The sequence below is a fragment of the Lathyrus oleraceus genome, chromosome 4 (genome assembly GCF_024323335.1).
Source record: "Lathyrus oleraceus cultivar Zhongwan6 chromosome 4, CAAS_Psat_ZW6_1.0, whole genome shotgun sequence".
NCBI classification, from domain to species: domain Eukaryota; kingdom Viridiplantae; phylum Streptophyta; class Magnoliopsida; order Fabales; family Fabaceae; genus Lathyrus; species Lathyrus oleraceus.
Window position 1 is genome coordinate 446018186 of NC_066582.1, and position 72089 is coordinate 446090274.

The following is a 72089-nucleotide window of genomic DNA, read 5'->3' on the forward strand; positions in this document are numbered from 1 at the left end:
CATGAAATGCTAAGTAAATAACACGTTAATCACCCTAATCATCACACACATTCAGTAACGGCACATCAACTCAATTATCATACTCAATACCAACACAATTCATACTCATACTCAATGCCAACACAAACACACGTATAATATTGGAATACATCCATTCATATTATACGTCATACATACATTATGCAATGAGACTCCATGCATGCGGTACCGACTATTCGTGAACATATAGTTCACCTCACCGATCAAATCCAGATACGGCTACCAAGCCCACTAGTCCCGCTCATTTGAGACCTAGTGACTCACTCACTAATTCCTCACCATGGGAATTAGCTACCACCCCAAGGGCTATGCTATGCACGCTAATCACCTAGCATGCAAACATCAACAACAATCTACAAAGATTTACTCACTAATTCCTCACCATGGGAATTAGCTACCACCATAAAGGCCACAATATGCATGCTAATTCACCTAGCAATGCAACATCATCAACAACAATCCACAATGGACATATGCTCACACTCTAAGCCATAAAACAGTCCATTCACCAACACATGCATAATATATACTTTCACAACATTATGCATATTTTCACACATCATCAGCACATGTATCAAAACATCATATCATGTCAAATAATTAATCACAGTATTAGCACAATCCACTAATACCTATACTGCTCAAAACAGCGGGAATTAATCCCTATTACATCATACGCCAATATAGGCCAAACACCAATTATGCACACATTATTCAAATATTAATTTTTCCAATTTCCAACAGTGTTAACCGGTTAACGCCCTGGGTTAACCGGTTAACGCAACACAGAACACGCTTTCTGGCAAAACTCAACAGTGTTAACCGGTTAACGCCCTGGGTTAACCGGTTAACGCAGACAGAACAACAATATTTTCACAACCCACAACAGTGTTAACCGGTTAACGCCCTGGGTTAACCGGTTAACGCAAGCAAAACAGCAATACCTCACAATTCCTAACAGTGTTAACCGGTTAACACCCTGGGTTAACCGGTTAACGCAAGACAGAAAGCTGTTCCTGCGCTAACACGAAGCAGAATGCAGAATTCTCCGCATTTTCCGCCGTTGGAGAACCTCCGGGCCTCCGATTCCGATTCCGTAAAAAGCTATACGTTTGGGAAATCACAACTCACACAAATACAGATTCAATTACAGTTTTCCCATCATCTATTCATCACAATTTTTCAACATTCATAATCCAATTAGGGTCAATTCAACGGTTTATCACTACCCATTACATGTTAACCCATAATACCCATTAAACGACGATAAACCCCCCTTACCTGAGTTAATCCGGCGAATCTTTAAGCTTCAAGCTTTTCTCTCCTCCAACCTTCTTCCTCTTGCTCTGCCTCTTTGCCCTTTTCCTCTTTTTGAGCCGCTTCTCTGTTTTCACGTGAAAACACTTTTTACCAAAAAAATGGAACTCTTTTTCCTTATTTCCAACTTATATATTTTCCAATAATTATTATTCCAATAATAATAATAATAATAATAATCCAAAAATTCCAATTATTTAATTAAATTAATAAATATAATATTAACTTAAATTAAATAATTATCTTATTTTTATCGGGGTGTTACAATATGCATGGCTTTACGCTAGAGCAAAGCGACATGACTAATGCATGATGATGATTTATGTAATGATTGGAAGGTTTCCAAAATGCCCCTGCATGGGTATTGGAAGAGAAGGTTCTTTTTTGCAGAAAGGCTTTTGTCTGTCAAAAGGTTATTTTATGGGGTGATAACGTGATTCCCCGACACTCATCTTGAACTCTGCAGTTGATGACGTGTGAAAAAGCTTTCCCTTGAACAACTTGAAGTCAGGGAGATGACTTGCTCCTGTATGGCTCATCTTGCCCCAATGTGATGGGTCTATGCAAAATGTTTACCTCGAAAGGATTTTGAAAGCAATTGTACCATAATTTGGAGATGGATTGCCCCAGAATTTTGATCCATGAAAATATTTTTCCTTGATTAATCGACTCTCAGAGTGGTTTACTTTTCTATACTTTTGAGGTAGCTTGCCCCAGTATGAGCGTTGAAGCGACTTAACTCACCTTGACTGAACATTGAAGGGGTATGCCCCTGGCCAACAGAACCTCTAGGTGATCTGCCCCTAGTTAATAGAGTCCTAAGATGATTTTCTCTGGATCAACTGATTCTTGAAATGATTTGCACATTTATTAATAGATGTCGGAGACTGTTTAAGACTGACCAATTCTTGGAGTAATCATCCTCCGATCAACTGCTGTTTTTGGGTGTCATGCCCCTGATTCATGGGTTATGAGGTAGTCTTGATTCGGGCCAACACCAACGAATGTCCAAGTTCCTCTAATTGTTCCTTATTGTTGGAATTTCCCTGACGTTAAGTACTGACTTACAGTTAAAATTGTTTGTTCAGAAATGGTAATTTTAATGCGATACTCATGCAAGTTTTGAAAATAATTTATTTGAATGATGTGATAATGTGTGACGAGTGGACCATGGGTCCAAATGTAATGCTGATTTAGCAATTTAAAGTGTGAAAGACACAGCGAGAATAATGACATTGATGTTGAATATTAGCAAATCTTTAGGAGTCAGTTTACGCAACTTTGTTGTAATATGCTTTCGGAAATAACCCTACCTCAATTAGGTCTTTTGAGGGTTGTAGCGTGGCTTGGTTCATGGTTATTGAAACAAAAAGATATAAGGCTCAAAGTTTATTTTAACCCACCCCCTCTTCATGATGATCTCTAATCCTACGTTCAATTAATTTGACACACACTTACTCTTACGAGATTTCAGCAGTGTAAGATCTTTTGAAATGACAGTCACTTATTTCGCTCTTTATGGATGTTGGTGACCCTTTGATTCTTGATATGGTGGTCACTGAGTCTTATTCTGTTGAGGGTTTTCGTGACCTCTTTTTGATTTTTGTTTTGATCCCTAACTTTTGCATGGACCGCTTTTTGAAGCTTTTAGTCCATCGGGATTGCCCCGGTTTTTGCCTAAGTCTCATTTTGGGGTATCGACTTAGCGGGCTTTTTTTATTCTTTTTTTGAAAATTTGTGACTGCCAAGTCAATGGTCATTCGGAGAACAACCAACATAACTTTTGGATTTTGCAAGGTTCCTTCGACACTTCAGGATGTGTGCGAAGAATATCATGTGGTTGATCCTCAGACAGGATATTTCGTCTTGTAATCCGAATGTGTAGTTAGATTAACTGAACACTAACCTGCCCCAGGTTTAATGTAAGGTTTTTTAGATCCGAAAAAAAACTCCTACTTCTAGGCTCGAAGTGGTTGACTAGGGATTAACTCCTTATCTCTCCAGTGTTTGGGGATTTGAAACAATGCATGTACGTCATCAGTAGGATTTTATCCGAAAGCATACAGTCAGCAATTATGGGTATTTTGTTTTCGTCATCCTCCCTCAAATATTTGCTAAAACAAAAGTTATGATAAAGAAAAGTGAATAGGAGAAACACTGATGTATTTTTTTGTTTTGAATATAAGAGAAAAAAAAAAGCGAATGCGAGATAATTAATTCAAAACATGCATCATTACTTCATCAATATTACCATTAAAAACAACAATGTTTAAACACAAGCAGCTTTTAACAACAAAGAAACTACAAATGCAAAAATAGAAACAAATCAGTCCAACGATTGCTAGTGTTGAGGATGTCTTCCTGTCTGAACAGTAGAGTACAGTAGAGTTATCAACTGGGGTTCGCACAAGCCGAGGTTGAGTAGGACCATTTATTGGAGCTAGCATAACATTCTCAACAACTACAGTCTGTTGAATGTTGTCTTCCTTCTTTGCTAAAACTATCATAGCTTCCACAAGTTGGTCTAGCTGATTTTTCATCGAGTCAACATCTCCTCTTAATGCAACGTGACTTTGCTCCAATGGATCCATGGCCTTCCAAGAGCTACTTCAAGCCTGATATGAGCATCGGGAAATCGACTGCGGGTTATGGACAAGGGATGTATGAGTTTTTTTGTATATATTTTGTGTGGAAAATGATATGCAATGCATGACGATTGCAGATGCAATGATATGGGTATGAGTGTAGTGACATGTTCAGGATCACAAGTTCAAAGTGTTCTCAGATGGATTAGAATAACGGGTAAATGACAGGTATCTCTGATTAATGGAACCCCATGGGTAGGCTCTACAGTTGGTAGGTTCCCAGAGTCATGGATATTTCTTGAGGACGTCACTGTCGTGACGAAGACTCGTCGGACAATAGTATCCTTAAGAAGATCTCGTCTAGGTGAGGTCTTTGTATTATCCCAACAAGGAAAACTCCATGAGGATTCTACTACACGACTCTCGAGTCCAGGGTTCTAACAAGGTTCTCAGAGTCATAGGTCGAGGTTGGAAATATTACTGTAAGATAGTAATACGTCCAAGGGATCTCATCTGATTGGGGATTTCGTATTAACCTAATAAGTCCGGGAATTTTCAGGTAAATACTACATAACCACCGGATATAATGGGTTAAAAGGTCCCTAGAGTCATTAATCCAACTTGAGAATACTATCGTCGTGACGAAAACTCGTCGGGCAATAATATCTCAAGAGAATCTCCTCTAGGCGGGGTCTTCGTATCTTCCCAACAAGGAAGACTCCTTGTGGGCGCCCACTACGCAACCACCAACTTAATCTTATGGTTTTTCTCAGACTCGGGTGGAGAGCCTATCTCACAAAGTATCACCAACCAGAGAACCCCAAATGAGACATAGTCAATAAATCACAATATAATAATTATGACAGAATAATAATAGCATAATAAAAAATAACAGACAAATAAACAAGATTAACACACAATAGAGAAACTGAACTAAATTAAGCTTCACTCTCTTTTGCTTGGAGCTAGTCCCCAGCAGAGTCGCCATCTGTCGCTACAATTATAAATATAATTATACTCTCTATGGCTTAACGCGTTTATCATCAAGTACTTAGTTGTATAACATGAGTTAGACTTTAATGTCATTTGTTGAACAAGCGAATCTAAACATAAGAGGGGGGGATGGTGAATTGTGATATTCAGATTTCAAAAACTACTTAGAAAAATAGATGATTTTAAAACATATTTATATTAGAAACAAATATAAGCAAATATTAAGCAATAAAAAAGATAATTGACAGAAATATAAAAAGATAGGGTAAGAAAAATGACACCAAAGATTATCCTGGTTTGGCTTAAACCATGCAGTCTACTCCAGTCCTCAAGGGGGGGGGGGTGAATTGTGATATTCAGATTTCAAAAACTACTTAGAAAAATAGCTGATTTTAAAACATATTTATATTAGAAACAAAATATAAGCAAAGATTAAGCAATAAAAAAGATAATTGACAGAAATATAAAAAGATGGGGTAAGAAAAATGATACCAAAGATTATCCTGGTTCGGCTTAAACCATGCAGCCTACTCCAATCCTCAAGATTTTCCTCTTGAGATTTCCACTAAAAACAACTTTGAGCTTTTATACAGGTTCAACCTACCATCTTACAACAACAACTTGAGCTTTTACACATGTTCATCACAACAACCTTCCAACATGATTTTTACACGTTTAGCTTACAACTTTCAAATCTATTACAAAATCACAAGAGAACTAAGCTCTTGAATGAAAAAATTCAAAAAAAAAACAGTAGAAAAGCACAACTTTCAGGTGAAGCTTTTCACTCTCTCAGCAATTGTGTAACTTACATTGAATAAAACATATAAAAGAAAGGAGAATGAGAGAGATAAAAGAGTTGATAACTAGGAAATTTGCGTGTTTAGAAGTGAGGAAAGAAATATTTTATATTGGAAAAGAATTAGCTAAAAAAGGTAACAATATGGGTCCCTTGTCGCTTCCTAATCTATTAGGTTAAGCCAGAAAAGGAAACCCTAATTTGAGACGTCACTTAATTGATTAACAAGGCTACATAATCAATGAGGATGTGTTACTCTTGATTTAATTGATTAGAGGAAATCCCTAATCAACTTGACAATTGATTTTTTCTAGATTAGAAATGCTTCTTAATAGATTAAGTACTTGTCATGATTAGTTTTAAGACAAAAATGCACATTTTCAAAAGGTTTTTAGTGTTTGTGTGCGCATCACCTTACTGCAAGACTTAATTTTCATTCACTTACATTTTAATTACAAAAATACAAGATAAAACATTAAGCACGGTGTCGCATCTCGAAAAATACGATTCCTCGCAATGGTCGCGGAAAAAATGTTGTTCGAACAGAGTCGCTACCGAACTTTATTTATCCCAATGAAGGAATAGGAAAATATCGATAAAACCTTTAGAAAATAGAATAATGGTCGTCGCAACCATATTCGGGTTCGGGAATGGATTACATGAGGGGAAGGTATTAGCACCCCTTACGTCCGTTGTACTCAACGGGAACCTTTTAGTTCTAATGTGTGTTTCGAGTGTTAATCTATGTTTATTTGTTATCTTTGGGTTATAAAATGTTGAAAATAGAAATGAACGAGAACCTCAGAAAGGAGAAAGGGGAGGTTTTTTATTAGTGCGCTCGCCAAGATCTCGCAATCTCGTGCCTACGTATCCTTATGGTGCAATAAGGAAGTCAGAGCATTCGTAGTTCGGGGAACTACGGTTGGTTGATGTTTTTTTAATGAACAACTGTTTGGATCGCATCCTAAAGGCTAAACGTTGGCTTGTCTACTCTCGGCGGAGGCTTAAGCATTGGTTTGTTGTGCGCATTAGAAAGGATTAACAGTGTTCTTTCTGAAAAGAGTTTCAGTCACACGGGGGTGACAAGTTGGATTAATATGTCGGATGTTTTGATTGGTTGAGATGTTTTTGGTTGGATGACGATTACTCGGATAGTCGAGTAAGACAACTCGTATCCTAACAGTCGGGAAAGGGAATAGAAGACTCTAGACCGCTTTCTTTTTCATCCTTAATTGTAAAAGGATTTAATAATGATTAAGGTGTTTTGACTGGATGGAGATTACTCGGATAGTCGAGTAAGACAACTCGTATCCTAATAGTCGGGAAAGAGAATAGAAGACTCTAGACCACTTTCTTTTTCATCCTTAATTATAGAAAGGATTTGATAATAGTTAAAGTGTTTTGAACGGATGACGAATACTCGGACAATCGAGTGAGACAACTCGTATCCTAATAATCAAGAAAAGGAATAGAAGACTCTAGACCATTTTCTGTTTTATCTGAATATTTATGAAAATAAGATGGTATATGGTTGACGTATTTTAGTATGAACGAAAAATACTCGAATGACTGAGTAAAACAACTCATATCCAAGCATTTGAGAAGCGGAATTGAAAACTCAAGACCATCTCCCCTTTCGTACAGTTTGTTATGAAAATGATTTGATTAGGTTATATGTTTATGGAAAGATGACAATTGTTCGACTAACCAAGTCAGAGAACTCGTACTCAATCAATTGAGGAGAGAAGTTGAAGGCTCAAAATCATCTCCCTTTTCATTTGTTATTACGAAAATAATTTGATTTAATTATGGTTTAAGGTTTTTTTAAGAGAAATGACAATTATTTGACTAACCGAGTAAGGGAACTCGTATTCAAACAGTCGAGGAGAGAATTTGAAAACTCAAAGTCACCTCCCTTTTTATTTTGTTATTATGAAAGTAATTTGATTTAATCTTGGTTTGGAAGTTTGCAGAGAAACGACAATTATTTGACTAACCAAGTAAGAGAACTTGTATTCAAATAATCGAGAAGAAAAAATTGAAAACTCAAAGTCATCTCCCTTTTCATTTCTTATTATTGTAACAATGTTTTGATTTGCTTAAGTGGATTAGACATAACGACTATTTGACTAACCGAGTAAGAGAACTCGTATTCAAATAATCGAGGAGTGGAGTTGAAAACTCAAAACCATCCCCCTTTTCATTTCCAAATGAAATGGTATTTGATTGTGATTGGGTATTTTAATTGAGTTTGAATAAAAATGCTCGATATTAGATCGAGGTTTAATAACCTAATAGGTCTCATTGTAAGAAAGCCCAAGAGTAAGCTATGTGAGGTTGATGGCGAAGCTTTAAAATCGATAAACTTACAAAGGTGTTTGAAAATGAGCTTGACTTGGAATCAAGAACTGTGTGATTTTTAGTGGTTTAGAATTGATGAAATTGAAATGGTTTTGGAAATGATTATGAAACAATAGTGGAAAATGATGATGAAATAAGTCGGTCAATTTTTAATTAACAAAATTAATTGATTAAAGCTTGATTAAAATGATTAATTAAAGTTAATTAAGATTAATTATCAAAATTATTTAATTGAATCAAATAACCAAGTTAATTAAAATTAATTAATCATAATTAACTAATTAAACAAAATTTAATTAATTAATTAATTATAATTAAAAGAGAAAGAAGTAGGCGACGATGTCGATTTAAGAAGGTTGAATTGAATTGGTGGTAATGTGCTCAAACCGGTTTGTGCGAAATGACAACATTATCAATGTCATCCGCAAAGTCATAACGCGGTGAAATACTCTATTAATTTGTTGAAATGTTAGTGGCATAACGACATATACAAGTCGAACCCACGAATCATAAATTCGATCAAGCAACACAAACATAAGTGACCAAATAGTAGAAATCACACATATTCTTTCGATTTGTTTACAAAGTTAATATAGCATATAAGAGTTATTATTAGTGAAACTAGAGTCCATAAAGTGAGTAAAAAAAATAGGTCTATCTTTCATCAAATCAAAAGCTAAAAAAATGATTAATCAATAATGTTTCTAAATATATATTATAGCAAACCATAAATGAGGTTGACTTTTTCACCCTTCATTTACACTTCTTGGCAGAATACCATACCAGTAACAATATTTTAATTTATTCATGATGGAATGCATGTCATGCTGGACATATGATGCAAATTAAAAATGAAATCGATTTTACAAAAATTTAAATATGCCCGGACAAAATTAGGGTATGACACACGGGAGCATGCGACCTTTCACAACTTCACAACTCTAGCTCATTCTTGGTTTAACTTTGACTAGCTCTTTTAACTAAAACTTGAACACTTGGTCTTGGGCTTGCTTCTTGGTTGATGATGCTTGTGATTTATTCTTTCTTGTTCACTTTTCATTATCAAAACCTTTATAGAACCTTAACTTGTTATTATCCTGTAAAATTTAACTGAAGAAAGTCAACAAAGAATGGTAATATTTACGTTGGAGATTGCTAAGTGTCAAGAGCTTTAATTAAAGGCTTAGACATACTAGTTATGTCGACTACGATGATTCTACTAACCTATCAAAATAGTCAAGGAAAAGATTGGTTTGGTGGAGTCTTAGGAACATATCCACAAGATTAGAATTATTCTCTCTTCGAAACATGTCCTAAATATCAAAGGGATTAGGGTAAATCAGCTCTTCAACAAGGTCGAGATCAACACGTCCACCAGATGTTAGGGACTTAGGATATTCTAAAAGTTAAAAGACTTTTTAAAGTGGAGATATCTCAACAACATTATAGGAGTCGATCAAAGACTCTCAATGGAGGCAATTGAGAGGTTCAAAGCAGTTACCAATACAGTTATCAACATGATGTTTTCAGTAGTTTTATATTTGAAGACGTGTGGCAATAAGTCAAAGAGAAGAAGCCTGGATAGTCGGATACGTGTTAGATCCTTAGGATCTAGTCGTTGTCGGGGATTATTACTATATTAGTATATAAGTCAATCTCAGTGTATGGGATCAAGGTCGCCAAATTTTACTCATTTTCTATAAACTAAAGTATTCAAGTCACGGAGTGAAACAATTTGTGAGAAACGTATGAGTCTACTTACATATTCTAACTTTATTAAAGTTATTTGGATAAAAGCATTTCTTTTATGACATTTATTATTTTGTTTCTTTACTTTATCTCTTCAAATCAATTCTGCATTTACATTCAGTTTGTTAATTTTAAAGCATTTTAAGTATCAGCCACAAACATCTTTCTTTACGCTTTTTTCAAAGATTATCTTTGAGATTTTTTACAGTTTAATCTCGTAAGTGAACCAAATTCGTGATTGTTTACTAAAAGTACCATTAAACAAATTAGCATGCCCAGTGGGATCCTTTTGTGTAAAAAAGTTTTAACTTTTTGGAAAATTGTTGTGTTTTTATTGTCCATTTTTGTTCTTCATGTATGAAATGTCTTCATTTGTCAAGTGTATATGCGTCTAAGGAGTGGTAAAACTCTTCTTGAAATGACTCGTCCTACAATAAAACAACCCCCTGCCTAAAATAATACTCCAAACCCAAAAGAATAACTAGTCGGATCGAATGTTGGTAATGCAAGAACTTCGGCTTCTGTTAGAGAAAATCATGATGTCATAAGTCAAGTGTTTGTTTCGACAATATCACTAGAAGTGGCAATTTCACCACCACAAATGTCTAGTGTCCCAACTACCCTCAGGGTTACACATAATATAGGAAACCAAAGGCCTCCTTTTCCTTTGAATTTTACATTACCCCCGTTGGTAGAGAACAACCTCGTGGAATGCCAACTGCAATGATGGAAGACCTACACCCTAGTGCATATATGTATGCATATAATGCAATGGTTGTTGCATTCCCTACCAATCCATATTTAGCATCAGGATCTACCATAAGCAACCTTGGTCGAATGTCACAATCTCAAGGAGGGTTAGGATATATCCCTCAAGTTATGCCATCATTAACCACTAGTTCCCTCCAGTCTATGATGCAACATATGGATGAAAGTAACCATGACATGGTTAACATGCTAACACAAGAATTTGGTACTGTGTTTAAATCCTTGATGATAAACACCAATCATAGTTACCAGCAATTAGCACATCAAATGGGTTAAACTTCTGATTTTTTTGGAGCCCCTCAAGCGCCCATTCAACCAGTATCTATTAATTCGAAACCACAACAAGTTGTACATGTCGAATAACCAACACCCAGGGTAGTCGATGTCAACGCATGCCAAAATGGCCCTTAGATATTATTGGTGAATAGAAAATAATATTTTGTATGGATTCCAGAAAATCTATTTTTGGATATGTATTCGCTATGTTTGGAAATCAGCTAGAAAGCAACACTTCAGAAGGTCGTTGTCTTATCAACCACTAAAGCATATTATATTTCCCTCACTAAAGTTGTGAAAGAAGTATTTGGGCTTGAAGGTTTTCCTAAGGAGATGAAACTTCAAGGTCGAGTTATTACTGTTAAATGTGATAGTCCAAGTGTGATACATTTATCAAAGAATTCAACCTATCATGAGCAAATCAAGCACATCGATGTGAGGTTGCATTTCGTTAGAGAGATAATCGATCATGGAGAAGTCCAAGTGCTTAAGGTTTTGACTAATGACAATGTTGATGGTATAATCACCAAGACATTACTAAGCTGCAAGTTTTTCCACTATATACAGTTGATAAAGCTGCATGAAGAAATCTAGTTTGTTCTCATAATGTTGTAGAGTTTGTTCCAAGGTGGAGATGGTAGGAAAGTTCACAAAGAAAGATGGTAGGTGCCTTTGAATTCGAAATATCAAACTTGTCGAGAATCTTCTTCAGGTATGTCTCTTTAGATAATCATAATCTCGAATTCTTTCTATCTCTTCAGATGTCAATTCCAAGAATCCTGGAGGCTACTCCCACATCCTTCATGTCTAACTCCTTATCAAGTTTAGCCTTTACCTGCGTAACATCTTCGACACTGTTGTTTGCTATGAGGATATCATCCAAATAAAGAAACAAAATAACAAGTGATTTCCAAGTCGAAATCTGAAGTAAACACAATGGTTGAACTGACTCCTAGTGAAACCTATTTGTGACATGAATTTGTCGAATCTCACATTCCATTATCGGGGAGATTGTTTCAGGCCATATAACGACCTATTCAGCTCGCACACATAATCTTCTTTTCCCTTTTCTGCATACCCTTCAGGTTGCCTCATCAAGATTGTTTCATCTAAATCACCATACAGGAAGGCAATCTTCACATCCATCTGTTCAAGTTCTAGGTCAAACTTCGCCACCATAGCAAGCAAAATTCGAATGGATTTATGCTTTACAACAGATGAGAACATATCATTGAAGTTGACATGTTCTTTTTGAGTGAACCCCCTAGCAACCAACTTTTCCTTAAATATCTTCTACATAACTCCTTTGATTCCTTCCTTAACCTTCAAGATTCACTTACAGCTGACTAATCTAGCCCCTAAATGTTTCTCGATCAACTCCCAAATGTTGTTATCATGAAGAGATTTCATCTCATCATCTATGGCTTTCATTCATTCAGTCTTGTTTTGACTCCTCACAACTTTCTTGTAATCTCTAGGTTCTTCATCAATGACCTCTCTTGTAGATATTAAAGAGAATGTTATAAGATCTACATAACCAAGTATTTAAGGTGGCTTGATGACTCTTATCAATCTATCTCTTTCCAGCATGTAGTCGTTATCAGTCTCCTCACCATTGTCAGCAACTTCTGTTTCTTCTTCAACTTCACCTGGGTTATACAATTCAGCATCAACATGCTCCACCTCGACAAGAATCTCTCCATGTTCCATCTTTTCTTCAGAGATCTCTACATTTCGACCAACATCATCAGTTTTCTTGAATGCCATTTCTACTTCATTGAAAAACACATCTCGACTTGTGATACACCTCCTGTGACTTGGCTCTAGGTACCGTATCCTATAAGATTTGACTCCTTCAGCGTATCCAAGAAACATACATCTCAACGCTCTAGGTTCGACCTTGTCTTGCCTAATTTGAGCATAGGCTAAACATCTAATTACTCTATGTCTATTGAGATTAGGTGGGTGTTTCGACCATAATTCTTCAGGTGTTTTAATCCCGAGGGGCACCTATTTATCATGTATGGTACAGTCACAACAGTTTCTGTCCAAAACACCTTCTTTAATCCCACACTAATCATGCACCTCACTCTTTCCAGAATGGTTTGATTAAACCTTTCAGCCAAACCATTTTGTTGGAGAGTTCATGTTGTAGTTTTGTGCCTTGCAATATCAGACGCAACACAATAGTTACCGAAAGCCTCGTTGAAAAATTCAAGACCATTGTCGGTCCTCAACCTTTTGACCTTTTTTCCAGTTTGGTTTTCGACCAGGGTCTTCTAACTTTTGAAATTTCTAAAAGTTTCATCCTTAGTCTTCTGGATGAATATCCATAACTTTATGGAATAATCATCAATTATGGATAGAAAATACTTTACATTGCAGGCCCCCAAAGATCAGCATGAATGTAATCAAATAATACATGTCTACTTTGTTTACTTTTATTAAACTTCATTCTACAGGATTTGTCAAATACATAAGGTTCACAAAACTCTAGTTTTTCGACCTTGTCACCACACAACATATTTTGTTTCGATAATTCGACCAGGCCTCTTTCACTAACATGGCCAAGTCTTTTATGCCATATCTCAATCTTAGACACATGTTTTTTGGATGTCACATCTGTAAACCACTTACAACCTAAGCCTCAAGGGTATACAAGTATTGTTTATTCATGCCTCTCAAGACTTCCTTCAACCCTTTCATTACCCTTAGGATACTTTTCCCTCCTTTTAAAACATATCATTTCTTGTCGAATTTACCAAGAGAAATCAAATTTATCTTAAGTTCAGGTACATACCTGACATCAGTCAATAGCCTTATTGACTCACCATGGAGATTGAATCTTACAGATCCAATACCTACAATTTTGCAGGCTTTGTTGTTTCTCAGTAACATTGATCCACCATCTTGATCATGCAATTCCTCAAACATGTCTTTGTTTGGAATCATGTGCCAAGTACAACCTGATTCCATAATCCACGCCTTGTTAGAGTCACTTCTTGAAACCACCAGGACTTCAAATGATTTATAACCATCTTGCACAATGGTTACATTACCATTATCCTTTCCACCATGATTATTCAATCGATCAGGGCACACCTTTCTTGTGTGACCATCCTTCTTACAACGATAACATCTAATAGCTGGAGCATTACCACCATAAGAACTATGTAGATCTTTACCCTTCTTTTTCTCAAACTTACCATCTTTCTTCAAGGATTCCCCTTAACGGACAAACCTTCACCAATTATCGATGGCTTGTGCTCCTTTCGTTCATTCAAAACCTTAGAGTACAAGGTTGATTGAACATCTCCAAAGGTCAAATAATATCTTCCATAAAAGAGAGTTTCTTTGAATTGAGCACGGGACTTAGGTAAAACACACAACATCAGTAACACTTTATCTTCGTCATCAATCTTGACCTCGATATTCTCAAGATCAAGAGACGACTTGTTAAATGTATCCAGCTGCTTAACCAAGACTTTCTCTTCACTCATCTTGAATGAATACAAATATTGCTTCAGGTAGAGACGATTGACCAATTATTTTGTCATGTATAAACCTTCGAGTTTCATCCATACACCAACTGCAGTTTCCTCTTTCAAAACCTGTCAGAGAACCTTATCACCGAGGCTCAATACAATGACATTGTGGGCTTTCTTGATCATCATCTTCTTCTCCTTCTCTGTTAGGGAAACATTCATCTTCTCTGATACTTCCAATGCCTCTAACAAACCCTACTAAATGAGTAGGGGTTGCATCTTCAAGCACCACAAATCGAAATCATTCACACTAGTGAATTTCTCAATATCATATTTTGTTGACGACATCTTGTTTTCCACGCTCATCGCACCAGTTTTTTGCAACGAAGTACCGTCAAGAACAAACTGAAACTATGAGAAAGATTGAGTTTCTTGAACAAACACAAGAAAAGCTATTAGAATTTCACGAAAGAGAGAGAATAGGGAAGAAGAAAGAGAAAGATTCAAAGTTGGTTAAAATTGTTTTTCTATTCCCTTACTCAATTAGGGTTCAAAGATTACAAGTGAATAACAACAACAAACTCTTCTCAATAACATGAGAGAACTAGTATATTTATAGACTACTAAGCTAACTTAAACAATTGGACTAAACAAAAAGGTCTAATTCGACATGCTAACAATTCTAGCAATTTCGACTACTACATGCTTGAGCATACTTCGACTACAGTATGTAGAATCAACATGTCAACAGACTTCGACTACATGCTAAACCTTTGTCGAACCAAGAAGTTACCCTTGTTGAGACTAGAGTTCGATCCAAATTCTCACATGTTAGGTTTAGTTTGATTAAATCTAATACTCAACCCAATCAACGGTGTTTGGTTTGGGTTGAATGTTCAACCCGTATTTCTAAGACAAAATCTGAACCAAACCAACTCGCTCATCAGTGGGTTGGGCAAGGTTGAGTTTGTGGATCATCCATTAAATATAATTTTCAAATTCTAAATAAAATATGAATTCAATCAACACATCTATTTTACAAAAACATTACAAAATCATTAAAAAAATTTAGTATTTAATTCAAATAAAATGTATTGTTTAATACCTAAAAAGTCTTTCACAATTCAAATCAACTCCAAAAGAAAATATAAATGATTTAAAATATAATTTAAAGGGTAAGATCTCTTTGAATAAAAGAAATTGATCTCTCAAATTTGATTTAGACTTAAGTTTTTATCATTAATAAAGACTATAATTATCTTTAAAAAAATGTATATGCATTGTAAGAATTATGTTAGATAGTTTATAAAAAACTAAAATAAAAATAGCATGACATGTCAATGAGTTCGGTTCGCGGGTTCACAGTTTTAAAATTTTAAATCTGTCACCCGAACAAAATACCAATGGGATTGAATGAGTTTGTTTGGGTTGGACCCGTACATGATTGGGTTGGGTAAAAATAAGTATTGGATTGGGTTGGTGAGTGGGTTCGCGGGTTAGTTCGTACTCATGAACACTCCTATCAACAACTTCACTGAATCAGGGTGCATCCAAAAGATATCAACAACAATATTGAAAGAGTCCTTGTTTCTTGTCCAGTACATGTATTTATCTTCATGAATAAGACTGAACAAATGTTGCATTTCAGTCAACGAACCTCTCTTGCTTGTCCTCTATGTAGACATTGCCTTGTAGATCTGGGTAACGCTCGTTAGGTTTTCTGGATCTATATCTTTCAAAGCAGCAACTACATATCTGAGAGTCATATTGTATTTGGTCATGTCATTCACAAACTTTCTTTCATGATCTTTTAAACGACCTAATACGTCATTCACATCTAAGTTCTTAGATAGTATATGATTGTGAAACCCACACCTAACTATAACCTTCCAACCACTTCCACTTGACACAAATCTCAGCATAAATGGACATTCACTTTCATATTATAATTTCATGCAATCACATCCTTCTTCTTGAATTTCTTCATCTCTCAAACCCATAATCAATTTATCTTTCATCCTTCATCCCATTTGTGGTATTGGAACGAATAGTAACAACAATAATATCATATTGTTTATAACATATACAAAATAAATTATCAATGTCAGAGATATCATAAGTCTATTTGAACTACTTAAAAATTAAACATTTATGGAAAACATATTACGTTAGTGGCAAAAAAAACTGAGTAAAATTCACAGGGAAACCATCAAGATCATAACCGCGCAAATAAAGCATACTGAATTACCATATTTCTAGGTTTATTCAAAAAATCCAATAAACTACAATTTTTTCCGAATATTTTGAAAACTCCGATTCCAACGTTAGAATCCAGCTAATTCCAAATTTTTCCTAAAAATTCGACAAAATTGCAAACTATTTCTGAATTTTTCCTAAAAACTTGGCAAAATGTCAAAAAAAAATTGGATATTTCTTAAAAAATTGGTAAAATTTTAAAATGTTTCCAAATTTTTGCAAAAAATTAGTTAAACTTCAAGAGATTTTCGGATTTTTGCCAAAAATCTGCTAAAAAGTCATATCGGAATCTTAAATGTCTGATAAAAATGCATAAAAATCCTTTATTGCATAATTTTTTGTTTCTTCCGACTTTTACAAAGAAAAATATTTTTAGAAAATATAAAAATTTAAAAGGTAAATAATAAAAAAGATAAATTTATCATTATAAAAAATCATGAGATGTAAAGTTTAACAGAAGGTGACTGAAAAAAATCACTTTATTATGGTCACACCACACACCTCTAGTATAGGGGTGGCAAAACGGGGCGGGGCCCGCTGGACTAGCCCGTGCACCCCCCAAAAAATGGCAGACTGGGTTAGGATTTTGAGTCCGCCTACTCGTTTCGCCCGCCCCGCCAAAACAAAAATACCATAGGACGGAATACATAATGGGGCGAGGTTGACCCGTTAGCCTGTTAAAAAATCGAAAAAAAAAAACTACCTAAAAAGTGTCCTTGACCCATTTTGAAAACAAAATATGGTCCAATAATAATATTCATGAAAAAGAAGGTTCAACTTGTTCTAAGAGTGTATCTAATATTCTTGACCTTGATGATTAGAATTTAGTTTTAGAATGCTTCACTCTTATTTTGTTAGGCAATGTTATTATGGTTTTGGTTGGTTAAACTTAAACTTTGATGTTGTACTTAATACTTATTATGGTTTTGGTTGGTTGAACTTAAACTTTGGTTGTTTAATGGTTGTTTGATGGTTTAACTTAAATATTTATTTTGGTTGGTTGAAACTTGAAAGTTAATACTTGTTGATGATTCTACTTCTATTTTAGGTAAATACTTGTTGAAGGTTTTATTTTTGATTGAAGGGTAATACTTTGATGGTTTTAGTCTTTTGCCATTTATACTTTCTAATTGTTGGTTTGATGTTTTCTTATTGAAATATAAAAAAAAAAAAGTCTTTTAATTTCTTTAAAAAATGAAAATAAAATAAAATAAAAAAATATGGGCAAGTCCGCCGCCCGCCAACCCGTCACCTTGGCGGAGTGGGGTAGATTTTCATGCCCATTTCAACTTAGCGGACATGTCCGTCCCGCTTCTTTTTTGTCGGACTTTAGGCGGGGCGAGGCGGCCCGTTTTGCCACCCGTACTCTGATGTAACTAGTTTCTAATTACTATAGTCCAGTTTGTGACTTCTTTCTTTTTTTTTAAAATATAAATAATTAAATAAAACTATTATATATTATTTATTTATTATTTGTTTAATAAATAGGACAAAGATAGGTGAAATATTAGAGTTTATTGGAGGGACAAATATTATGAAATAATAGATGGTATAATTTTTCTTTTTTCTTAAATGATCTTTAAAAATATCTCTATTGTTTATTTGTGGCTATCATTAATCAGAAACTCAGATATTTAAATAAACAAGGCAAGTTAGTTAGATTCTGACAGCATTCTAACGTTTGTTCTCTTGTATTGTCTACTTTCATGGCAATGGCTGCTTTTGCTATTGCTTCCATCACCTCAATCAACACTACTCACAATCACCACACTTCTTTAATCTTTCAACCAAAACAACACCATCATCAAAATAAAACCAGAATCCATAGATTTCGATGCAACGGAACAAACCAAAATCAAGAGTCTCAACCACAGAACAACGCTTTTCTTAAGGTAGCATGGTATAGTTCTGAGCTTCTAGGCATTGCTGCTTCTGTTTTCCGTTCTTCATCTGATGAAGAAAAAGCTTCTCCTCAGAGACTTCTTGAAACCGTTGATCGTGTCTCTGTTGTGGACACAATCAAACAAGACTTCCAAAGGTCTTATTTTGTCACAGGTTTGATCATGCTTATTTTCTTATCTTATGTGGGTCAAATTCAGTCACAATTTTTTCCATTGATGTCCCTGCGTAGCTATCAACTGAGATGGTTTAACACGGCAAATTCTTTTAAAGATATGCTAGTTGATAGTTTGAGTATAATAAGATGATTCACATGGTTGATATATTCTTCCTAACCCTCTCAGGAGATCTCACATTGAATGCATATGAAGAGGACTGTGAATTCGCAGACCCTGCAGGATCTTTCAAAGGACTTCGGCGGTTCAAAAGAAACTGCACTAATTTTGGATCCCTTTTGGAGAAATCAAATATGAATCTTATGAAATGGGAAGATTTTGAGGTGAGGATAGCCTTTAACACTTCTCTATATCTTTCTCTAATAGAGTTTTGCAACTTTGGTTTTAATAACTGTAGTCGCGATTAGAGTTGTGATTACCCTGCAACGCTTGATGTACATACAATTTAGAATAAATGCTACTTATGCTAAACATCCGACTATATACATCCGATTCTAGGATAAAGGAATCGGTCACTGGCGATTCAGCTGTGTCTTGTCCTTTCCTTGGAGGCCTATTCTTTCTGGTAAATTTCAGGCCCTATACTTGAATGAGTTATCAATGAACAAAATAAAATTGATTTACTACACCTACTTTTTAACCATGTTAATATATGTTGCAGCAACTGGATACACAGAATACTATTTTGATGCACAATCAGGAAAAGTATGCAGGTGAGAAAATGTTCAATTGTGGTGACTAATGCACAGTTAATTAGTGTCATCATTTTGGAAATCGTCTAAGTTCATGAAAAATTTTCAGGCATGTGGAGCATTGGAATGTTCCGAAAATGGCATTGTTTAAGCAAATTTTGAGGCCTAGTAGGGGATTTGGCTTAAAAGATTATGTGACTAAGTGGTTGAAAATTGTTCAGGTGAATCAGTAAATTACAACGATTTTGTGACAATGTCGAACATTACATTATACACACCTAACTCTGATGTTGGTGTGAACTAGTTTAAGAAGTGTGTGGTAGGAGCTTATGAATAGTAGGAACATCTTGTATATGTTGTAATATGGTATACCAGATTAGATAGGTCTGCAATGTAGTTTTGTTAACAGAAAAAGAAATAATGTTTGTTACTTTAAAATAGAGCTTTTTTTGGGAGCATGAAGTAAAGTTTGTTTAAATTTTGATAGATTGTTCTGTACATTTTTTTTCCTTTACATTTGTTGGTTCATTAGTAATGTCTTTTAGTATTATGGTTTACAAATACATTTTAAACTTTGTTTGGATAAAGAGTTTATAGCACAAGTATTTGCTATGATAAACAATTATGTATAAGCTATTTTAATTATGTATATGGCGAAACAATGGTCGAAGCGGTGGCAGCAGAGTTAGCGGACAGAGACGAAGCACTCCGACAGCTGAAAAGACATTTACAACGAGCACATGAACAAATGAAGCGTTATGTAGACAAAGAAACAGAAAGATTATTATGCCTTTGAAGTGGGAGAATGCTTATTCCTGAAGTTGAGACCTCATCAACATCAAACTGTGGCAAGAAAGATTAATCAAAATCTATCTCCAAGATACTTTGGAGTTTGGACACTTTCCAATACTTGAAAGAGTGGGTGTTGTATCTTATAAACGCAATTTCCAGATTCTGCTTGTGTGCATGTTGTTTCTCATATCTCCCAGTTGAAGTGTGCCATAGGGAATTATAGTGTTGAGCCTATATTACTGAAAGGGCTAGAAATGGAGCCTGAGGAGTTGGAAGAACCTGAAGAGATGATAGCTTCATGTGAAATTGAATTAAAACTTGAAATAAATGGACAAAATTAAGAGTAAACAAACAAAACAGATATTTCATATGTTTAACAGTACATATATAAAACAATACCATCCCTGATATAGTTCTCCTTTGTTCTTCATGTATGCCAATAACTCACATAATCACACACATTGTTACATTAATATATGAGCAATCAAAAAATTGCAACTTACACTACAGAAGCATACTTATTTTTCTTAAACACAAAACAGAAACACTGGAATATATCCAAATATATTAATAAAGTAAAATAGTATGACCACTAGACAACTTCCTTCCTCTTCATAAACTGTCTTTACCATCAACCTCATTTTCCTGTTCTTTTACTACAACATCTGAGCTGGGCTTCACCTAGTCAAATTATAACAAGAATGTAATTTTTGCAAACTATAATAATCAGAATAGATCGACTTGATTACCCACATGGTAAAAGAAGGTATTCAATACATTAAAGTTTCTATTTTTAAAAAAGAAAAAAGAAAGTTAAAAATACCTGTGTTAGAAACTCCTTCTGTATAGTAGAGTTGAGATCAATGTCCAATAGGACAGCATCAGACATATCCTGAAACTTAACTCCTGACAACTTGTCTGCATTAACGGTACCTGGACAGAAAGTTTCCATCTTGTGGCAGTTGATTACAAACACTTGCTCCAAGGATGGAAAACACACCGTAAAATTCCCAGAATAAAAGCATTTGAGTTCTTGTAAATCTTTAAGATACAAAGCCTGGAGCTCCTTAAATACTATTTTTTCATCTTTATCTGATGCATCACCCTCATGAGACACTATCTCTTGTATTGATTCACAACAAATTATCTCCATCGTTTTGAGTCGAACCAAACTTTTGGCTGTTGAGGGTGTGAACAAATTTACCAATCCACGGCAGTCAGACACATATAAACGCATCAGATTGGAGAAGCATATAGTGGATGCTGCTATGTTCCTTAAACGAAAGCATCTAGCTATTTCCAATGTTTCTAGATTCTTGATTAAGGGTTCAACCCAAGAGTGCTCTAACCCAATGGAAACAAGCTCTGTAAGTAACTCCAATGTTAATACTTTCAGATGGGATAGGAATTCTGTATAGACCACATCAGGTCCTTGAAAGCAGAAAATCTCCTTGAGGGAACTCAACGACACCGCAAGCTTCTCTATATTGGGCACCTGTTGTAAGAATGTATATGGAAATACACCTGATTCAACATTAAAGCAGGCCAACTGAAGAACTTTTAATTTGTGCAAGCGGTTTCTTCGCGAAATAGTCTTCAATTCTTTCTCACCCAGTGACAAACACTGCAGGTTGGGTGTAAGCTACAAAGAGAAACCAATAATCCATCAAAAGAAGGTTGGGGCAGTTATAGATCCAGCAATTGTACAGATAATAAAGCTTTCAAGATAAAAGATGCTCGATATATAATTATTGATAGATTCATTATTTCAAGAAAATATGCGCAAACAAGTTAGCTTGATAGAAAAAAGCCTAAGATTTTTAAAAGAAAATGATGTTCTAGGCTATTAAAATGGTGGAAGGTTGGAGTGGAAATCATTAAATTCTGAGTGGTTCCTGTGAAGAAGATATGATCATGTAAAATCGGTTTAGATGATAAAGGCCTTTTTTATAAAGATTTAAGCACCATTGATATTCTTAGAATGTATGGGTTGGATCTAACTCATCCCTATAAAACCAGCTTGTAAGGTGAGGATTGTCCCCACTTATAAACACAATACAGGACATATCTCTAAGCAATGTGGGACTAAATTCACCCCTTCAAATCCAACAAACGAAGGTGTTGGAGGCTGCAAATGAAGGCAAGCCAAATGCCACAATTTAGGCTACTAAGGGAAGACCGGAATGAAGGTGGAAATTCTAACACACACCCTCACGCTTGGACCTCAATGAGGCTGAAGCATGGACAATGCGGGAAGCCCAACAACAATTGATCTAAAATAGGTTCTAATACCATCTTAGAATGTATGGGTTGGGCCTAACTCATCCTTACAAAACCGGCTTGTAAGGTGAGGATTTCCCCCACTTAAAAACACAAACACCGGCCATATTTCTAAGCAATGTGGGACTAAATCCACCCCTTCAAACCCAACATAAAGAAGGTGTTGGAAGCTGCAATGAAGACAAGGCAAATACCGTAATTTAAGCAACTAAAGGTGGACAGCAATGAAGGTGGAAATTCCAACAGATATGTATATACGATATAGTACAATGGCGTGCAAGAATACATTATTATTAATAGTCTAGTTAGTATACTATTTGACTTTATGTAGATATGTAAAATACATACAGAAGTTAATAGTTAGCACTTAACAGGCACAGATCCCAGCAAGAGAATGACATAAGTCAAATTTTTGCAGTTCTTTTGTCTATTAATGTATAAGGTGGATGCCATCGTGATTGTCATATCAAACATCGATAAAGTAATAAGAAACTATTAATGATGTTCTTAAAATTTGGGCTTGAGGACTAACTTAACTCAACAATCTGACTTGTAAGGTGAGTACTATCCAAACTTCATATCTCCTAGTTGATGGAAAACTCTCAACACACCCTCCCATTCTTATCCCATTCTTATGATTGGAAATCTGCAGTGTAGCCTAATCGGGTGGAATAACAGGGGTCTCAACCCACAGCTCATTCCCAAGAGGACTAGAAATCTGAAGTGTGGCCTAATACAGGTCAAATAATAGATATATTGGTTCAATAGCATATCTAAGATAAGCTTTGATGCCATCATTAGCCAGCCGCTTTTTTTTTGTCAACTTTGTCTATCCCACAACTTTCTTCGCCATTTGGTGTATGACTTGAATTTTGAATCATTGACATTCATATATAATATATGGGCTTATATTTATATCACTTGTTTTTATTTTAAAATGTGGCATTTTTATTGAACATTGACAGAGATAATTTTTCTTATTATTGATTAGAGCAGCCTGTGCTCTTAAATAGAATACAATATATTTAGGAAAGGAAATTCCTAATAAATACTTATCATTTCCCTCAATCAATTCTATAAGTAAGGACCAATAATTTCTATAAATACATACACAGCTAATCAAATCCTATTTATGGGATTTTAATCCTATTTAACTATAGAATATATCACTAATTAACACATGTACAGCTCGTTCTGACACTCCCCCTCAAGTTGGAGAGTGGATATTACTCATTCCCAACTTGCCGATAATAGATTGCAATGTAGAACCACTTAATCCTTTTGTAAGAACATCTGCCAGCTGATTTCCAGTTGATACAAATGGTATACATATTGTCCCACTATCCAATTTTTCCTTGATGAAATGTCTGTCTACTTCGACATGCTTCGTTCTATCATGTTGCACTGGATTATGTGCAATGTTTATTGCTGACTTGTTGTCACAATATAGTTTCATGGGTCCATTCCATTCAATCTTTAGGTCTTGTAGAATTATTTTCAGCCATAGGAGTTCACAAATACCTAAAGCCATAGCCCGAAATTCTGCTTCTGCACTTGACCTCGCAACAACGTTTTGTTTTTTGCTCCTCCAAGTCACCAAGTTTCCTCCAAGAAAAGTACAATATCCGGATGTGGATCTTCTGTCATCTACTGATCCAGCATAATCAGCATCTGTATAGGCTTCCAAAGTAATTCCTTGACCCTTTGTAAATAGAATTCCTTTTCCAGGAGTGCCCTTCAAGTATTGCAAAATTCGGTAAACAGCTCTAAGATGACTTTCTTTGGGATTATGCATGAATTGACTCACCACTCCCACTGCATAAGCTATGTCTGGCCTAGTGTGAGATAAATAGATTAACTTTCCAACCAACTTTTGATAGGATTCTCTGTCCACAGTTGCATCTTCAACAAATTCACTAAGTCTGTGATTTTGTTCAATTGGAGTTTCTACTGGTTTGCATCCCAATTTACCAGTTTCAGATAATAAATCCAGCACATACTTCTGTTGAGAGATGAAAATACCGTGACGAGAGTGTGCCACTTCAAGGCCCAAAAAATATTTTAATCTGCCCAACTCTTTTACTTCAAACTCTTTTAGCAAACACACTTTTAGGCTATCCATTTCTGCTTGATGATTTCCTGTTACAATTATATCATCCACATAAACAATTAGTGCAGTAACTCCCCCTAAGGCTGAATGCTTAGTAAACAAAGTGTGATCTCCCTGACTTTGTTTATATCCCATATCTTTCATCACAGTGGTAAACCTGCCAAACCAGGCCCTAGGGGACTGTTTCAGTCCATAAAGGGCCTTCCTTAGCTTACAAACTTTGTCTTTCTCAAAGTTAAACCCAGGTGGGACCTCCATGTAAATTTCCTCTTCAAGGTTGCCATGTAGGAAAGCATTCTTGACATCGAATTGCTGCAAATTCCATCCATAGTTAGCTGCTAGAGATAACAAAATTCTGACAGTGCTCATTTTTGCGACAGGAGAGAAAGTCTCATGATAGTCAATCCCATATGTTTGTGTGTACCCCTTAGCTACTAGTCTTGCTTTATACCTTTCTAGTGTTCCATCGGACTTGTATTTAAGGGTGAATACCCATTTACAGCCAACAAGTTTTTTGTCATTAGGAAGCTCTACTAACTTCCAAGTTCCATTTTTCTCAAGTGCATCCATTTCAACTTTCATAGCTTCTCTCCACTCTTTGCTATCTAGTGCTTCGGTAACATTTTTTGGGATAGCGGTAGTGTTTAAATGAGCAAGAAAACTTCTATGATTGTTGGACAAATTATCATAGGATATAAAGTGAGACATTGGATACCTTGGCCTTTTTGTACATGCTCTAACATCCTTCCTTATTGCAATTGGAAGATCTCTAGCATCCATGGATATATTCTGCTCCTCTAAATCAGTCCCAACAACTTCAGTTTCAGGGGGCACAATTTGCTCCTCTAAAACAGTCTCATTGATTACAGTTTCAAGAATTGGGTCAGATTCTGGGACTTGCACAGGTTGGATAATAGGTGCTGCCCTTCTTGTGTAAACTTGTAGTGGACGAGTAGCATTAGAAGTCTGTAATGAAGTGGTTATAGGACTTGACTCGGGAGTCTTGGGCATAAAAGAAAGGTCTTTGAACAAATCATCCTTATCTTCGATGCATTCCTTCTCCCCCTGAAGATAAGGTTTGGAAAAAAAGGATTCGGTTTCGACAAAAGTGACATCAATAGACACAAAATTCTTTTTTGTTGTAGGTTGATAACACTTGTAACCTTTTTGGGTAGGCGAGTAACCAAGAAATATGCATTTAATAGCTCGGGGATCAAGTTTTCCTCGATGTGGAGAATGAACATGGACAAATGACACACACCCAAAGATCCTAGGAACTAGGTGGTTTGAAGTTTTGAAATTTGGGTAGAATTTGGAGAGGAGCTGAATGGGGCTGTTATTCTGAAGAATTTGAGAGGGTAAGCGATTAATCAAGTAGGCTGCAGTAAGAGCAGCCTCCCTCCAATATTGTTTTGGAACATTTGTGTGGAATAAAGATGCTCGGGTAACATTGAGAATATGCCCAATTTTTCTTTCAGCCATCCCATTTTGTTGTGGGGTGTGGACACATGATGATTCATGAATAATACCATGTTCAGTGAAAAAGGAAGACAATGTTTGATTAAAATAATCTTTGGCATTGTCAGAACGAAACCGTTTAATGGTAGTCTCAAATTGGGTTTTTATCATTTGGAAAAACAATTTAAATATTTGAGTGACTTCACTTTTTTGTTTTAAGAGATACATCCATGACACTCTAGTACAATCATCAATAAAAATGACAAACCAACGGGCCCCCGATATATTTGGGATATTGGATGGCCCCCAAACATCACTATGGATTAAGGAAAAAGGAGTAGACATTCTTTTATTATTATTAGGAAAGCTGACACGTTTGTGTTTAGCAAGTTCACAATCATCACAGTGAAAATTTTCTAAGTTTATACCTTGAAACAAGGTGGGAAACATATTTTTGAGAGTGCTAAATGAAGGATGACCCAACCGGAAGTGACGCAACCAGATTTCTTTATTGAGGGAAGGAATAGATTCTGACAACAAAGACAGTGGAAGTTGACTCTTAATGCTACTTGTCTCACGCGCTTCCATAAGAAGGTAGAGCCCATTGTCCTCTCTAGCAAGTCCAATCATCTTCCCCGTTTCCTGATCCTGAAATTTGCAAAGTGTAGGAGTGAATGTTACCAAGCATTGTAAATCTGTTGTAAGTTTGTGAATAGATAACAGTTTGGCAGATAATTTGGGCACATGCAAGACATCTCTCAACATTAAATTTTGACTTAGTGGAATATCTCCCTTTCCTGCAACAGTAATAAAAGTGCCATCTGCAGTGACAATCTTTTTATTACTTGGACACGGTGTGTAAGAGATAAACTCTGTAGAGGAATGGGTCATGTGATTCGTAGCCCCAGAATCAACAATCCATGTCCCTTTTCCTGTAGATTGTAAAACACTAAGAGCATAGGGATGAGAACTACCTGATAATGCCATGGAAGAACTACCTGTGTTTGTGGGTTTGACTAAAGAGTCTAGTAGTTCCCTTAGTCTTGTAATTTCTTCTGAATTGAAATCAGCAGTAGGTTTGGAATGACTTTCCTTGACAACACTTGATTGGACCAAGTGGACATGTGCTGGTCCTCCTCGTTGAATGCCTTTGGTGTTCCAATTTCGGTTCTGATTTGGCGGTTTTCCATGAAGTTTCCAGCATCTGTCTTCGGTGTGCCTTGGCTTCTTGCAGAAGGTACACCATAGAGAATCCTTGTTATCCCCTCTTTCAATCTCCATTTTGGGAGCTCCTCCGGTTTGCCCGTTCTTCCATTGGTCAATGTTCTTCTCTCGACTTTGTGCTACTAAGGCTGAACTTTCAGTTGATTGAGGCTCCATCATCACTCCTCTTCGTGATTCTTCTGTTCGAAAGGCAGCCATGGTTTCATTTAGTGAGGGTAACTCTTTTCCGAGTACTTGAATCCTTATTGGATCAAACTCATTGTTCAGACCGGTTAAGAACTTATAGATTCTATCCTTCTCCTTATAATTTTTTAGTAAAGTAGCATCTGCAGTGCATTTTGCTTCAAAATGTTCATAGTGATCCAGCTCCAACCATAGATTTTGTAGAGTTTGGGCATACTCACTAATGGACTGATCTCCTTGCTTGGTAGTTGCAATCTTCATCTTAATTTCGTAAATTTGTGCAGCATCACCAACCTTGGAATAGTTTTCTTTACAGCTGTCCCACACCTCTTTGGCAGTCTTCATGAATATGCATGCGTCACTAATCTCAGGCACCATGGAATTCCATAGCCATGATATTACAACAGCATCTTCTTCATCCCATGCAGCAAATTTCCCGTCTGTAGCTTCTGGAGTATCCTTTCCAGTAAGATGATTCAATTTGCCCTTCCCCTTTAAAAAGGTTTGGACAAAATGAGACCATTTGAGGTAGTTTTTACCATTGAGACGAAGGCTAGGTTGAACATTTTTCAGCTCAACAGAGCCGGTGTTTGGGGCAGGGGTATTAACTGGTTCAGACATTCTGAATTTTGTTGGGAAAAACGGCAAGATAGACCGTAAAATAAAATCGGCAATGCAGGCCGCACAGCGGAAACAATGGCAATGCAGGCCACAATTTTTAACAGGCTCCTATGGATTTTGGAGCTCTGATGCCATGACAGAGATAATTTTTCTTATTATTGATTAGAGCAGCCTGTGCTCTTAAATAGAATACAATATATTTAGGAAAGGAAATTCCTAATAAATACTTATCATTTCCCTCAATCAATTCTATAAGTAAGGACCAATAATTTCTATAAATACATACACAGCTAATCAAATCCTATTTATGGGATTTTAATCCTATTTAACTATAGAATATATCACTAATTAACACATGTACAGCTCGTTCTGACAAACATGTATCTTACAATTCATAGTAAAACTTGATTCACAATTCAAAAATAGGTTTTTGATTCACAATTGGACACTTGATTTTATAACCATGCTTATATACCCTACCTAGTCATATATCTAATCAATGTGGGACTCTCAACTGATGTCATTACCATTCACATAAAAACTATCGGAAAGATTCAAAGTCACACATTGGTTAGACATAGATCATCTAAAGAGTTTATAGAGTGACACCCCTCACCTTACAAGCCGGTTTTGTAAGGATGAGTTGGGCCAAACACTAATAATAACAAGGAAATTAAGTTCAGTTTGCAGGAACCTGAAATCCTGCAGCAAGGAGAGTTGTAAAGCAACAATACCTTTTCAATACTGATTACTTCATCTTCAGAACGTGACTCTTGATAAGTTGGTATCTTCAACATGTCAAAATGCAGTGAGCAGTAAAAACACTTGATCCTTGGCAATTCTAGTAATGTCAATGAGATCATACAAGGGAATGAAAGCTCCAAATTTGTTCCTTTGGGGTCTGCATTATTCTCTGCAACAATAATAATCAGCTCTTCACAATGTTTCACATGTAGTTCTTCAAGTTTCACAAGATCTTTGGCTACTGAGGCTGGAAACAAACTTGCAAGGCTTTTACACTCGTCAACATATACTATTTTTAGAAGTTCTATTGTTAGAATTCCACAAGGATCTTCATTCCAAACACTCTCCAGATTTGGCAACTGCTCTAAAGTCAATATCTTCAGGGAAAAAGGGAGGGGGACCAGGGCTGGTCCATTCATTGTCATTTTTCTGTCTTCTGTTGTACATTTCACATCAAATATGGTTTTCACAAAACTGCAATTTCGAACTGCCAACTTTTCCATTTTTGTTAAGAAAGGAAGTAAATTGAATGGTAGTACTTCGGATAAAAATTGACACCCGGCCACAATCAATTCCTCCAAATTGTTGAAGCACGTATGAGGGACTGGCAGTGAACCATGCCATATATCCTGTAGTATTGGCTGATCATAGAGATTCACAACAGTTCCTTTTGGTGCATAGTCGGAAATCTGCACATGCAAAAGAGTAGAAAATTTAATTACTATTTACCAAGGTCAATAAGAATTGAGATGTTGAATTGTAATTTTATTTCATTTTTCTTACATTTAAAGTTGTTCAAAAGGTTACATTTTAAATCTGACTTTTCATAAGGTTGTAATTACACCAATTTTAGGGGATTTGAATTATTGATCATAACAAATTAACACATGCAGTTTAAAGATAACTTTGCTTTATTGAAATAGTTCAGAATTATTTTCATCACATTCTTAGCTTTAGTAACTCACTTAATAGCATCTTAATTAGGACTTTTATTTCAAGTGATTAGAATGCTTGATTTTAGTGCTTGAATTAAACCTACTCAGCTATTAAAAAGAATAAGGGTACAAAACTTGAAGTTTGATTGACTGTTGTTTTAATTCATCAATATATTTGTTCAAAATACCTATTATACAATTGCATTATGAAGATATTTGTTCTTTTTCAACCAATGATGCAGAAAACTTCTTCAGGACAATCTTTAAGTGAATTTCTTCTCAAAATTATATAAAACTAATAGTCTAATACTGCTTGAATATGACAATCTCAAAGATTATGGGACTTTGAATAAACATTTCTTCTCTTTTCTTAATAATATGTTTTTTTATCAAGAGATGTTGAAGTTATGCATGTGCGACAGCCATATTGATTCACCAAACAACTACCTAATTGGAAAACGAGTCATCAGTCCATGCCAATGGACTGACAAAGGCATGGCAACTATTGCCAACAACATTAGGATGTCCGTCATTTACATTGCACAGCCTTACGGCATTGATTTCAATTTTTTGGTCAAAAGAGAAATCTGTTTCTCTGGAATGAAGGGAATTTTGGAGTTTTTTTTAATTAAAAAAAAAAGAGACATTTTCAGAGGAGAAATTATCATAATGGAAGGAATACAGTAAACATAAGAATTTCAAAATGAAAAATCAAGGTATAGCAAAGAAGCTAGGAGTATGGTTGCGAATAGGAAGTGTTAGAAAGTGATAGAAACCGAGAGAAAACCTGATTCTGAATGACTAGATATTTTGAGTTCATTTTAATTGTTTGAATGATTACAATTGTGATCAACTGTATTCATAACTATTACAGTTCTAACCAACTTCTAATAGTCACTAACTAACTCTAACAGAAAACCAACTGTCACAATTCAGGGCTTTAGGTCCAGTACAGTAAGCTATCTCTGACATTTCCCCTTACAAACTGAGGGTGGTTTGACAAGTGCAGGCTTGTTAAACACTTGAAGTTTTTCACCAAGAGCTGAGAAACTGGCAGCAGGGAAGTTTGGTGAAGGCATCAGCCCCACTGATCTTGGACTGAAACATGAGACAATCAAACTTATTTTCTGAAAAGGAACAATCAAGCTTTTGCTCAAACTTTTTTTCTGAAAAGGAACAATCAAGCTTTTGCTCAACAACTTTTCACGGACAAAAAATACATCAAGCTCCATATGTTTGGTTCGTCTGTGAAGGGTGAGGTTGTGAGATAAGGAGACAACGCTCTAAAACTTGGAATGTAAGTACAATTGAATCCAGTCAATCTACCGAGTTTCTGCTGAGAAATTTCCAAGGATCCTATACTCCCACTGGAGCAGGATACTAAGGATTGCTTCTTTGACCACCATGATAAAGATTTGTCCCAAAGTAAACACAAGCTCTTGATCAAGATCTTAGTAAGATTTTATATTGGCCCTACATTCTTAAAAAAGTGGTTTAGGAGTGATGTGTGTCACTCTTTATAAAGTCTTTTCAGGCCTTATCTCTTTTAAATGTGGAATTTGGGTTTTCTTCCAACAGAATCCCTCACGCACAGCAGGTCAGTTAAGCTCTGGTAACATATTAGCTTAATTTGGTGTGTAACCCAAATGGATAGGCTATAATAAAGGGTACTAAAAGCTATCGATTCGGTCCACCCACCAGATTATCTAAGCACGAAGCACACTAGCGTTTGATGTAAAGGGTGTATCGAAAAAAAGTCTCACTTTGAAAAGAGATAAGACCAGAAAATAGTTTATAAACCGTGACAATTTCTCAACTAACAAGGCAGTTTTGTAAGCATGAATTAGACTCGATATAAAAACCTAATAGACATGTAGTCATTTGGGTCTGATACCCACTCTACACCATATAAGCCAATAAGAGACGGGTTGATGCATATAAGTTGCCTGAAGCAATAGGCCATGATGCAGTGTGCCTTTGAGACTCAATGGATTTCGCTCAGCTAGAAACACACTGAGTTTGTGGTGGAAGGACCAAAGTTTCATCCTCATAAAACACACATTTAGGGTGATTTTAGTGAGACTAAACCTTGGACAAAGAACTAGATTTATAGTAAACTCAATAGCTTGGAGTTGTGGGGAACTGGGGATATTCCGACGTCCCATCAGAGAGCCAAACGCCTCAATTACGGTGGTTAACAAAAAAAAATTGAATTTTTTTATAATGACGGAAATACAATTAAGAATTCAAGCAACATGCACTAGCACCTCTAACATATTTAAACTAAGAAAAGGAAATGGACTAAAAACCAAGTGTTTTGAGATCAAATAAGTACTTTGTTAGCATGTGTTGATGTGTTAAACAATAAAATAAAAAAATTAATTGAAATGTACTAACATTTAATATCAACATATTATTAAAAATTATTAAGTAATTATGAAAAATAGTAAATGCTATTCCAATTCCTTAATATTAAGTCCAAAACACTTTAACTGGAATATATAAAATAAGTAATCAATATGCCATATAGATAAAAAAATTGTTTGAAAAAATGTATTTGGTTAATAATTGTTACATTTAAGGGAATTATTTGTAAGGATGGGCACATGGGTAGTTATCTAAAATTTATTACCATATTCGTGAGAACCTTTTATTCCCATCCATTTTCTCGGGAATTAAATCAAGGGTAAGTGGCAGTTATTTTATATTATAAATGTAGGAACAAATGCACCCGAGTACTTGTAAATTGTAAGAATATATTTTGATCAACAAACAAAAACAAAAGGGTGTATATGTTATTAGTTATGCACATACCTTTTCCTCAAACCTCTTGAGTATTGTAGAATTCAGATCACCTTCCCATTGTTGTGTTTCTTCTCTTCTGAATGTTACTCCAGAAGACAATATGGCTGTATCTACTTTGTTGATTGGACTGAAAGTTTTCATCAAGCTGCAGCGAATCAATGACACTTTCTCCAGGGATGGAAAGCATAATGCAAATTTTCCAGAGTAAAAGCACCTTAACTTGTCTAAATCTTTTAGAAGCAAAGTGTGGAGGTGCTCAAATATTATTTTCCCATCTGCATGTGACTCAACCCCCTCTGTGGACACTATCTCTTGCATTGATTCACACAATGCTATCTTCATCTCTTTGAGTTGACACAAACTTTTGGCTGTTGAGGATGTGAACAGATATAGCATTCCTTTACACATGTATACATCCAAATATGTAAGGTTGGACAAAGATACCATGTGTGGTACCAAGTTTACTAAACGATCACACGAAGTTACTTTTAATGTTTGGAGATTTTCAGGAATGGGATGTAGCCAAGAGTGCTCTAAACCAATGGAGTTAAGATTACACATATTAAACAACATTATTTCTTTTAGGTTTAAGAGAATTCTTGTGTAATCAGCATTAGGTCTTTCAGCGCAGAACATCTCTTTGAGTGAACCCTGGTACAATTCAAGCTTTCCTATAGCAGGTAACATGCCAAGGAACCCATATAGAACACTATCTGACTCTTCTTGAAAGCGTTGCAGACAATGAAGTTGCAATTTCCAAGACCCCCGATCCCACATAACAATGGTGCCTCCAATACCAAATGATAACATCTCCATATTGGGAATCTGGATAACCCAGGTGGAAAAACAAATATGGAAATTACAGACAAATACAACTTTCATTAAAACAAACTCTTCTGTAAAAATAAAGATTTGAAGTCTTCTAAAATATAGAAATAAATATTTGAAATTCCATAACCAAATCAAACTTGTTATCTCATAATTATTATAAGATTATATATAGTTTAATTATTAGTTCACCACTGGACAGCAAAGTATGAGTCAAAGCATAGACGAATCGGATAATGACGACTGACAAGCTTAAGGATTTAAATTTATTGTTTCAATATCATCAATTAAATAAAAAAGAAAAATAAGAATAGATTCCATTGACAGATACATGATCCAGTTACAGGTTCGTCAATGTGATGGTGCTAGGTTAGGTATACTTTGTATTATTATCATCTAGGGCAAGTTAAACTGTTTTTAACGGCTTTATTGTCAACAGAATTATTGGCAATAATTAGCTAATTATTAGAAATAATTCTGTTGAGATTGTACATTTATTTGTAATAGTTATTCTCTTAATTAACATAATTAGCTGTAAATGTACTTATGACAGTTTAGCTAATTTAGTGGGTTGAAATTCAACCTGAGAGCTTGTAACTATACTATTTATATCATAGATCAGAATGGAAAAGACATACAGTTTTTTGAACAAATCTTTCTGAGTTAACATGGTATCAGCCTAGGTTAAAATCCAAGAACCTAGTCTGTTTTTTTTTTCACGATCTTGTTTCACTTTTATTCCTGTTCTCGTTTTTTCTCTTATTTTTCGTTCAATTCCTCGTTCTTGTTCAATTCCTATTTCCATAGCTCCATGTCTACCGAAAAGCATGAAGTCTTGTTGGTTCGTCTTAATGGCAAAAACTACTCAGCTTGGGCATTCCATTTCGAGATTTTCGTCACAGGAAAAGATTTGTGGGGTCATGTCGATGGCAACATTCCAGCCCCTGACAAAGACAAAGATAAAGTTGCACATGCCAAATGGATAGTCAAAGATGCTCAAGTCATGTCCTAGGTCCTAGGTTCTGTTGATCCCAATGTAGAATTATTTGAAGAAAGTCTACAATCAGAACAACGCCGCTTGAAGATTCCAGCTTGAACACGACATAATTCTCTTTAAACAGGATAGTCTCTCCATCTCTGATTTTTACTCTCAATTCATGAATCTGTGGGCTGAATACACTGATATAGTTTATGCAGACTTGACTCCTGAAAGTCTAAGTTCTGTACAATCTGTTCATGAAACTACTAAACGAGATCAATTTCTTATGAAATTGAGATCTGAATTTGAAGGCATTCGCTCCAATCTCATGCACAGAAACCCTGTACCATCATTGGATGCGTGTTTCAATGATCTATTACGTGAAGAACAACGTCTCCATACGCAGTCCAGCATTGAAGATCAAAAATTATCTATTGTTCCAGTGGCATATGTAGCAAGAGGAAAATCAAGAAGTCATGACACAGTGTTGTTCAATGTTTTGGGACATTATGCTTCAAACTGCCAAATTTTTTTTGCAACTATTGCAAAAAAGATGGACATATTCTTAAGGAATGCCAAATAAGGTCACCAAAGAGAAATGTCACAACTTTTACAGCCTCGGTTGATTCATCTATTCCTAACAATTCAGCCAATCCAGCACCGGTTCAACAAAATGCTTATACTACTACTTCAACAGTGACCCCTGAAATGGTTCAACAAATGATCGTTTCAGCAGTCTCTGCTCTAGGATTCTCAGGTAAATCCTCTTCCTCTTGGTACTTTGATTCGGGGGCTTCCAACCACATGACCAACAATGCCCAATTTCTTACTAATATCAAAATATATTTTGAAAATCTCAAGATACATACTGCTGATGGAAATCAATTACCTATCACAGTCACTGGTGATATTTCTTCATCTCTAACAAATGTTTTTATCTCTCCTGGTCTCACTAGTAATCTCATTTCAGTTGGTCAATTAGTCGAGAATGATTGTCAAGTACAATTCTCACAATCTGGTTGTCTTGTGCAGGACCAACAATCAGGGAAGATAATCGCGAAGGGGCCTAAAGTTGGACGTCTTTTCCCAATTCAGTTCTCACTACCTCCAAGTCTTTCTTTACCTTTAGTTTCGTGTAACTCTGCTATTGTTGATTACCAAGTGTGGCATAAGCGTCTTGGACATCCAAACGCAAATGTACTTCATGACTTGCTAAAATCTAATTTTCTTGGAAATAAACACATTCCTTCTCTTAATTCTGTTCATTTTGATTGTATCCCTTGTAAGCTTGGTAAAAGTAAAATTTTGCCTTTTCCAACACATCAGTCTAATGTAACCCAACTTTTTGATATCATCCACAGTGATGTTTGGGGCATGGCACCAGTTATATCTCATGCTAATTACAAATATTTTGTAACTTTGATGATTATAGTCGTTTCACGTGGATCTATTTTTTGCGATCAAAAGATGAAGTCTTTTCCACTTTCAATTTTTTTCATGCTCATGTTCAGACCCAATTTTCTTCAAAAATAAAAATATTGCCCTCTGACAATGAAGGGAAATACATGTCACATTCATTTCAGGAATATTTGCAATCCAATGGAATTATATCTCAAAGGTCATGCCCCTCAACTCCACAACAAAATGGAGTAGCGGAAAGAAAAAACCGCCATTTGCTCGATGTTGTCCGCACCCTTTTGTTGGAGTCTCCTTCACGATTTTGGTGTGAAGCCCTTTCCACCGCTGTCCATCTTATAAACAGAATGCCATCTCCATAAATAGGTAACGAATCCCCTTTCATTCAGTTATATGGTCACCCACCAAATTATTCCACTCTTCGTGTCTTCGGTTGTGTGTGTTATGTTCATCTTACTTCACAAGAACGCACCAAGCTCACTGCACAATCAGTTGAATGTGCTTTTCTCGGATATTCTCCTCATCAAAAGGGCTTTCTATGTTATGATCCTAACCTTCATAGGATTCGTGTATCTAGAAATGTCATTTTTCTAGAAAATATATATTTTTTTTGCATCACATCATGACCTCGTCTCTTCTCCCGTTTCTATTTTGCCATTGTTTTCTAATTCTCATTCAGGTCAACAATCTTCTAAACCTCTCTTGACTTACAAAAGACGTACTGTCACTCAAAATCAACCAATGGATGGGCCCCCTCAAGATATTTCCTTGGTTGCTGGTCCAGTAGAAGAAGAATCAGAACCAGCTCCTCTACGACGCAGCTCGCGCGATAAAAAGCCCCCAGAAAGGTATATCAATTGCATGACAGCATCTTTATATTCTATTCCTATTCCTTCATCTTATAAACAGGCCATGGAGAATGATTGTTGGCAGAAAGCTATTGAAACAGAAGTCCTTGCCCTGGAAGAAAATCAAACTTGGGATATAGTGTCATGTCCCTCATCGGTTAAACCTTTAGGCAGCAAGTTTGTGTTCTCCATAAAGCTGCATTCAGATGGATCCATAGATTGATACAAGGTTCGTTTAGTTGTGCTTGGAAATAAGCAAGAATATGGACTTGACTATAAGGAGACGTTTGCTCCGGTTGCCAAGATGACAACCGTACGCACTATTCTTGTTATTGATGCGTCACAAGCTTGGCCACTACATCAAATGGATGTTAAAAACGCATTCCTCCACGGTGATCTTCAGGAGGAAGTTTACATCAAACTTCCTAATGGTATGCCTACACCTTCACCTAATACTGTTTGCAAACTAAAACGCTCTTTATATGGATTGAAACAGGCACCAAGAGTTTGGTTTGAAAAGTTTCGATCGACACTACTTGGTTTTGAATTCAATCAAAGTCGGTATGATCCATCTCTTTTCCTACAAAGGACTCCTAGAGGCATAGTGGTGCTTTTTGTTAATGTGGATGACATTGTCGTGACAGGTTCTGATCAAGATGCTATTTCTAAAATCAAACACTTGCTGCATTCAACTTTTCAAATGAAAGAGTTAGGCTATCTCACTTATTTCTTGGGTTTTGAGGTGCATTATCATCATGATGGTGTTTTTCTAAATCAATAAAAGTATATTCAAGACTTGGTCCAGCTAGCTGGACTCACAAATGCAACCCCTGTAGACACTCCCATGGAAGTTAATGTTAAATATAAAAGAGATGAAGATGACCTTCTTGATGATCCCACTCAATATCGCAAATTGGTAGGAAATCTTATCTATGTAACTATCACTCGCCTAGATATTTCTTTCGTTGTACACACAGTTAGTAAGTTCATGCAAGCTCCACGACATTTCCATCTTTCAGCGGTACAACGAATCATTAGATACCTCCTTGGCACCCCAAAGCGTGGTTTATTTTTTCCTGTTGATTCATCAATCAAACTCCAAGCATATAATGATGCTGATTGGGCTGGATGTCCAGATACAAGAAAATCTACTACTGGCTGTTGTATGTTCCTAGGGAATGCTCCTATTTCATGGAAACGTAAGAAACAAGATTCAGTCTTAAAGTCGTCCACCGAAGCAAAATATCGCGCAGTGTCTGCCGCTTGTTCTGAAATAATATGGTTGCGTGGTCTTCTTACTGAGCTTGGATTCTCTCAACAACAACCAACTCCGCTTCATGCTGACAATACCAGTGACATTCAGATTGCAACAAATCCAGTTTACCATGAGCGGACGAAACACATCGAAGTTGATTGTCACTCTATTCGGGAAGCCTATGATAGAAGAGTCATCAATCTACCACATGTCTCAACATCTGTTCAAATAGCTGACATTTTCACTAAAACCTTGACACGTCAGCGGCACAATTTTCTGCTTGGCAAATTGATGCTCGTAGATTTACCAGCATCAATTTGAGGGGGGATGTCAACAGAGTTATTGGCAATAATTAACTAATTATTAGAAATAATTCTGTTGAGATTGTACATTTATTTGTAATAGTTATTCTCTTAATTAACTAAAACCTTGACACGTCAGCGGCACAATTTTCTGCTTGGCAAATTGATGCTCGTAGATTTACCAGCATCAATTTGAGGGGGGATGTCAACAGAATTATTGGCAATAATTAACTAATTGTTAGAAATAATTCTGTTGAGATTGTACATTTATTTGTAATAGTTATTCTCTTAATTAACTAAAACCTTGACACGTCAGCGGCACAATTTTTTGCTTGGCAAATTGATGCTCGTAGATTTACCAGCATCAATTTGAGGGGGGATGTCACAGAATTATTGGCAATAATTAACTAATTATTAGAAATAATTATGTTGAGATTGTACATTTATTTGTAATAGTTATTCTCTTAATTAACATAATTAGCTGTAAATGTACCTATGACAGTTTAGCTAATTTAGTGGGATGAAATTCAACCTGACAGTTTGTAACTATACTATTTATATCATAAATCAGAATGGAAAAGATATACAGTTTTTTGAACAAATCTTTCTGAATTAACATTTATAGACCAAGTTGTAAGAAGTACCTTTTCAATTGGAACAAGGGGTTGCTCCTCGGGATGATCTTCTTGACATTTGAGGACCGGCAATTTACAATGATAAATACTCAAATCTTTTAGCACAGGCAATTCTAGCTTATGTAAACCAGGATAAAAGTCTTTGAGCCCTGGCAAATCTGTTAGGTGTAATGTGGTCAGACGAGGAAACTCCATTGTTGCTCCTTCTGCAGGTATTTCATCCTTCCAAAATATTTTTACCAACTCTTTACAGTAATTTACAATAAGCACCTCAAGTCTAGTAAGATCTTTAGCCACCGATGCAGGAAACAAGTATTTGAGGGTATAACATCTGTCAACACGCATTTCTTGTAGCAGGTGAAGGCCAAAATTTCCTTCAGGGTCTTTGTCCCATACATGCTCCAGGATTGGTAGACCATCTAATGACAACTTTTTCAAGCGAAATTTTCTCAAAGCTTTTGTGACCCTTGTGTCATTTAAATTAAATATGACATTCACTGCACTGCAATCCCATACTTTTAACTCTTCCAAATTCTCAAAGCAAGGAAGTAAATGAGATGGAATTACATGTACTAGATTATTACATTGTGATACCACCAAGGATGTCAAATTGCGAAACATGTAGTCTTGCACCAAATCACTGCAATGCCATACTTGTTCTAATAATTCAGGGTAATCAATAAGGTCCATCTTCTCTGCGTATTCGAAAGAAATCTGTAAAATTAAATACATAAAATAAAAAATGTAAGAAACATTACTAGAAAAATGAAGGCAAACTCAAATATTTGATTGGCTAAATTATTTATAAAAAAAAATATGACTACAGTGTTTTGAGTATGATTATATATAAATGGAATTGATATTATTTTGATTAGAGCAAATATTTAAGATGAGAGGGTTTATCTAATGAATAAGTACCTTGTCTTTGAAAATCTTCTGTATAGTGATATTCAAGTCACCTTCCCAATACCGTTTCTCTTCTTCTTCTCCTTCAATGGCAAGTATATTTTGTAGCTTTGCTGCTGTTGTCTGACCCTCAGTGAATGTTTGCATCTTGGGGCATTCTCTCACAATCAATCTTTCCAATGATGGGAACTTAAATTCACAGTTCTTGTATCTGCAGAAACTTGTAAGGTCCTTTAATCTCACCAGCTCTAAATAAACCAATTTTTTAAATACAACTTCAATCACTCTGTCTTCTTCATTTCCTTCATTGGTTACTATTTCTTTTACTTTACAATGGATTACCTTCATTGTTGCAAGTTGAACCATACTTTTAGCTGTTGAGACTGCCATTAAATTCATTAAACCAGTACAAGAGTTTACTTCCAAATATGTTAAGTGGGACAGAGATAGCGAGGAAGGGGCTATATTGACCAAACTGTCGCAAGCACCTAAGAGCAAATGCTCCAGTCGTTGTAGAAGTGGGTCTCGGTCAAGTCCTAGATCCTTTATCTCCGATGACCACAAAGTCAATGTCTTGAGCTGTAATACAGTTCCCAGTCTTTCTTGTGATACAATGTTTCCACTTGGCACTAACCCTTCAAGCTTATAGTGAGAGAAGAGCAAGTTAAACCTTTCTAGATTGGGCATTCTGTCCAGAAACCAGTAGAGAAGTTCAATACTCCGTAATGAGCGTAAGCTAAGCTCTTTTATACTGTCCATTCGGTACTTCCAATTGTTGCTCTTTAACCAAAGTGATTCCTTTAAGCCAGTTTCCATGAACTCCAAGTTGGAGATTACCTAGAGAAAAATGAAATAGAGGTGCTAAGTAGGAGGGAAAAATACTGTTATACAGTTATACTAATATTTAAGCTTATTCCACAGCTAAGGGATATAAATTACCAATCCTTTTTTAATGTTTCTTTCTCTATAATTTTGATTAAAAAAACTGTTAATGTATAGAATTCACACGTAGGTCCCACATGATGTAGTGAGATCTGCATGAACCTATTTAATTTAGTGAGATCTGCATGAACCTATTTAATTTAGTGAGATCTGCATGAATTTCATTAAATGATAATGTATATATAAAAAGAGTATGTTATAATTTTATATAGCGTGTTGCTAGCATCGTTTTTAAGTGGTTACATTCCCTTTGCTTAATTGTTAGTTTTTTTTTTTTTTTTTTAGATATGCCATTTTAATTTTCTTAGTTTTGAATTGAGCTTAACTCAACTCGACAAAGTGGTTTGATGTCTCCATTTATAAACATTATTTCAGGCCATATATATTGGAAAAAATAGGTAAAAGTTGTTATATTTTATTCGTCAATCTTAGGCTGGTTTATATAGTGAAGATATAATTATTACAATTGATTTTCTCCTTAATAGAAAATAAAGAAAAATAAAGATAGTATTAAAGGCAATAATAAAACCGGAAATAATATATTTTCCAACACCCCCCTCAAGTTGATGCATAGATATCTATCATGCCCAACTTGTCTATCAAATACTTAAAAGTAGGTCTTGTCAAATTTTTGGTCAGGATATCCGCAGTTTGTTGACTTGAAGTCACGAAGGGTAGACATATGATTCCCGCATCTAACTTCTCCTTTATGAAGTGTCGATCATTCTCGATATGCTTGGTTCTATCATGTTGAACTGGATTATGAGTTATGCTAATAGCAGCTTTACTATCAGAGTACAATTTCAATGGAAGCTCAATTTTCATCTTAAGTTCTTCTAGGACTCTAAGGATCCATAGTCCTTCACAAATACCTTGAGACATAGCTCTAAAATCGGCCTCTGCCCTACTCCTTGCTACATCTCCTTGTTTCTTGCTCCTCCGTGTCACAAGATTACCCCAAACATAGGTACAATATTCAAAGGTTGATCTTATATCTGTGACTGAACCTGCTCAATCGGCATCGGTGAAGATAGACATATTTCTTTCACTAGTCTTCGTAAAAAATAATCCTTTTCCAGGATTTCCCTTCAAATATCTCAGTATCCTATAGACTGCCTCAAGATGTTCCTCGAAAGGAGAATGCATAAACTGACTCACTACACTAACTGAGAAAGCAATATCAGGTCGGGTGTGTGACAAATAAATCAGTTTCCCAATCAATCTCTGATATCTCCCAGTATCAACAGAAACATTACCTACTCCCTAAAGTTTAGCATTAGGATCCATAGGGGTATCTGCAGGACGACATCCACTCATTCCTATTTCTTTCAACAAGTCTATAATGTATTTCTGTTGTGAAACCATAATACCATTTTTTGACCGAGTAACCTCCATACCTAGAAAATATCTCATGAATCCCAGGTCCTTGTTTTCAAAGTCTACTACCAATTTCTCTTTTACTCTTGTCATTTCCACTGTATCGTCTCCAGTAAGGACAATATCACAACATAAACAATCAGGACAGCAACTTTTCCATCGTGGAAGAATTTTGTGAACAAGGTGTGATTAACCTGTCCTTGGATGTACCCTTGTTTCTTCATGGGTTGAGTGAAATTTTCAAACCAAACTCTAGGGGACTGCTTTAATCCATACAAAGACTTATTTAATTTGCACACATTTGATCCAAATTTGTTTTCAAAACCAGGAGGAATGTACATATATACTTCTTCTTCTAGATCGCCATTAAGAAATGCATTCTTAACATCTAACTGATGCAAAGGTCAATCCATGTTAGCAGCAAGAGACAAAAGAATTCCGACAGTGTTCAATTTGGCAACAGGAGCAAATGTCTCTGAGTAATCTATACCATAGGTCTGAGTAAAGCCTTTAGCCACCAAGCGAGCCTTTTACCTTTCAATTGACCCTTCTGAATTATACTTCACAGTAAACACTCATTTGCATCCAACTGTCTTCTTGCCATCTGGTAGTGACGTAACACTCCAAGTTTTGTTCTTTTCAAGAGCTTTCATCTCCTCAAGTACAACTTCCCTCCACTTTGGAATTTCTAGAGCAACTTGTACACTTTTTGGAATTTCTACACTAGACAATTTTGAAGTGAAGGCAGACATAGATGAAGACAAATTTGAATATGATATAAAATTGGACACGGGATCATCTAATGGCAACAGGATCATCTATATCAGGATACAAAATACGACTCTCAGAAACAGAGATAGACTTACCTTCTCTTATGTTAGGAAATTGATCATTCCCCGATTCAGATTCCTGGTAGTGTTGAGATGTGGACTGGTCCTTTCCTTTATGGTGCTTTTTCACAAAAATCTTTCCTTTCCAAGTCTTGTTTCCTAATTCAAATTTGTTTTGTTGAAGTGGCTTATTATTTTGTGGCATTTCAATTAGATCATCATTATCATCGTTTTCAGGATTCTCATTGTTTTCTACAAGAGAAAATGTAGGTTCGGATTCACAAGGTTCCTTACTCATAACAGGAGTAGGATCAGATAAAGAATCATGGTCATTTTCTGTTGGCGCAGGTGTAAAAATCTCAGAATTTTGTGATACTGGCAAAGATAAGTTATTTAAAAAACTCATGTCCTCAATTTGAAGACATTAATAGGAGTTTGAAAATTGAGAATTTTGGAGGGCATTCTGTTAATTAAATACGCAGTTGTTAAAACAGTTTCGCCCCACAAATAGTTTGGTACTTTATTTGAAAAAAGTAGAGCTCTAGCAACCTCTAGTAAATGTCTATTTTTCCTTTCGGACACTCCATTTTGTTGAGGAGTATTAGGACATGAACTTTGATGTACAATCTCATTTTTTAGAAAAAAATCACCCAGGATAGTGTTAAAATATTCTTTGCCATTATCACTTCTAAAGACTTGGATATTTGTTTGAAATTGGTTCTGCGCCATTGAAAAAAAATTCTTTACAGCCTGACAAACATCTGATTGCCCCTTTAACAAGTACACCCAACATACACTTGTATGGTCATCTATAAATGTGAAACCATTTTTTGAGAGAGAGTGTACTTGTACGGTTAGGGCCCCAAACATCACTGTGAATAATAGAAAAAGGTTTTGATGGTTTATAAGGCTGTATTGAAAACTGGGAACGATGATGCTTTGCAAACTCACATGCCTCACATTTAAACAAAGAAAAGTTTTTATTGTGAAATATCTTAGGAAACAAGTGTTTTAAGTAACGAAAACTAGGATGACCTAATCTTAAATGTCATACCATAATGTTGTCATCTTTATTATTCAAAATAGAAAAAGACTCAAAGCAGGAACTTATTGTTTTTTAAGGTAGTTGTGATGCAGATCCAATGTCAAGGTAGTAGAGTCCTCCACTCTCCTTAGCACTACCAATCATCTTCCCCGAGTTCAAATCCTGAAAGATACAGTGAGATCGGAAAAAATTAGTTTGACAATTTATATCTTGGACTAATTTACTGACGGACATTAAATTACAAGATAAATTTGGAAAATAAAGGACATTTTTAAGAGTTAACATTGGAGACAACACAACCGGCCATTTACCTACAATGGCTGAAAAAGAGCCATTTGCGATTTTTATTTTTTGATTACCTGCACATGGACTATATGAAGAGAACAAAATAGATTCACCTGTCATGTGATCGGAGGCACCTGAATCTACTATCCAAGTATGATTGGGACCAACACCAAAAAATGCAGAATTACCTTTTGTTGCTATAGAGCAAGAGGGGGTTGGAGACTCGAGGAGTTTGTACAGTTTGTCTAGTTGCTCCGTAGTGAGTGGAAACTGAGACGGAGGAGGTTGCTGCCCTTGATCAGAATTACTAGCCTGAAATGCACGACCACTTTTCTTATTCCAGTTAGGAGGTTTGCCTTTGAGCTTCCAACAAGTTTCACGTGTATGTCATTCGCGTTTGCAGTGATCACACCAAGGAACTTTGTCTAATCTTCTTCCCTCGTCAAGGTTCCTAGTAGACAGAGTTGAGCCTTCAGATTCATAATTTTGTGGTGTCTTGCCCATCATAATTCCTTGTCGTGCCTCTTCCCTTCTTATTTCTGTAAAAGTTTCACGAAGAGTTGGCAATGGTATTTTTCCTAAAACTCTACCTCTTACCTCATCAAGGTTTTTATTGAGCCCAGCGAGAAACATGAATACACTATCATTTTCTTGCCTCTTGAGAAACAAAACACTGTCTTCTGTACACCTCCAATTGTCATCATAACAGATATCTAACTCTTGCCACAGTGTCAACAGCTCATTGTAATAAGCAGTTACACTCCTGTCACCTTGTTTCGCATGCCATAACTTTGATTTTAAACCAAAAATTTGAGAGGAGTTTTGAATATCAGAGTATGTTTCCTTAACAGCTTCCCACACATCATTTGCGGAAGGTAAAAACATGTAAGGCTTACCTATTCCAGTTTTCATAGAGCTTACCAGCCACGCAATAATCAAGGAGTTTTCTGACTTCCATTGTTTGTAACGAGGGTCTCCTGTTGCCGGTTCAGCTACTGCTCCTGTTAAGAAACCAAATTTTCCTTTGCTATCCAATACCAACCGAACGGTTTGAGCCCATTCATTATAGTTATTCTCATTCACTTAAGGGATATTGACCTTGAGGGAGTATGAGGAACCCTCTTGATCATTACCGCCTATGTTGGAATAACTGTCACCAAAAACAATGTCGTTCCTGTTTCCATTGTTGTCGTCATTACTGCCATTGTTTATGACCACCGACGGTTCCTCTCGTACGCCGTTTCCGCGGCCACCGCCGTTTCCGAGGCCGACGCCCGACTCAGGTTGCGGTTGTTCTCCATGGTTGGATCCAGTGCAAGCCTGTGATGGGGAAGACCACATGTTGTTGTTATTCGCCATGGGAGGCTAAACAGGTATGTGAATCGGGTCGGGTAAGAAAGCGGGTCGAACAAAAATATGTTGAGGAAAGCTTTATGGTAACCCCTAACCCAACAAAAATAGATTGAGGAAAGGTTTATGGTAATCCCTAACCCAACAAAAATAGGTTGAAGAAAGTTTTACGGTGACCCCTAAGTCAATGCTCTTAACTCAATAACAATAGGTTGAGGAAAGCTTTACGGTAATCCCTAACTCAGTGCTCTGATACCATATTGGAAAAAATAGATAAAAGTTGTTATATTTTATTTGTTAGTCTTAGGCTGGTTTACATAGTGAAGATACAATTATTACAATTGATTTTCTCCTTAATGGAGAATAAAGAAAAATAAAGATAGTATTAAAGGCAATAATAAAACCGGAAATAATAAATTTTCCAACACAATTCAATATGAGACTCTCACCACACCTAACTCATTCCCACAATTGCACATGATGTAGGTGGCCCGCCAGCAGATTGCCCAATGAATCTTGAACAGGCTCTAATACTATTTTAGAATTTGGGTTGGACCAAACTTAATTCCACAAAACCGAATTAAAGGTAAGGGGTGTCCCTACTTACAAAACCTAATTTCAGGCCATATAACATCCAACGTGGGATTTTGGACAATTTTATTCTTAGAAAAGCAACAATATAAAAAGGGGATATGTGACTTGGTGCCCTCGGTAGTGAATTAAGTTTTACTTCCTCAAATAATGCCTTAAATTCTAAGTAAGGAACTGTAGCCACCACAAGCAAGTGAATTAATTGTAAAGAGTTTCAATAGATTAACACATTGAAAGTGTTGGAAGCTGCAATGAAGGCAACCCAAATGCCGCATTGGGCGGTTAGGGGTGGACCGCAATAAAGGAGAAATTTTGAACCGATTACACAAAATGTTACATGATCAAATCAAACTACATGGTATCATTGTATTAAATATGGTAGGGGAGACTTCCATGCATGATAATTTCCATGTTTAAGTTTTCTGTGAGTGCGTGAAATTAGCTATCAACTCTTAAAGTTTGGTTAGTATATCAGTTGGCAAAAAAAGTTTAGTGGTGGGTGTTGCACTTTGGGATAAAATTTTAAGTATTTACTTTCCCTATTTATTTGCAATGTTAGATATTTTACAAGAAGAATGGGTATTTTGTTTTCTCTTGAAGTCTATTTCAAATATGTAATTCTTATGAGTTGGAACGATGAGATGGCAGTTAATGGTTCCTTACCTTTTCGGCTAAGAAAACTGCTTGTCTTTCTTCATTTGTGGTTTCTGTTGTGAACACGTCCAGCTTCTCACAAAAGTCCACAGCCAACTGCTTCAGTTTTGGACATTCTATATGTCCCCCCTTATAGAAACGCTTCACATTTGGCAGGCCGTACAGTTTCATGAAGGTTACTTCAGGAAACATTAATCGTGCTTGTGGTCCATCATGCCAAGCAACAATTTCCTCCATTCCATCACAAAGATTTACTAAAATGCCTGCAAGCCTTTTTAGATCTTTGGCCACAGAAGCTGGTAAGAGATAGCTCAGTTTATTACAGCGTGTAGCCTCTATAACCCGCAGATTTTTGAAGCAAAGAATTCCTTCTGGATCTCTATCCCATACTTGCTTTAGATTTGGGAGTTGGTCTACCAAAATAAGCTGCAGGTTTGTGACCTTCATAGATGCATCTGGTTGAAAATCTTTGATTTCAAAAATCACTTCCACCGACATGCAATCAATAACCTTCAAGCTGTCTAAACTCCCAAACCATCCTGTCATGTGACTTGGAAAAACCTTGTTAAGTTGTTTACACCCTTCAATTTGCACAGAAATGAGACTAGAAAAGGAATCGGCACCAACTTCAACTTGCCATATGTCTGTCAACTTATTGAGTTTGGTTAGGTGGATTTCCTCCAACTTAGGAAAGATGCATACCTGCATTTTGATACATAAAAGCCATAATGTAATCAACTCAAGTACTCGACAAAAAAATGCACAGCTGTATACATAACATTGAGTCAACTACAAAACTTTACACCTTTACATACCTTGTCCACACTGTCTCCTTCACGGATAAAAATCTTCTCCATCATCCAACAATCACTTATAAAAAGGCCTTTCAATTTCTTAAAATTGCTAGCCACTGACATTGAACATAAGTATTTTAAGTTATAGCATTCTTTCACAGTTAATTTTATTAAGTTTTGAAAGCAGAAATTTGACAGGGGCTGGTCTCTCCATATCTTTTCGCTTTTGATTGAGGATAATTTCAAACTCTCCAGATTTGGAATTTCAATCTGCAAGAGCACGCACAATTACTATATTTGCAACAACTGAAACAAATGATCACAAATTAACGACAACTAGAGGAATATTGTGCAATATCATACCAGTTCACCAAAGAGACAAAGGGGATCCACGACACTGCGATCATCTTCTGCAACAGTAATTTCTATGTGATCCCCTTTTGTTGTTTGCTCTTCTACAGAGGGCGTCTCAACACCGGTGTAAAAACTAGTAAATGATGGTAACGATTGTAGTGTCAAAGAGCGTAGCTTGTGAAACTGAATCTTATTAAAATTTGCTTGCCCTTCCTTGACAACAATCTCCTTCAAAGAATCACATTCAGAAACATCAATTGTTTCTAGACAAGCAAAAAAACCAACCATGTAAAAGGAGAAGAGAAACTTCAACTGGGTACACATCTTGACCTTGATGCTTTTTAATTTGGCGAATGAGGCGTCTGTAACTGGAGTATAACACAACATCTTTATGTTCTTCAGTCTGTAGAGGCATAGAGATTCCAAATTGAGAAAAACATTCTGAGGATGGAATAGCTCCATTGAGTTAACGATATATTCAATGCCATCATTATTTATGATGGATAAATGCTTAAGATCTGGAAATCCATCCAAATTCAACTCATAAAAAGCATTTTGAACACCATTTAGCTCTCCCAACAACAAATTTTCAACTCTTTTGAACAACAACTTTATCCCTTTATGGGAGTGAATATCAGCGCCGTCTGTCAGCTGCAATGCCAAAGATCTTAACGCTTCATACTTATTTGGCATCCTGAAATCTCCAGATGAAAGCATCTTGAAGTCTCCAATCACAATTTTGTAATCTGTTAATCTGTCAAAGAACAAGTCCCTGGGCAAAACTGTAGTACTCGGGATGCTCAAGTCTACAACTCTCAATTGGTGCAAATGTTTTAACTGAGAAAGAAATGAAATTTGACTTTGGTTTGGCTCTCCATCTACCTTCATTTTGATCAAGCTCTTTCTTATATACAACTCTTCTAAACAAGTCAACCTTGATATGAAATTAGGTTGAGCCACTTTCATTAAGGAGCAGTTGCTCATGTCAAACAACTGTAGCTTATCTAAGCGTTCTAACTCAATTGGCAAGCTTTCAATTTGAGATCCAGAAAAGCTGAGAATTCTTAACTTTTTCAGCTCTCCTACAATGGATAAGTTGTCAACTAGAACACACCGCTCCAAACAAAGCATTCTGAGGTTTAATAGGCATTTAATTGAAGATGGTAAGCATGAAAAATGAAAACCCGTCAATATTAATACCCTGAGTTTTTCCATTCCTTCAAAAAAATTCTCAGGTATTTGCAAAGAAGGATCATCACTGTCAATTTGGAAGAATTTAAGTTGAGGACAATGCATGACTTTAGGAAGCTCGTCAATGATATCACAGTTGCGTATAGAGACAGCGGTGCACCTTTCGAGTTGGTCCTTGTCTGGCCAGTCATCTAATTTGCTATTACTTAAAGCAAATACATTTTGCTCCTTGTGTGCTATAGACAAAGCAGCATCTTTAACCATATCATGCATTTTGAAATGATCATTGGAACTACCATCCAACATCAAACTCGAGTCTTTTAGCTTTTGGATTGATGTATATACTCTATCACGTGCTTCCCTTAGCGTATAGACCCCTTCGAGTATACCCAAACCAAAGCAATACTTCACCAAGTCCATAATTAATTGTTGATGACCCATTTGAGCACAAAGTAAGAAAATGGACCGCATTTCCTCGCTTTCTAGATGATCGTAACTCATCCTTACAGAAATCTCCATAGATTTCTGCACTCCACTCAGCTCCTCTTTTTTAAGTTTTTCTAGTGTAGCTTCCCACACTGACTCACTCTTATTTCTTAATGCCCTTCCAACAGTAACAATTGCCATGGGTAACCCTGCACAATACTTCTTAACAATCTCTTGCTTAAATGTGGATATTTCATCAAGTGTTCCAGCCACCTTCTTAAACAACATTAGAGATTCCTTATCATCTAATTCTCTCACACAGAAAACTGACTTGACGTCCATTTTATCAGACAATACTTTTCTATCTCTCGAAGTTAGCAAAATTTTGCACCCCTTATAATCACCAGGAGATTTTCCTTTTTTTACAGTTGTGAACTTAGGACCCTTCATATCTTCAATTGTCATATTACTTGAATCATCATCTATATCATCATCATCAAATGGAATCCCTATCTTATTCAAGTCTATCCTGTCCCAAAGGTCATCCATGACGACAAGGGTGTTTTCCTTCTCTGTCTTTAACCTCCTCCTTAGACGATCTGCTCTTACACTCTCACCTTCCCCTTCCAAACTCAATCCTAACACGTATGCAATTTCTTCCTGGATTTTTCGAAGGTTGGGATTGTCAGTTATTTCTACTATAACGACCACATTGAATAACTTCTTGTCTTGAGCTTTCTTAACAATTTCTTTGATTAACGTGCTCTTACCCACACCACCTGGCCCATGCACTCCAATCATTCTCACTGTAGAATCTTCGAGTTCTTCTATTATCTTTTCAATTGTATGTCTTCTGGAACCAATTTCTACATAGCCAGCATCAAGTGATGCAGCATGCATAGATGTTGGCTTTTGCTGATAGGAAACTCCATCAAACTTTGACTCATCTATTAATAACTTGGCATCCACTAACATCTTCTTTGCTTTTCTCCCTAGTCTATGCCTGTTCCTGAAGTAATGAAATAAACCACTGGAAAACCTTGTCTTCGTGTGGCCTTCATCATTTTGAAACTCCTCTGTTTCAGTTCTAGTTTTATCCACTTTCTGAAGCCAAGCTGTAACATCACTTTCAGTTATTCCCAGATTATCCTCAGTTTCAGCAACTGCATGTTCCAGCCTCTTTCTTTGAAGACTTAGCTTTTCATCAAGACTGCGTAGCTCATTAACATTTTCCTTGTAATAGAAGATGTAACCCACATGCCGAATAGTCAGGTCCAACACAACATCGACAGCCCTTTCTACAATTTTGGATGCACACTCCATACTTTCTTGAACCAAGTATGACTACATCTCTATATTCCCAACATAGAGTGGAAATATATCAGCCAAGAAGTAATTAAGAAAATTAGATGGAATTAGATTAATCAACAATCAAAAGTAGATTAGTAAATTCAAGCATTGATGTTTATGAATTACAAAAACAAATTAATGAAATAAATTGGCTTATTAAGAATTGATTTGTACAAAGTATAATCAACTCAAAAGATAAATGGAATCAATATTGACTAGATTATGGGATTAGACATTGCAAGGAGACGACTAAACCAACTATCAACCCATCCAAAGTCTCATAGAATGCATTAAAAATTAATATCCAATCTCACTTTATGTTCATTATCATGTGTAAGCATGACAATATTAGTACCTGTGTTAAAAGCTTGAATACTCGGGAGTTTCAAGCTTTAGACAACATTTACATTAATGGGCTGTTTTCTTAATATGCTCTCAATCAGAACCTCCAAGCTGTCTTCTTCTTTTCATTCAAGATTATAATTACATACAGTTTGCAACTGCCTTGAACAGAGAGACAAGTGTAACTAACTGATGAGCTGGCATAGCCCAGTTAGAACCCACTCATCGTCAAACTCTCAAGGATCCAAAATTGGTGATAGCCATGACTGAAGAGTATAATACTCTCTTAAGAAAATAACACTTGGACTCTCACCTCTCTTCCATCAAATTACATGCATAAGGACATATTAGTTGGTGGGTGATGTCAAGACTAGGAAAGTGAAGTTGCTAGGAGTATCAACATTCAGTGACTTTTGGTAAGACAAATAACAAGAGCAAGGCTTGAAGACATGGGAGAAGCCATTGATTTTGAAGTTTCCGGACTATATATCCAGGATTCTCAATTCTTACAAAACAATCTGATTTTGTGAAAAAAAAAATGACTAGGAACTTGAGGAGGAGCATAAAATCTATGAAGCTTATGTGCGCGCAAAACAAGCTCACCTTATATGGGCCATACCAAGGTTTAGAAAAACAGTCTGCGACTGCGAAAACGGCCACGACAAAACGGTATCGGCATCTGTCGATGCCGATACCGTTATTCACCGTTTTTAAGTTAAAGAACAAATTGTGGTTATTTCACACCGCGACAGCCACATTCAATGTTGCAACACCTGTACCGACCGAAATCGCGAAAACTTTTACGCGACCGCGACGGTTTTTTAAAACATTGGCCATACTAAATCATATAATTTGGAATTGTCCTAATTCAACCCTACAAAACTAACTTGTAAGGTGATATCACATCCTATGTGAGACTCCAACGCCATAATTGTCGTGATGGAGCTTTTCAGTGATTTGATGAGTATGAAGAGAACTCGGAAAACGGTGGTTCGTCAAGCTAAGCACTAATGCCGGAGAATGATTTGGATGGAAACTATGGTCGAAGTTGCAACGTTGAAGGCGTTAAAAGAGGATCGGAGGCCATGCAAATGGTTTTAGAAGCTCGGTGATGCAAAGTTGGATTTCAGAACACACACAAGAGAGAATCTCCAATTGAAATTGATGTATAGTGATTTTTTTATTCTACTAACAAGAGAACTCAAACCTCAGTATTTTTAAGGTACACCAATTACACGCAATTTGTAACTTCCTTAAACAAAATGAGACAGATATAACTAACTTATGAACTGGCAATGCACTAAACTACAGAGTTGCCTGCAATACAATATTAAAAAGTTTAATTACTCTATGCACTACCAAAGCTTAAAGCATATTCCCTTCCAAGGCAACCCTGCTTGATCCATCCTCCTCGTCATCACTTTCTACCATGTTAGAAACTCTATTCATGAAACCTTCCTTTGATATTGACTCTTACAAACACAACCCTAACCTCCCAAAACATAAAAACTCAATATATTAATAGGACTGTAGAGAAACCGTCAAAAGACAAGCTTCAAAACCATGATTCAACTCAAGAGAACAAAAATTACTACCATAACATATGATGGTTTAAATAAAGGGTGAGGGTAACTAGCTACCTACCTAACAAAACTGTGTGGCAATAAACTCAAGCAACTAATCTACAACTAACCTAACTCGAAGAACTAACGCAGATTAGTTAATATAGAGGGGTGTGAATCAGCTTACATCAGTTGTAGTATGGTTAACACCTAAACTAGCTCATAACCTATATTCTATAGCACTTACACATCAGATTGAAGGTGTGTCCAGTGTTTCGCCAACGGCAAACATGATTATATTAAAAAAAAGTTTTACTTTCTTAAATTATTACCCGTGTTCAGTTGTTGATGTCGGTTAGGCTATTAAAAAAGCCTATGAAATTTTATATATATATATATATATATATATATATATATATATATATATTCCCTCCGGTCTTATTTATAAGCAAAAGTCTTCTAATTTTTTTGGCCTTTAATATAAGCAAATGTCAACAAATCTAGGTATACTTAATGCATTTATTCCAAAAGTATCCCTGCATTAATTACTTAATATTGTTAATAGAAAACAATTTAATTGAGGGTATACTAGTAATTGTATTGTCTCTCACATGAAATCAAGAAACTTAAATGCACTTAACTATATTTCTTAATAAACGTAAAACTTGTCTTTTTTGCTTATAAATCAAGCCGGAGTAGTATATATATATATATATATATATATATATATATATTAGAAAATAGGTTAAATAGTATTCCCTCCGTTCCTTTTTAAATGTCACTTTTTAATAATGTTTTATTCCTTTTTAATTGTCACTTTCAAAGTTCAAGATAGTATTAATTGCATTTTTGTCAAAATTAAGGAAGTATATAAAAGATACTTTTAAAAAGCCGAGGAAGTATATAAAAGATCTTCGGATCAGGTTTGGGTGACTTTGGAAGCCTTAATGTGAAAGATACTTTTAAATAGACTTTCAAGTCAACACAAACTTTTAAAAATGTCAGATGAGGCAAGATCAGACAAGATCATACAGAGCCTTAAAAATTTACACTATGACAGGCTCAGACCTTATAAGACTTAACTCCTGACCTATTTCCACTCCTAACTGACACCGACAACTGAGGTGGGTGCTTCTTGGCTCAAAAAAAAAACTCCTTAAGGAGTATAGAAGGAAACTCCAACTTAAAAGACATACCTAAATAATGCAACAGCATAGATGCAATTAAACGACGTCATGCCAAGACTAGAGGTTACGGGAATAACAATATCCTAAAATACACACTATATAGAACCCTAAACACGAAAGACTACACAGTCTATCCAAAATATCCTAAAATACACACTATATAGAACCCTAACAACATTGAAATTCAAGGAAAGAGATTTCCATATCAGAAAGCATGATACTACTTATCTCCAAAATTCCAAGCCTTCTGATTTGAATAACACACGATCCCTTCACAGTATAATTTCGCATTAACGAATCATATACACCAGAAGAGTAACATGATAGTTTTCCTTCGTCTTTTCCATAACTCTGTGCCATCTGAAATCAAAGTCGCCGGAACCGGAAACATCCGCGCCGCTGCAAGTTCTGCCGCTATCAAATGCCATTGCCACCCGCCATGTTAACGTTTCCCGCCGCGCGAACCCACCCAACAAATTCATTTTAATTTCGGGTTAAGAAAATGAGTATTGAAATTGAAAAATAGAAAAATAAAATTTATTAAAATCAGGTTATTGAAAAGAGAATATTTATAAAAATAAAAATAAAAACTTTATTTGCATTATTGTTTGTTCATTTTCTTGATAAAATTAAGTTCAAAAAGTTACATTTTTAATTATTTAAATATAAAAATGAAATAATATTCTCTCTAAGAGAAAAATTATTTTTTAAATTGTATTTGTTAAAATTACAATAGATGACATTCTCTTATTGCGTAAGATTGTCAAAGGATTTTAGAATTGTTGCAATGTTAAAAAGATGCACGCATAAAAATAGTGAAAAATTTTCTCTAATATGTTTTTAGATATAATTGAATTCCCTCTTCAAACTGAAAGTTTTATCTTATATCTCTACATTTATCCTTCCACCCCTATATTTTATAAAAAATATCAATTTTATCCTTATATATTTTTAATTAATTTATTATTTTATTTTTTAAATATTTTTAAAATTTTATTTTTGTGTACCGGAAGACTTTGCAAAAGAATTCCGATAGTCATTTTTCAAGTACTTTTTTAATATTTTTTATGTACCAAAAGACTTTGCAAGAGAGTTTCGGTAGTCAATTTTTGTGTACCGAAAGACTTTGCAAAAGAGTTCCGATAGTCATTTTTCAAATATTTTTTTAACATTTTTTTTTGTGTACCGGAAGACTTTACAAAAGAGTTCCGGTAGTCAAATTTTATATACCAGAAGAATTTACAGAAGAGTTCCGGTAGTCATTTTCAAATATTTTTTATCATTTTTTTTTGTGTACCGGAAGACTTTGCAAAAGAGTTCCGGTAGTCAATTTTTGTGAACCGGAAGACTTTGCAAAAGAGTTCCGATACTCATTTTTCAAACATTTTTTGACTTTTTTTTGGTATACCGGAAGACTTTGTAAAAGAGTTCCGGTAGTTAATTTTTGTGTACCGGAACTCTCTTCCGGTACATAAAAAAAATTTAAAAAATACGTGAAAAATGACTACTGGAATTCTTTTACAAAGTCTTCCGATATATAAAATAAAATTTTAAAAATATTTAAATAATAAAATAATAAATTATTTAAAAATATATAAGAATAAAATTGGTATTTTTTATAAAATGTAGGGGTATAAGGATAAATGTAGGGATATAAGGTAAAAATTTCCTTCAAACTTAGGGTTGAGCTATTAATATCAACTTCGTGGACTTGAGTTTAGGCCTGGTAAAATGGATATAAATTGGATCGTTAATTGATGAATCAAAATAATTCATTAATCAATTAACAATCCACTAAAATTTCCTTTAAAATATCAAATTCATCTATTAACATCTTTTTAAGTTGATGGACATCTATCCAAAAAATTAATTTAAATATATCCATTTTTAAAATATATATATATATATATATATATATATATATATATATATATATATATATATATATATATATATATATATATACTTTCGAAAAAAATTGATTTTTTGTATTTTAGAAAAAAAATGGTTTTTGATTTCTCAAAAATTGATTTTTTGTATTTTCGAAAACAAACATTTTCTTTTTATTTTTGAGAAAAAATCGATTTTTTGTATTTTTAAATTTTTTTTAATATATTTTGGGGAAATAATTAATTTTTGTATTTTCGTAAAAATAGCGTTTTTTATTTTCGGGAAAAAATTGATTTTTTGTATTTTCAAAAAAAATGATTTTATTTTACTTTTTGGAAAAAAAATCTTTTTTTTTGTATTTTCAGAAGAAAAAAATATGTTTTTTTATTTCAAGAAAAAATGATTTTTGTATTTTTGAAAAAAAAAATGTTTTTTGGGGGGAAATTTTTTTTTGTATTTTTGAAAAGAAATCAATTTCTTGTATTTTCGAAAAAAATGATTTTTTTTCGTAAAAAAAATCAATTTTTCGTATTTTTAAAAAAAAACAGTTTTTGATTTTCGTGAAAAAAAAATTGATAGTTTTTATTTTCGGAAAAAAAGAATCGGTTTTTTTATTTTTTGGGAAAAAAATATTTTTTTTTATTTTCGACAAAAAATATATTTTTTTATTTTTAGCAAAAAACCAATTTTTTATAATTTTGAAAAAAAAAACGGTTTTTTTTATTTTCGAGAAAAAGTTGATTTTTTGTATTTAAAAAAAAACAATATTTTCTCAAAAATAAAAGATAAAAAACTTTTTTTAATTTGCATTTTTATTATTTTTTTAAGAATAGATCCGATGAATTTAAGTTATATGATAAATATGATTCATTGGATCATTAAAATATGTTTGATAGATAGGATCAATCCATACATAAAAATGAATAGATTTAAATCAATTCATTAACTTAGCTTTTATGTAGTGGATGAATTTGATGGATTTGATGGATTTTTTAGTAGATGGATCAGATGGATTTTGTTTTAATTGATCAAATTGTCACCCTTACTTGAGTGTAAGAATCCCAAAAAGTAATAATTGTCCATCTTTCTTCAGGAATGTGGGTAATGGGTATTTATTTCCCATATATTAGGCAATATGGCCCCTTGTTGTCTGAGCCTCTAGTGTTGTTACTAAATAGTGAGACGTCATTCCCACGCCTACGTAGATTAGTGAGTATTTCAATACATAGGCGAAGTGATCAAGAAATTGGTGCATATGAAGATAAGTGGGAAAGTAGTGACTTTGTGCTCCCTCTATGGATCTTTGGTTGCCCCCAATGTGTCTTTTGGAAATTTTTATTTTTATTTTTTTACAATCATATTCAGAAATTGATCCAAGTTTTGTTAATATGTATCAAAATGACATGAACAAAACATGGACATTCTTAAACAACAAAGGGATTCATCATTTTACTATATATAACAAAGACAATGATAATCCCCCTTAATATGGAGGTCAACTCCTCATCCTCCTCCTCAGGATTAGATAGGGAGGTGCTTAACTTAGTGATCTGATGGTCCAAGGATCCAATTCAGGCCTCTTGTAGTGTTTAGTGGGAGTGGGTCTTTTGTTATCTGTCCCTAACTTGAGATCTCAGCATGCAACATCTATTTCATGTGCGTCTGGGTGAGGGCCGGCGTGGCGACCTACTCCCTTCTCATTTCCAAGTTGTTTTGATAACATTCTTGAGTGGCCTTTTGGTATCCTTGAACCACTCTTACTCGCTTGCCTGATAACGCACACTTCAAACTCAAATGAATGGTGACAAGATAACTCCCAATAAGTTAAGGGTTGGCCTACCTAAGATTACATTGTATGGGGACAAGGCGCCTACTACCAAGTATTTTATTGTGATTGTATTTGCGCTTGTCTTCATATTGAATGTCGTTTAGAGCATTATGTGGCCTTTTACCTACAACGTTTTGCCTGAGACACTGGCTAGAGAACCTTTTAATGCTCGAATGATGTATGGGTCAAGCTAGAGCCCCTGAAAGGCTCTTTAGAACAAGACATTTATTGAGCTTCTAAGATCATTAAATTCATGCAATGATGGTGAGAAGTTGTGTCTATGGCATTTTTAAAGATAATTTAATTTCCTCTGCAACCCTAAGATTAAGGTATTTGTATCGACCTCGTGGACCTGATTATCGGAACCCAAGAAAGCAATAATTGTCCTTTTTCCTTCAAGAGCGTGAGAAATAAGTAGTTATTTCTCCTATAGTGTCGGAAAATATGGCCCCCTTCGTTGACTGATCCTCTAGGGTGTTAATGAATATTGGCAGTCATTTCCACATCCGCATAGATTGGAGAGTATTTCAATACATATGCAAGGTGATTAGGAAATAAGCACATGCGATGATAAGTGGGCAACTAGTAACACCACCCGCCCTTAATGGATCGTGCGTCACCCTTGTGTCCTTTGCAAATATACCAGTACAATATTTATTGAATAACTAATGTATATGGTTTACTATACATACCAAATATATTAATTATTCAATAAATTTAAAAAATGCAAATTTTCTTATAAATAGGATCAAATGGAGTATAATATAAATAAATTATAAAGTTTAAACATTTTTATATAGTATGGAATATAAACCAAAAAAATGACATTTTAAAAGTATTTTCTATATAAATATCGATGTTTGTTTATAACGTAACATTTATTTTATTAACATTATCATGCAAAATAGAACATTGGCTTACCATTGGATATCCAAATTTCATATACCTATGAGTTCTTATTTTTAGAGGCATGCCTAACAGTAAGTACTTCCAATTTATTGTTAATAAAGTTATGCTCAAAATGTCAGCTTGGAAAGCCACCCCTCTTGTTATGACCTCCATAACTCAATTAGTCAAATTAGTCGTCCAAAAGCATGTTTATTCAATGTCTTCAAGTTTATGATTTGCATGTGAAGCTTCTTATAACTTTAGGGTCATGGATCAGAAATTTCATCTGGAATGGGATATAGAGAAAAGGAAGATTTAAATAAAAACATGTGTTGTGACATGCTTTAAGAAATGGTAAATATATTAATTTCTAGTGGGACAGTTGGTGTGACGTACATTTAATTCATAAATATGATACTCCAAACATATTCCATAATTCCCTCATTTCTCCAGTCAATAACTTCATTGGTAACAATTCTTGGTCTCTTCCCCAAACCTTCATGTTGGCTTTTCTTGATCTACTTAGAATTATTTCTAATTGTTCACTCATTTGGATTTTGTCAAGGATATTAGCGCTTGGAATTTCATTAAAATAATGACTCTCATTTTGAAGCATGCTTAAGACTTTATGGTTGAACATAATCCACTTGTCTTGTGGAACAGGTTTCCTTAGAATCCTAGCATTCTTCCCTCAAAATCGATGCTTATTTGGAAGGTCGTGTACAACAAATTTCCCACATATGGCAACCTTACTAAGAGAGGCCTTTCTAGTCCCTCCATGCGCACTCTTTGCAAAAAGATTTGTGAAACGACTTTGCATTTTCTCTTTGAATTGGTTCACCAATAGCTTTGACATTTCCTTCTCAATTAAGTGTTTGATGATTGTTTAAAAGTTATGGACAAGGATTGGTCGCCTTAAGGTTGGGTGGTTATATTGGACATGGATCCTCTGCAGTGGTTGAATGGTCCTGCTCCATCTCAGCCATTCATTTTGACCAAATATAAAAATTAATTAATATTAATTACTGCATAAATGACTAAGATTGGAGCAGCATAAAAAACATGAGAGAGCAGCAAGAGAGGATCTATGTCCGGTTATATTGTATTGTGTGATCAATGTTATTTGGATGGTTGGAAATAAGCATTGTTTTGATGGCAAAATTATTCATTGGAAATTATGTATGCACATCATTTCCTCCAATGTCCTGATATCTGGAAATCAAACATCTAAAAATTCAAAATCTTCAATGTTAAACTTTTGTGTTCTTAAGCAATTCAACTCAATATTCATCCTCCTAGTAGAAAATGATGGCTTTTGTGGCATCCTTCTGTCCTTGGTTGGCTCAAATCAACATTGATGGCATGGTTGTTGGAACTCTGACTCTTGGTACTTATGAGGGAATTTTTAAGAATGATAGGATGGAACATTTGGGAAGCTTCTATTTGTTTATTGGACCAACACATGATTTTGTCAATTAATTGATTGGTGTTATGATGGTCATAAAGCTAGCTTGGGAGAGAAATTGGAATAAGATTTGGCTGGAAACAAACTTTTTATGGTTGTGAATGATATTTCTAATTCATCTTTTATCCCTTTGTGAATCAGAACTAGATGGTTAATTTGCTTGCTCATCTCTAAATCAATGAATTTCATCATAACACATCTTTTTAAAGAAGGTAACTCATGCGTGGACAAACTTGCTAGGCATGGTTTTACCATCAAAAACTTTACTTTGTCAAATCATGTTCATGATGGAATTTCTAGTGATTTCTTATATGACAAGTTAGGTACGCTTCGGCTTAGAATTTCCTTCTCTTAAGGAGTTTTGTTTTGCCCCCTCCCCTTATTGTATTTGATCTCTTTCTTTTAATTTAAAGTGAATTCTTAGTTACCAAAATAACAAAAGTTTATATTATTTAATGAATAATTAAATATGATAAAATTAAACTCTAGTAGATGATTGGATAAATGTAATATACCCAAATTTTTATGATGGATAGAGAAGTTATCACTCTTATTTAATTGGATTTACTTAAAAAAATCACATTCATTATAATTAATTTAGACGATTTCTAGCAAATTCTCAAACTAAATTCCATATTATTCTTATTTAGTTTTTATTTTTTGTATTTTGATTATTTTTAAAAACTTCATTTTAAAACAATTTAAAGTGGTTTTTAATACTAAATTATGTTGTCACACTTTTAATAATTTATTTTAAATTTTATAGGTAAAATTATTTTTAAAGTGTTTAGTTATTATAAAGTAGAATTTAATATTGTGTAAAAAAAGTAGAATTTAATATACATTTAGAATTGATTTTATTGAAAATTAAATTTTGTAACTTTCATGTTTAAACATTACACTGAAATATATTGTTTAACTTATTTCTTCAAGAATGTATGCATACATAAATCACTTTATTTTCAAATATGTACTTGCTAAAAAGTACAACCACTAGTGGTTAAGGGTTGTCAAAGGTTTTAAGGTATGTTATGGGGTTGAGTTGTCTCACATAGGGGTGAGAAACTTTGTATATGTGATTTTCTCTTTGAGAGTAAGATTATCCTCTCTCAATTATAGAAATAAGGTATTTATAAAAGACCCCCTAGGCATGGGCTATGAAGACAAATTTTGGTTTCCCTCATTCCATGATAATAATCATGAAAGTAGTTGAAGACTCATTATTTTTCAATTTATGGGGGGGACAATTTCCTTGTTCACTTACCTCTTCAATCATTTATCATTTGGACATGTCATTTCCCGCGTTTGTTTAGTAAGTGAGTATCAGAGTCAGTTCAGGAGGCCTAATGGGGCGACCTATTTTGCCGTATCTAGGCGGCCTCTTGGTTCTTAGGATGCTCTCCCAACACCATTATACTTGATTTATCTTACTAGCCTTTCTTATATCCTAATAATATTATATTGGTAAGACAAAGTGATTTAATTATAACGTTATTAGCCTTAAGATTCATATGTATGGATCTACCCCAACAAGGTTTTTTCGTGGAGGGGCTTGTGGAGAGCCCTTAAAGCATATCTTAGGGTGAGACTTTAAGTTGAGTCCCTCATACGAGACTTTAAGTTGAGTCCCTCAGACGGGACTTTAAGTTGATTCCCTCAAGTGAGACTTTAAGTGCAGTCTATCAAGCGGAACTTTAAATCTAGTCCCTTATGTGATACCTTAAGTTGGATCTCTCAGGAGAGACTTTAAGTCGAGTCCCTTAGGTGAGATTTTAAGTCGAGTCCCTCAGGAGATACTTTAAGTTGAGTACCTCTAGAGAGACTTTAAGTTGAGTCCCTTAAGTGAGACTTTAAGCTGAGTCCCTCGATAGAGACTTCAAGTTGAGTCCCTCATGTAAGATTTTAAGTTGAGTCCCTCAGGCAAGACTTTAAGTTGAGTCCCTTAGAGGGCGACTCCCTCAAGAATTGCTTAGGGAGAGTTCAATTCTTTGTGTTATGCACGTTATTCATATTATTGGCATTGAATGAGAAACATATTAAGGCGTCAAGGATTCTTCTATGAGTGTATAACAATGTATTTTTTTGTAGGGTAGCAAAAACTCTTCAATAAAGGTCACTAATTTATATTCTCATCGTATGGCGGAAAGGATGTGCCAATGGAAGTACAACATTTATACTCGTCTCATAGGGTGGCAAAGATATTGCAGTGGAAGTTCAACAATTGTATTTTCCTCGCAGGGCGAGAATGATATTCTAGTGAAAGTCCAACATTTGTATTTTCCTCATATAGGGTGTCGTACGGTGAACTGACTTTTATTGGATTTGTAATCGCAATGTCGCGGTTAGCAAGAGTCGCCACCGACTTTTCTTTTATCCCATAAGAAAAGGTGGAAAAGAACAGGAAAGACCTTAATTTTAAATTCTTAGGTTCGGGAGGTACTTTATACAAAGGGAAGGTATTAGCACCCTTTGTATCCATGGTTCTCCATGGGCTCTTAATTGCTCAATCATTTATGTTTTCTTTGTTTGAAAAAGGTGGTTGAGAAATGTATGAAAAATGTTTGAAAAGGAGAATTTAACTTTGTAATGATTCTTGCATGAATGTATACAAAGTGGTTATCTCATTTAGTTTTTTGAAAGTAGCTTAGAAAAATATAACTTGGCAATGATCCTAGTACGGATGTATGCTAAGTGGTGATTTTCCAAAAGAAGACGTTTGAAAGGTGTGGGGTGTGAAAAGCATTTTTTGTTATGAATGAGCAATTAAGGTTATACCTGTCCGAGGTCTTTCCGGGCATTTCCTATCCTTATGAGGGTAAAACTGTCCTTACTATTGAGAAGTAAGTAGTTTTATCCTGGGGATGTAGGAGGGTCATCGTAGGGTCATCGGTTGGTCATTGAAGGCAACAGTTGTGAGGATACCTTAGCATTAGAAGGGACTATCATCATTTAACCGTAGGCTACACCGAAGGGTCATTGAGGGACAAAATCGTATTTTCGAAGGCAACATCCGAGGGACTATGATGATTTTACCGAAGGGTCTTTGCTAAGGATATCCCCATATTCGCGGGACATGACCGTATTACGTAACCGTGGGGTAATAAAGAGAGGTCCGATATCATTTATTTAAAGTCCATGTTTTAAGTTCATTAGGTAATTATGGTGATACCGCATTGAATCGATACATTAAAATCAACACATTAAAGATCAATACATTAAAATTGGTTAGGCAACCAATATGAATTTTCACATTAAAGTGACATAATTTAGAGTCCATCTCCATGAAAGTCTTCCCATGCATAAAGCGGTGTACCTAGCCGGTTATTTCTTCGGAAGTATGCTAGCCTTTACACCATTAACACACAGATTATAGCATTGAGATATCACAAAATGAATATAACAGCCAGGAATTTAAGCAAAATGATGCAGAGTCATGATTAGGTAAGTATAAAACGGGCAACAAAGGGACAAAGCAGCCCCTGTCCTGTTCGCTTCTGCTTCGCCTAGCGAAGGCTCAGCGAAGGCTCGCTGCGGGCTCGCCTAGCGATGAGCTAGCGAGCGGCCACGGGTTTGAAATTATGACCTCAATCAGCAGCATGGCCTATGGCCTCTAACACATAATTATATGGTTCAGTTTCACAATGTTCAAGCACATTTAAATTCTCATGCAAAGCTTCAAAATGTTTATGAATTCAATTATGATATCCTCCCCTAATTAAGAACATGAAGTGGTACCATATGCCAAAAGAGAGTACAAAACGATGTCACATGCAAATTAAGACACTAATGCGGTATCACATGCAAAATAAGAATGCCAAGTGATAATCATGTGTCAATTAATATCCTAAAGTGATATCATATGCCAATTAAGAACTAAAACGATAATAGTGAGGCAAACCTGTTTGCAAATCGAGTTGCAACCTTGAATTGGCGAGCCGGATTGAGTTGGGCGGCGGTAGCTTCGGCACGGGTAAGCGGCCTTCAGGGTTTCCGCCTTCTGAACTCTTTGGAGCAGCAGGGTTTCTGTGTTTCTCCCTCTGGATGCGCGTTTCCGTCCGTCTCCGTCCGTCTCTGTCTGTCCTTGTTCGTGGCAGAAGAGCATGTATTTATAGTAGTGGCAATGGTGACCTAATGGGCTTAAAATGAGGTCCAAATTTTCAAATTCTCGCAAGCTTCGCTAGGCGAAGGAATTGCTCGCCTAGCGAGAAAACTAGTTTTGGGCTTTTTCTGGACCTGATGCTTCGCTGGGCGAGTGGCATGCTGAGATATTCGCTAGGCGAAGGAATTGCTCGCCTAGCGAGCAAGCTATTTTGGGCCACTTTGGATTAGGCCTGCTGTGAGTTGGGCTTTTGTCCATTTGATATCAGTGCCTTGCAGAACAAGTCAGAGGGTCTTGGAAAATGCTTTGTAATTTCAATGGGCAAATTTTGGGGTATGACAGCTGCCCCTGTTCAATATTCTTGCACCGAGAGAGTAGAATGGCATGTGCCGTTCGTGGTCTGGAGGTGAAAGATTATTGAACACTATAATGCCCCGAAAATTTGCGCTTGTCCATCAGTCTTGACGGAGATGGGCTTAGAGATGCCATCCAAGAAACTTGCTGAGGAAATTTCCAGATTGTGTCGTATGTTAGACGATATCTAGAGACATGGGTGTCACACCGGGTCATACATCAGACCGTATAGTGAACCCTCCATTATGCTGTTGACTTCGCTGGGGAGTTAGAGTATGCTATACTGCTGGGGATAAGGGATCAGAATGGATCATACGTTAGACCGTGTCTGAATACCAGAGTGAGCTGTTCATTAGGCGGATGACTTTGCTGGGGATGAAAGATCAGAATGGATCGTACGCTAGATCGTATCTGAGTTGCAGAATGTGCCGTCTGCTAGGCGGAATCTGCCGAAGAGGGAATAGTCGTATACCAGCCCACCATTCAGGAATGTACCTGTCCGAAGGTAGCATCTGAGTAAGGGAGTAGCCATATACTAAACTATCATTCAGGAATGTACTTGTCCGAAGGTAGCACCTGAGAAAGGGAGTAGCCATATACTAGACTACCATTCAGGAATGTACCTGTCCGAAGGTAGCACCTGAGCAAGGGAGTAGTCGTATACTAGACTACCATTCAGGAATGTACCTGTCCGAAGGTAGCACCTGAGAAAGGGAGTAGTCGTATACTAGACTACCATTCAGGAATGTACCTGTCCGAAGGTAGCACCTGAGAAAGGGAGTAGCCGTATACTAGACTACCATTCAGGAATGTACCTGTCCGAAGGTAGCACCTGAGAAAGGGAGTAGTCGTATACTAGACTACCATTCAGGAATGTACCTGTCCGAAGGTAGCACCTGAGAAAGGGAGTAGTCGTATACTAGACTACCATTCAGGAATGTACCTGTCCGAAGGTAGCACCTGAGAAAGGGAGTAGTCGTGTACTAGACTACCATTCAGGAATGTACCTGTCCGAAGGTAGCACCTGAGAAAGAGAGTAGCCGTATATCAGACTACCATTCAGGAATGTACCTGTCCGAAGGTAGCACCTGAGAAAATGAAGGTTTAACTTGGTCGTCCATTAAACCATACTTGAGTCGTTGAAGATCAGAAGGGATCGTACGCTAGATCGTATCTGAGCTGGAGGTCCAAATGGGTCGTACGTTAGACCGTATTGGAGTTGCTGAGAGTCAGAATGGATCGTACGTTAGACCGTATCTGAGTTGAAGGTCCAAATGGGTCGTACGTTAGACCGTATTGGAGTTGCTGAGAGTCAGAATGGATCGTACGTTAGACCGTATCTGAGTTGAAAGAGTCATATGTTGGGCTGAATCAGAATGAACCGTACGTTAGGCTGTATCTGATAATATTTGCAGAGAATATCTGGGGTGGGCTTAGAGATGCCACCATTGGGAGAATGCCAGAATGAATGTTGACATGGAGTATATTTGAAAGGTGTAGTTGAATCCTGAATGTAACTGATACAGATGTCTGTCCGAATGGACCTTTATTTTGACTGTATCAAGAGGATAATTAACCTGAAAAATAACGTTAGCCTCATGCAATGTCATGATGCATGAGATGTTTTATGCTTGCGAACCTGGTATGCATGTATATGCATGTATATGAAATGATGTAAAGTGTATGATGCGGAATGAAGTAAATGTGAGCGCTGTATGCAGGTATGAAATATGAAATGATATAATGAATGCATTAGGCGTCTGAAACATTCTTCCAGGGGACACTACTGGGGGAATAGATCTCAGTCTGCTGGTCGGAGACATTGGTATTGATGGCCCTTCCTTAGCTGGGGATTTGGGTTCTGTCCAACGGGGCCTGGCTGGGGATAGAAGGGATGACCTTTCGGTAAGGCGATGCCGACCTCTTCTGGGGAATAATTGGCGTTGCCGGGGAATCGAATTAGTAACAGCCTCCTTGGAAAGCGTGGTTAGACCTTCTCCTCGATCCTGAAGTCGTGTAGTAATTGCTATTGCTATTTTAGGCACGCATTTTTGTAAACATGGGTCATATTCAAGTGCATAAGTCAATTCAAGTTAAATCAATGGACGTTTACGCAAACAAAACAGAAAAGGTAAAAACAAAAGCATCTTTTTGGCAATGAAATTGTATTGATTTTGAAAGAGGGCCTATAAACAGGCAATTTGTGTACAAGGAGACAGAAATCCTAGTAAGAGGAAGTTGTCAAGACAACAAAAAGAAAGCTATGCAGAATAAGTCCTATTGATTTTGATTCCACTACCGTCATTATGTCTTCAAGCATCTCATCTCCTGCTGTCGGATAGAAGTGATTGGCTTGTTCAGTCCCTGGAACTTGGTTGAAGCTGACAGAGAACGGGACATAGTCATACGCTTTAATCCCTAATTTTGCCTGGACCGCCTTTTCAGGTTTTCAGTCCACCGTGATACCCCTTTTTGCCCAAGCCGCCTTCTCAGGTTTTCGACTTGCCGGGTATACGTCTTTATATATTTATCCCTAATTTTTGCCCGAACCCTTTTGGTTCGCCGGGATGCCCTTACTTTTGCCTAGGTACGTCGACCTAGCGGGTCTCTTTTATGCGTAGTATTTTTTAACTATGTCCGCGTTCACAGGATGCGGGAAGTCTTCGCCATCCATTGTAGCAAGTATCATGGCTCCACCAGAGAATACTTTCTTAACCACAAATGGCCCTTCGTATGTGGGAGTCCACTTGCCTCTGGGGTCACCTTGTGGTAGAATGATACGTTTGATCACCAAGTCGCCTACTTGATACACCTGTCTCTTGACTCTTTTGTTAAATGCCCGGGTCATGCGCTTCTGATATATCTGCCCGTGACAAACAGCCGCAAGTCTCTTCTCGTCAATCAAGTTTATTTGATCAAGTCGAGTCTGAATCCATTCATCTTCGTCTAAGCCCGCCTCTTTCATGATTCTTAGAGAAGGAATCTGGACTTCCACTGGTAAAACAGCTTCCGCTCCGTAGACTAAAGAGAAAGGAGTTGCCCCTGTCGAGGTGCGTACTGAAGTGCGATAACCATGGAGAGCAAATGGTAACATCTCATGCCAGTCTTTGTACGTTACTGTCATCTTTTGTATGATCTTCTTGATGTTCTTATTAGCAGCCTCCACGGCGCCATTCATCTTTGGCCGGTACGGAGAAGAATTATGATGCTTTATTTTGAACTGCGTGCAGAGTTCAGTAATCATCTTGTTATTCAAATTAGTACCATTGTCAGTGATAATTCTTTCAGGGATGCCATACCGACAAATAAGACTATTCTTGATGAACCGTGCCACCACATTCTTGGTAACAGAAGCGAAGGAGGCTGCCTCTACCCACTTTGTGAAGTAATCAATAGCGACGAGAATGAAACGATGTCCATTAGAAGCCGTAGGTTTAATCTCTCCAATCATATCGATGCCCCACATTGCAAAGGGCCAAGGCGCTGTTAACACGTTCAATGGAGCAGGAGGTACATGTACTTTATCCGCATAGATCTGACACTTGTGGCAGGTTCTGGAGTGATGGTGGCAATCAGCTTCCATGGTAGACCAATAATACCCTGATCTCAGAATCTTCTTGGCCATGGTATGTCCATTAGGATGAGTCCCAAAAATACCGTCATGCATGTCTTCCATAATCCTTTCCGCTTCCTTTTGATCCACACAGCGAAGCAGAGTCGAGTCATGATTACGTTTGTATAACACTCCATTACTCAGCAAGAATTTAGCGGAGAACTTCCTCAGGAATTTTCTGTCCTTGATGGATGCCCCTTCAGGGTATTCCTGAGCTTCTAAATATCTTCTTACGTCGTGGAACCAAGGTTTTTCCTGTACCTCCTCTGTGTTAAGTCCGTAACAGTATGCTGGTTCATCTAACCGTCCAATGGTAATCATGGGAGCTTCGCTGCCCCATCTGACTCTGAACATAGATGCCATGGTAGCTAATGCGTCTGCCAGCTGGTTCTCCTCTCGTGGAATATGTTCAAATGCTATTTCTTCAAAGTATGGGATTAATGTCATCACCTGCTCTCGATAAGGGATGAGATTTGGGTGTTTAGTATCCCATTCCCCTTTGATCTGACTGATTACCAAGGCCGAATCTCCGTACACACTCAAAAACTTGATTCGCCAATCTATAGCAGCTTTGAGTCCAAAAATACATGCTTCATACTCAGCCATATTATTGGTACAATGAAAACATAGTCTAGCAGTGAGAGGCGTATGGTAACCTCCAGGAGAAATGAGTATAACCCCAACACCATGGCCCAATGCATTAGAAGATCCATCAAAGACCATAGTCCATCGGGATCCCCATTCGGGTCCTTCATCTGGTTTAGGTTTTTCATCATCAGCAACAAACATGACATCCTCATCTGGGAACTCAAAATTCATAGATTGGTAATCATCCACCGCTTGATGAGCCAAATGATCAGCCAGCACGCTTCCTTTGATTGCTTTCTGGGTAGTGTACTGGATATCGTACTCTGTTAAGATCATCTGCCATCTCGCTATTCTTCCAGAGAGGGCAGGCTTCTCGAACATGTATTTGATGGGATCCATCCTAGAAATCAACAAAGTGGTATGATTCAACATATACTGTCTTAGTCGGCGAGCAGCCCAGGCCAAAGCACAGCAAGTTCTCTCGAGCAGTGAGTATCTTGTTTCACAGTCGGTAAACTTTTTGCTCAGGTAGTATATGGCATGCTCTTTTCGACCAGACTCGTCATGTTGCCCCAATACGCACCCCATTGAATTTTCTAACACGGTCAAATACATGATCAGAGGTCTTCCTTCAACTGGTGGTATCAAAATCGGAGGTTCCTGGAGGTAGTTCTTGACTTTGTCAAAAGCTTCTTGGCATTCGTCATTCCATATCATTTCTTGATTTTTCCTCAGCAATTTGAAGATGGGTTTGCAGGTAGCGGTCAAGTGGGAGATAAATCGAGCAATGTAGTTCAAGCGTCCCAAGAAACCTCTGACTTCTTTCTCCGTACGGGGAACTGGCATTTCTTGAATAGCTCTCACTTTAGCCGGGTCAACCTCAATTCCTTTACCACTGACAATAAAGCCTAAGAGTTTACCGGATCTTACTCCAAAAGTGCATTTGTTCGGATTCAATCTCAATTTGTACTTCTTCAGCCTCTCGAACAGTTTGTATAAATGATCGAGATGCTCTTCTTCAGTATGAGATCTAGCTATCATGTCATCCACATATACTTCTATCGCATGATGAATCATGTCATGGAACAAAAACACCATAGCACGCTGGTATGTTGCCCCGGCGTTCTTTAGACCGAACGGCATTACTTTGTAACAGAAAGTGCCCCATTGCGTCACAAACGTAGTTTTCTCCATGTCCTCAGGTGCCATCTTAATCTGATTGTAACCTGAGAAACCATCCATGAATGAGAATAATTTGTGTTGGGCGGTGTTGTCTACCAGAACATCAATGTGCGGGAGCGGAAAGTCATCTTTGGGACTCGCTTTATTCAAATCTCTGTAGTCTACGCACATTCGCACCTTACCATCTTTCTTTGGCACTGGCACCACATTAGCAACCCATTGAGGATAAGAAGTAACAGCTAAAAAACCGGCATTGAATTGTTTCATAACCTCGGCTTTGATTTTCTCGGACATTTCAGGACGCATGCGGCGAACTTTTTGCTTGACAGGACGGCAGTCTTTCTTCGTAGGCAGCCGATGTACCACTATATCAGTATCCAACCCGGGCATGTCTTCATAAGACCAAGCGAAAACCTCTACATAGTCATGTAACATCCGAACCAATCTTTCCTTGACACTGCTTTCCAATCCTGCTCCTATTTTGACTTCTTTTCTGTCTACCTCAGTACCCAGATTTACAATTTCGAGGGACTCTTCATGCGGCTGTATAGTCCTTTCTTCTTGCAGTACCAATCTGGCAAGCTCTCCAGGGACTTCACAATCTTCCTCACTTCCATCTTCGGCTTGGTAGATCGGATTTTCAAAGTCATAATGAACAGTAGCGGAATTATTATCAATAGGATCCAGAGTGAGTACGGATCTGCAATTTGTTACGTGAGTGTGTGTAAGAAAACATAGCTCGTTTGAAAGACGACAGGAAAAATAAAGAGCGCAATATTTGAATGCGAAAAGGTCCATTGATTTATTGAATATGAAAATATGCTTATGAAATGACAAAACCCTTAACAAATTAGCTATTGTGCCCCGGGTATAGACACAATGCTTTAAGAAGTTCAATTAGAATTTGCAATACTAAATAGACAATAACAATTACTCCTGACTAAAGGAGATCGGGATAGTGTCTTCAGCCTTCCAATTATTGAGTCCGTCGCCAATTGTTGGGTAGATCCAACTATCCAGGTCGCAATCACTGTCAGCATCTTCTACAACATTGATTTGATCTTTGACTGTCTTCTCAGAGTTGAATCCCAGACCAGCTTTGTCAAACTTGTACGGTACGTTGATCAGTTGACCCCAGCCAGTACAGCCACCATCTTCAACCACAGCTTGAGCATCTTTCAGAGAAATCATAACAGGAGGAGCACGAGTAACCTTGGGCACACAGGGAGTTGGCTTAAGGACAGGATCGGGCGGAGAAACCACTTCAAATGACTGAGTTGGAGTCTCGAAGAATTCACCATCCATCTCAACGTATCTGAAGGTATGCACACTACTGACAATGTATTCCTCTTCTCCACACACGGTGACGATTTTACCCTCTATTGGATACCTCAGCTTTTGATGGAGCGACGAAGCCACAGCACCTGCCTCATGAATCCAAGGGCGCCCCAGTAGGCAGGAGTAGGCAGGACGAATGTTCATTACATAAAAGGTAGTGTTGAAAACTTGAGGTCCTATCCTGATAGGGAGAACAACTTCACCGTGGACAACACTCTTTGCACCATCGTAAGCCCGTACCACAATATCACTAGGCTTCAGTTCAACGCTCTTGCAGTCAAGTTTCTCGAGCACGGCTTTCGGTAACACATTCAAAGAAGAGCCATTATCGATCAGCACATGAGACAGGGTGATGCCTTTACACTCAATGGAGATATGCAGGGCCTTATTATGGTTCTTTCCCGCTGGTGTCAGATCAGCGTCGGAAAATCCTAGGCCATTGTCAACAGCCAAGTGAGCCACATAATGTTCGAACTGATCGACAGATGTTTCCTGAGGCACATGAGCAGTCTTCAAGAATTTTATCAACGCATTGGCATGAGATTCAGAAGATAACAGCAATGACAACATTGAGATCTTAGATGGGGTATGCCCCAACTGCTCTACAACATCAAAGTCACTCTTGCGAATGATTTTCAACACTTCTTCCATTTCTCGTTTGGCAACGTCTTCAGTAGTATCTTCGACCGGTGTCTCTGACTGAGAAGGATTGACTGGTTCCTTTCCTCGAGTCTCAGGAGCTGGGGGTGAGATCTCTGGAGAGAAGACCCTTCCGCTTCGAGTAATTTTACTAGTCCCAACGATGTCATTAGGATTAGCAGAATCACCAACTTGCTTTACGCCATGGA

The 72089-nt window shown here is 36.4% G+C and overlaps 2 protein-coding genes across 2 annotated transcripts; one reads left to right on the plus strand and one right to left on the minus strand.

Annotated features, from left to right (window-relative positions):
* The first annotated feature begins 18263 nt into the window (after window positions 1–18263).
* LOC127076003 (uncharacterized) lies at window positions 18264–19881 on the plus strand. The gene is made up of 5 exons (XM_051017554.1): window positions 18264–18683; window positions 18872–19026; window positions 19202–19268; window positions 19365–19416; window positions 19505–19881. The coding sequence occupies exons 1-5, from the start codon at window positions 18335–18337 to the stop codon at window positions 19626–19628; spliced, it is 747 nt and encodes a 248-aa protein (XP_050873511.1). The 5' UTR covers window positions 18264–18334; the 3' UTR covers window positions 19629–19881.
* Window positions 19882–20531: 650 nt separating this feature from the next.
* Window positions 20532–54489, minus strand: LOC127076002 (uncharacterized). Its single transcript, XM_051017552.1, has 9 exons — window positions 47948–54489; window positions 47606–47854; window positions 46800–47492; window positions 39729–40553; window positions 38820–39524; window positions 32557–33372; window positions 28798–29496; window positions 21011–21829; window positions 20532–20868 (listed from the first exon to the last, which is right to left on the minus strand). The coding sequence occupies exons 1-9, from the start codon at window positions 50876–50878 to the stop codon at window positions 20800–20802; spliced, it is 7806 nt and encodes a 2601-aa protein (XP_050873509.1). The 5' UTR covers window positions 50879–54489; the 3' UTR covers window positions 20532–20799.
* Window positions 54490–72089: the final 17600 nt, after the last annotated feature.

Coding starts and splice junctions, on each gene's coding strand:
- LOC127076002 (XM_051017552.1), bottom strand. CDS start 50,878: ATGGAGTGTGCATCCAAAATTGTAGAAAGGGCTGTCGATGTTGTGTTG. Junction 29,497..32,556: donor TCAAGAGGTTTGAGGAAAAG/GTATGTGCATAA, acceptor TTGCATGTGCAG/ATTTCCGACTATGCACCAAA. Junction 20,869..21,010: donor AGAAGGAGTTTCTAACACAG/GTATTTTTAACT, acceptor TAATTTGACTAG/GTGAAGCCCAGCTCAGATGT.
- LOC127076003 (XM_051017554.1), top strand. CDS start 18,335: ATGGCAATGGCTGCTTTTGCTATTGCTTCCATCACCTCAATCAACACT. Junction 19,269..19,364: donor TTGGAGGCCTATTCTTTCTG/GTAAATTTCAGG, acceptor TATATGTTGCAG/CAACTGGATACACAGAATAC. Junction 19,417..19,504: donor CAATCAGGAAAAGTATGCAG/GTGAGAAAATGT, acceptor AAAAATTTTCAG/GCATGTGGAGCATTGGAATG.